Source organism: Terrapene carolina, unplaced genomic scaffold (assembly GCF_002925995.2).
Source record: "Terrapene carolina triunguis isolate 2854851 unplaced genomic scaffold, T_m_triunguis-2.0 Scaffold192, whole genome shotgun sequence".
Lineage (NCBI taxonomy): Eukaryota > Metazoa > Chordata > Testudines > Emydidae > Terrapene > Terrapene triunguis.
In genome coordinates, this window is record NW_020664543.1 from 15,607,605 (window position 1) to 15,679,178 (window position 71,574).

Here is a 71,574-nt window from a genome sequence, read left to right on the forward strand (position 1 = left end):
ATTAGAAAAAGTCTTAAAGGCCATGAAGGACAGAGGCCATAACAGGGACGCACAGCAGTGCCGCGTGAAAATTAAGGAGCTAAGGCAAGCCTACCACAAAGCCAGATAGGCAAACGGAAGGTCCGGGGCAGAGCCGCAAACATGCCGCTTCTACGCGGAGCTGCATGCCATGCTAGGGGGTGCAGCCACCACTACCCCAACCGTGTGCTTTGACTCCATCAATGGAGAATCACGCAACAGGGAAGCGGGTTTGAGGTACGAGGAAGATTATGATGATGATGAAGACAATGAAGATAGCTTACAGCAAGGAAGCGGAGAAACCGGTTTCCCCAACAGCCAGGATATGTTTATCACCCTGGACCTGGAACCAGTAACCCCCGAACTCACCCAAGGCGTACTCCCAGACCCTGAGGGCACACAAGGGACCTCTGGTGAGTGTACCTTTGTAAATATTACACATGGTTTAAAAGCAAGCGTGTTTAATGATTAATTTGCCCTGGCAATCGCGGCCAGTACAGCTACTGGAAAAGTCTGTTAACGTGTATGGGGATGGAGTGGAAATCCTCCAGGGACATCTCCAGAAAGCTCTCCATGTACTCCCAAAGCCTTTGCAAAAGGTTTCTGGGGAGGACTGCCTTAACCAATCCGCCATGGTAGGACACTTTACCATGCCAGGCCAGTAGCACGTAGTCTGGAATCATTGCATAAAGCATGGCAGCGTATGGTCCCGGTGTTTGCTGGCATGCAGACAACATCCATTCCTTATCTCTCTCTATTATCCTCAGGAGAGTGATATTCACGGTCACCTGGTTGAGATGGGGTGATTTTATTAAGGGGACATTCAGAGGTGCCCGTTCCTGCTCGGCTGAACAGAAATGTTCCCTGCTGTTAGCCACGCGGTAGGGGGAGGGGTGAAGTGATCATCCCAGAGAATTGGGGTGGGGGGGGTAGTTGAGTTTGTGCTGCATGTTAACCCGGAAACCGCAGCCCCTCATACATTGCAAACCCATTTTAAATGGCCAAGCCAACGGGTGCTTGGTATGGGAAATGAGGGCGCTACTGTTTGAAACCATTCCCACATGTTAAGAAGGTTAAAAAAGCCAAAAGACTGTGGCTTACCATGGCTGCCTGCAAGCCGAAATCTGTTGCCTGGCACTGCGTGAGTGATCTCTCACACCAAACCGGCAGGCCCTCAATATAAGAGGAAAAATGCGACCTTGTAACGAAAGCACATGTGCTGTGTAATGTGAACAGCAAAATTTAACATGAAAGAGTGTACCCATTGTTCTCTAAAATGTGTCTTTTTTAACCACCTCTCCCTTCTCCTCCACCAGCTGCAAATGTTTCTCCTTCACAGAGGCTAGTGAAGATTAGAAGGAGAAAATGGCGGACTCGGGCTGATATGTTCTCAGAGCTCCAGATGTCCTCCCACACTGACAGAGCACAGCAGAATGCGTGGAGGCAGTCAATGTCAGAGTGCAAAAAAGCACAATATGAACGAGAGGAGAGGTGGCGGGCTGAAGAGAGCAAGAGGCAGGCTGAAGAGGATAGGTGGCGTCAGCTTGCTGACAGAAGGCAAGAGTCGATGCTCCGGCTGCTGGAGCATCAAACTGAGCTGCAGGAAAGGCAGCAGGAGCAGAGACCGCTGCTACAGCCCCTGTGTAACCAACAGCCCTCCTCCCCAAGTTCCATAGCCTTCTCACCCAGATGCCCAAGAACGCGGTGGGGGGGGGCCTCCGGCCACCCAGTCACTCCACCCCAGATGATTGCCCGAGCATCAGAAGGCTGGCCTTCAATAAGTGTTAAAGTTTTAAACTGCAATGTGTCCTTTTCTTTCCCTCCTCCCCCCACCCCTCCCGGGCTACCTTGGCAGTTATTCCCCTAGTTGTGTGATGAATTAATAAAGAATGCATTAATGTGAAGTAACAATGACTTTATTGCCTCTACAAGCGGTGCTCGAAGGGGGGAGGGGAGGGTGGTTAGTTTACAGGAAAGTAGAGTGAACCGGGGGGGGGCACGGAGGGTTCATCAAGGAGAAAGAAACAGAAGTTTCACACCGTAGCCTGGCCAGTCACAAAACTCGTTTTCAAAGCTTCTCTGATGCACACCGCGCCCTGCTGTACTCTTCTAACCGCCCTGGTGTCTGGCTGTGCGTAATCTGCGGCCAGGCAATTTGCCTCAACCTCCCACCCCGCCATAAACGTCTCCCCCTTACTCTCACAGATATTGTGGAGCGCACAGCAAGCAGCAATAACAATTGGAATATTGGCTTCGCTGAGGTCTATCCGAGTCAGTAAACTGCGCCAGCGTGCTTTTAAACGTCCAAATGCACATTCCATCACCATTCGGCACTTGCTCAGCCTATAGTTGAACAGGTCCTGACTACTGTCCAGGCTGCCTGTGTACGGCTTCATGAGCCATGGCATTAAGGGGTAGGCTGGGTCCCCAAGGATAATGATAGGCATTTCAACATCCCCAACGGTTATTTTCTGGTCCGGGAAGAAAGTCCCTTCCTCCAGCTTTTGAAACAAACCAGAGTTCCTGAAGATGTGAGCATCATGTACCTTTCCCGGCCATCCCACGTTGATGTTAGTGAAATGTCCCTTGTGATCCACCAGGGCTTGCAGCAGCACTGAAAAGTACCCCTTGCGGTTTATGTACTCGGTGGCTTGGTGCTCCGGTGACAAGATAGGGATATGGGTTCCGTCTATCACCCCACCACAGTTGGGGAATCCCATTGCAGCAAAGCCATCCACTATGACCTGCACGTTTCCCCAGAGTCACTACCCTTGATATCAGCAGGTCTTTGATTGCGTTGGCTACTTGGATCACAGCAGCCCCCACAGTAGATTTGCCCACTCCAAATTGATTCCCGACTGACCGGTAGCTGTCTGGCGTTGCAAGCTTCCACAGGGCTATTGTCCCACAAACTTACACAGGATCATTTTAGGGGTCAAGACAAAGATGCCACATTTATTATTAATCTGTAACTATTAGCAAATACCTTAATGCTTATACACACACACACACACACACACACACACCCCAAAATGTTCTGCAGCTGCTGGATAGTTACCAGTCCTGATTGTAGTTTGAGTTCGCAGCTTGGGATCGGAGCTTGTGGCAGCTAACTGGCCAGGAAAGCTGAGCACGAGGAGGAGCCGGGTCTCTGTCGGGCGCGCACCGATGCTCCTTGATGTTGATAGCAGAACGTTACCCAAAGTCTCTCATCTCACCCTTCCTTTTTTATAGGAGTTTAGTTTGGATTCAAAGTTCCTAGGTCTTGCTGTGTCACGCCGCCTCTGGGTTTGGTGCTTGATCACCCATCAATTGCAGGCGTGACTGTCAGCCTGGGACCTGGCTTTGATCTTCCTTCTGTTGTTTCTTTTTAGGGTGGATGCTTCTTGCTTGAGTTAGGGCTGTTGTCTAGTTCTTCAGCCGTTGGTATTTGAACTTTATCTCATCAGGACGGGCTGGTGCTGGAGGTTGATTCTATCACCCATGCATCCCTCATTCACACATCTCAACTAGACTAATAAAATTACAGTAGGGTTTGCAAAAATGAAGGTTGCAGCAAGCCCTTACAAAATGGAGTAAGCGTTTTAAAATGGGGTTTGAATTACAATATGGCACAGAAGTTACAATGTAGGCAAAATGGCAGGTGTAATGAAATGGTGAACAGAAGTTACAATGGTACAGGATAACTAAAAACAATTTCATTCACATTGGTTCTACACTATCGCCACTCGCTTCTCAACTGTGAGGGCTGCTCTCATCCTGGTATTCTGGCGCTTCAGGGCAGGGGAAAGCAAGTCACAAAGTTCCATGAAAGTGCCCTTACGCATGCAAAAGTTTCGCAGCCACTGGGAATCGTCCCACACCTGCAACACGATGCGGTCCCACCAGTCTGTGCTTCTTTCCCGGGCCCAGAATCGGCGTTCCACGGCATGAACCTGCCCCAGTAACACCATGATTTGCACATTGCTGGGGCCTGTACTTTGTGAGAGGTCTATGTCCATGTCAATTTCCTCATCACTCTCGTCACCACGCTGCAATCGTCTCCTCGCCTGGTTTTGCTTTGGCATGTCCTGGCTCTGCATATACTCCAGGACAATGCGCGTGGTGTTCATAGTGCTCATAATTGCCACGGTGATCTGAGCGGGCTCCATGATCCCAGTGCTATGGCATCTGGGCTGAAAAAAAGGCGCAAAACTATTGTCTGACGGAGGGAGGGAGGGGCGAGTGATGACATGGCTTACAGGTACAGGGAATTAAAATCAACAAAGGTGGCTGTGCATCAGGGAGAAACACAAACAACTGTCACACAGAATGGTCCCCCCCCCCAAAGATTGAACTCAAAACCCTGGGTTTAGCAGGCTGTTGATTTCACGGAGGGAGGGGGAAGCAAATGAATACAGAACAAATCTGGTCCATCTATTTTTTACATCTTAAGCTGGCAGCAGACGGTGCAGCATGACTGATAGCCATCAGCATCTTCTGGGTGCTTGGCAGAAGAGGCTGTACTACGACTGCTAGCCATCATCGTCAAGACAGTTCAATAGGACTGCCGGCAGGACAGTCTCCAGGAGACAACATGTCTGCCCAGGTGCCTCTGATCGAACTCACTGAGGAATACGACGACGATGGATACCAGTCGTAATACACCATCTACTGCCAAAAGGCAAGGAGCTGCTGCTGTGTAGCAATGCAGTACCACGTCTGCCGGCACCCAGATGGCATATGGTGACTGTGAGCTGAGCTGAGCGGGCTCCATGCTTGCCGTGGTATGTTGTCTGCACAGGTAACCCAGGTAAAAAGGCGCGAATCGATTGTCTGCCGTTGCTCTGACAGAGGGAGAGGGGCCTGACGACATGTACCCAGAACCCCCCGCTACACTGTTTTTGCATCATCAGGCATTGGGATCTCAACCCAGAATTCCAATGGGCAGCGGAGACTGTGGGAACTGAGGGATAGCTACCCACAGTGCAACGCTCCGGAAGTTGACGCTAGCCTCAGTACTGTGGACGCGGTCCGCCGACTTCATACACTTAGAGCATTTTATGTGGGGACACACACAATAGACTGTATAAAACAGATTTCTATAAAACCGGCTTCTATAAATTCGACCTAATTTCGTAGTGTAGACATACCCCTAGTGTTCTGCGTACACACAGCAGAGCTAGCCAGGAAATCTTATTCCTGTCCCCATGAGCGTTCAAGACTGACTTTCTTCCCCATCCTAGATTTTAAACCAAAAGTTGAAATCTCAGACATTTTGGTGACCAGATAATTTGACTCGCATTGAGTAGCATCTTACTCCATGAGCAGTCTCAATGACTTCAGTAGGACTCTTCATAGAATTAAGGGCTACTCACCAGGAGTAAGGTAACCGCTTGTAGTCCATTCACCCCAAAGGGGCAGGGGGTGGTTCAGGAGTTCAGTGCATCCCAGGGACAGTAACACAGGTGCTGGGAAAAAGAGCTGACAAAGCAGAACCGGCCAACGGTTGTTGGGGAAAAATGCGGTGATTGGAGTAGTGAACCTGACCAGCCACTACAGCACCAGGACACGGTCCTCCTCCCCACATTGCAAATCAGAAGGAACGCCAGCGAGGGCAATGGAGTTACCCCGGCAGAGGCCGATGCTGCGCTAGAATCCTGCTGAATTTCTATGGCACTTGGGCTAAAACTCTCAAAAGCTCCCAAATCACCCAGGTGCTGGTGTCCCCATTTCTGCCAGCTTTGCAACGTTAAACAGATGCCAACCCTGGAGCACAGCATCTGCCTGCAGTGCCTGTCATTTCTCCTCCCTTTTTGTCCCCGCGGCGCTGTTTTCATTCAACCCAACAGGAACCCTTACAAACTAGCTCTAAAAACGGCCAATCTATTAAAATTGCTGCACCAGTAAGAAAACAGGACACCTATTCTTTTTCTCCGTCCTGCCATTATGCAATTTAAAGTCTCCAAATGCTCAAGTCATTTCTTTCCCCCCTTTAACGATTGGAAAGTCCAGAAGCAGCAGCCCTACGGGACATAAAGACTAGGAGATTGCAGGATTGATTTATTCGGTGCTCTGAGAAGCATGAAAGTGACTGAGCGCAGTGCTTTGATTTCTCTCAAGCTGATCAAATGCTGGACTGAGGACACAGCAGAGTTTTACATGGTTGCAAGACAGACCTCCAGGGATGGATTCAGCCTGGAAATTGAACTAGCCTTCTTCAAAGACAGTAGTTCCTCTGGTGAAGTTCAATGTCTCAGTACAATTAATTGAAGATAAAAGGCAGACTTGGAAGACTGAACTTCCCGCCACCTCTAGCTGCACTTTGCAGGCTCAATCTGACCCCCAAGAAAGGCTTCTATTGACTTCAATGGAGCTTGACCCTACACAGCAATGAAGTCAAGCTTTATTGCAAGCTGGATCAAACTCTTGGACCCTGAAGAGTCTTTTCCAGATTCCAAAAGAAGCAGAATCCATTCAAGCGGTGTTCTTTTAAGGCCCTGTGGCTCATCCGCTGGGCGCTTCGCTTGTCGGTATTGGCTGCAGATGGGTCTTCTGTTGGGTGTGCCCTTGCATCCCTCCCCCTTTCAAAAAATGATTTGAGTCTGACAGACTGGCCAGCACTGCAGGTTATGACAAGAGAACAGGATTCAGCCAGCCTCAGATCCTCTCTTTCTAAACTTGCACTTGAAAAGACAAGGTATAAAAACAAAACCAACAAAGCCGTCTGTGGATGCAGAGTGTGTGACACTAGATACAGACTGGCTATAGCTCTTTTACTCCAAAACCTGTTCAGTGGAACCACCAAATCTTGCTTCTTCACACAACAAAATTCTTTCCAACACCCCATCTATCAGTGGCACAATCCAGCCTTTTAGGCAGCCTACCTCTAATGCCTATAGGCATCAGAGCCCTTCCACATTCTTTTCCCAGCACATTTCATGCACCCCCCGCCGTTTACTCATTACAGCTTCCCTCACTCTCCTCCCATCCTAAGCCCTTGAGCCTGTAGCCAGGACATCCACCTGAATTCTCCATAGCTCCTTGTGCCATAGCCTGATTATTATTCCCCCATCAGATTGCAAGAAGCCACACTTTTTGCCCTCAGTTAGGAGGCTGCAGTAGTGCTGAATGAATCTAGTAATATGTTGTACATCTACAGTAGCTTGCAGCAAAGGATCTCAAAACACTTTGGAAAACTTGCCCCTATTTAAATAGTGTTAGATGGTGCCTCTTGGCTTGGCATTAGTTGACCAGCTTGCTTATGTGAACTGTCCCATGAACTTGGTAAAGAGATCTGCTCCAATCAAGGTGTGACCTAAGCCAATTAACCATACAACGGGAGAGAGAATTAAACCTTTAGGCCAGGTGTCCATGCATGCCTCAAGCCGGTTAGTGCAACATTCCTGTGCAATGGAAGGCAAATGAAGTAAAACAAAAATAAAAAGTGCACTTCAAAGGAGGAAGTTGGCATTAGGATTATTCTGAGACAGTCTATGAAATCAATATCCTTTTGTAGACCCAATGCTTTCTGATAACAGACAAGAGCTAGGTATTACTATTTATCTAGCGCTTTTCATCAGGAGATCTCAAAGCACTTTAAAAAGGTCAGTAGCATTAGCTCCATTTTAAAAATGGGGAAACGGAGGCATGGGGGGGGGGGGACGTGACTTGCCCAAGGTCACCAAGCTGGTCAGTGGCAGAGATATGAATAGAAGCCAGGTCTCAAATTCCAGTCTGTTGTGCTGTCCACTAGGACACACTGCCTTCTCCATAGAGGAGGCTGGCCTAAGCATTCTTTGAGGATGTTATGTCAAGCCTGCAGTAGGCCAAGAAAGAATAAAACCAGCCTGCAGCCAGTTCCACGCTGTGGAAAGACGGACAGTAGATTAATCAGGTACTGACATATGGCCATCAGAAAGCAAGATGTATTCTCACCCCGAGGTAGATTTTGCTGCAAAGACAACAAAAATACAGGAGCTACTGGGTAGCCCTGTTGCTTTGCCCAATCATGAGACACACACAAAGGCACGCACAATGACTAGGAAGTTCTGGAAATGTGGCTCCATGGAGTAACCCAGTGGGGATCAGCCTTTCCCAAGAGAAGAAATGTGGGCCTGACTTGAATAGTTTACAGCCTAATACAAAGGGCAGCAGTTTAAGGAAGGGAGGGCATGGTGCTATCATGGCTAAACAGGCCCCTGTTAAGGATGGTTTTGAAGTTAGAGTGTAAAATGTATATAACAAACATGACAGATCAAAGTGCAGAGACAATGGCACCGCATGTTCCTTCGTGACAATCAATGGTAACTATGGTAACAAGCCCATCATTGAATGCAGTCCAGTATCAGTTAATTCCTTGCCTCTGAGGCCCTCCACCTGCTCCCCTCCCTCCTCACTGCCTGGGAGAACTGCCAATGGACAAACGTGTGAGAGCAGGTGACTCTCACTGGCCCTCAGAGGCGGCAGAGGGAGGGTTAATTACATCCATGTGCACACTGGGCTCAGGGGCTGGAGTCCAAAAGTGGTTTAATAGGAGGGGAAGTTAGTGAGTATTTACTAAGATTTGTTAACTTTTAACAGCTGAGTTCCTGTGGGCACAGATAATACAGAGGAAAAAATACTCCCCTGGGTGTCTCCCTCAGGGTTCCTTCTCCATTTCCTGCACTGCTGGGCACAGGTCAGAGAAGGATGACTAATGTGACATTTTTAACACTTAAACTCAGGATGCCTAGAGTTAATAACATGAGTCACACAGGGATGCATGTCCTGTACATGTGCACTTCCAGTGCCTTTCATCCGAGACCCTCCAAGTGCTTTCCAAACAGTGGAACCTTAGGAGGAACTCCGTAGCCTTCCCATTTTCCAAATGGGGAAATGGAGGGACAATGAGGTTCAGGGCTTGATTTTTAATGGCTGCTGCTGAAGTGCTAATGATTACATCATATCTCAATGGCAGAGAAATAGACAGTAATTCATCCCCTGCCTCTCAGAACTGGTGTTCAGTCACCCTCACCCCAGACTTCACTTGTTTCTGGTTAATTCATGGCTTTGCCTGGGAAAATTAAGCCCCCGATCACCCTCTTCTCAGAGCAGAATGCAAACATTCAAGACATACACATCTACCCTTAGTACATCAACTCCTAGGCTTTAAATAGTCACCTCCACCAACGGGTGTCTGCTTCCCAGATTGACCATGGGGTTGGGAGCCAGGAACCCCTGAGTTCTAATTCTCACTGTTTGGCCCTGGGCAAGTGACAGTCTGTCTCAGTTTCACCATCTGTACAAGGATACCTCTACCTGCCCTGCAAGGAGAACTATGAGCAGGCTTATCTGCAAAGTGAGTCATCCTCTCAGTGACTATTCTCTAAATGTGGATTGTGACCATGAATTCTATTGTCTAGAGACCACAGGACATTCTTCTTTGAAAACAGAAATATACCTTTTATAGTATGATGCAACCTTAAATCAGTGGAATTGGAGCAAATTGGATACAACTCCCATCAGAGGAATTAGTGTTATACCCAAAGACACTTGCACATTTTGCAACAAATATTGAATTTGCAACCTGCCCTTCTGTTCTTAAAATCCATTTCTGGATTATAGTGAATTATGTCAATCCCGCGAGAGAAAGCAGGGACTTAGAAAACCTTCACCCTGGTTTACGTGACCAGCAAAGGATCAATTTACACAAGTTTGGAGAAACATTTAGGAGCACGGTAGAGAAGGACAGGCAAGACTACCAGCCCCATAACAGTCAAACTGATACTGCACTTGTGCTTTAATATCATTGGTATCTGAAACGCCACAAAGAGGGTAGGCAGATTGGAGCATTGATTCTACACTGGTGAAGAACCAAGACACCGCTATTTTGACTACAAGCACTATGGGTCTTTTTTCTGGCTGTGTAGAGCACCTAGCCCAATGCGGTCCTGGTCCATGACTATGGCTTCTAGATGGTACCGCAATATTAATAGCTAGTAATCAGCCAACAATTGGGATAGCTTTGCATCAGGACAGGAAAGCGGAACACAAAAATCTCTATTGGAGGCAGGCACACTTAAAAAACAAAACAAAAAACACACTCAATGTTTTGCTGAACCTTTTCTTAATCCAATGACACAAACATGAAAGGAGAGGTTTGTGCATGGGAGAGGCTGTATCACAAACCTGTTCCACAGTACCTCTCCCTCTGCATATTTTCTACTGTTTTGGTTCTAGGTGAGGCAGCAAAGAAAAACAATTTGCAGAGGAGACTTTGAACTAGGGCTGGCTGGAAAACAAGAATTCTCTTTCATGAAAAGCTTTGAGGCTTTGACGTTTGAACACCAGACTTTTTTTTTTGGTGAAACACCCGACAATAGCCAATAGGCTCTGCCTGATTCAAGACTTGAACCTGGGTCTTTCACGTCCCATGTGGGTGGCCTAATCCCTGGGCTATTGGCTACTCTGGGGTGTGGGTTTGTGTCTCCCACTCCAGAAATTCCATCCTGGACCTGAGAAACCTTCCTATGGAAAATTGTCAAAATAATGTTTCAATTTTTTATAAAAAAAAAAAAAATTTTAAATCAGCATTTTCCAACAAAAGCATTTAGAAAGAAAAAAAAAATCCTGAGCCAGCTCTATTTAGGGACGGTGATTCTTTGCAAGAATGTACAGACCTTTGCTGCCGGTGGTGTCCTTCCAGAGCACAGTTCTCCATTGCCTCAGAAGGAATTATATTAGGCGGAGATAAGCTGCTCCACATGGAAATCTGACTGTAAATGGGGAGGGAGGGGTACAGATGGTTAGCAGGAGCAAGTTAAGGTAGTCCATTCATGAGCAGTAGCTGTCTCATCATGTCACAATTTCTAACCAGGCTTTCATCAGGTGGGCTGGAGTTGTGCTCCTGCAGTCAGCAGTGCTCACTAGTACCAGCTCTATTTCCTCAATAAAACACGAGAGAGAGGGGAAGAGACTAATCATTTCAAACAGCCACTGACTGTTCCATGCAGCTGAAACAAAGCACAAGGGAAAGAGGAAGTGAAGTACATAGCACGCAAAGCAGCAGTCTAGGGCCTGGTCTACACTACGGGATTAATTCGGATTTAGCAGCGTTAATTCGAATTAACCCTTCACCCGTCCACACAACAGAGCCATTTAGTTCGAATTAAAGGGCGCTTTAAATCGATTTCTGTACTCCACCTCGACGAGCGGAGTAGCGCCAAAATCGATTTTGTTAATTCGAATTAGGGTTAGTGTGGCCGCACACCACCGAATTAATGTGATTAAAATAAATGGGGTAGTGTGGCCGCACACCACCGAATTAATGTGGTTAAAAACCGAATTAATGTGCTTAGTGTGGCCGCGCACAATCGAATTTATACAACCTGTTTCCCAAATTCGAATTATCTAAATTCGGATTAATCCCGTAGTGTAGACATACCCTAGAATTCCTTTGGAGGAGCAATTGTTCTCCCATTCCCTCCAGTAGATTTCAAGTATCATTGCTACGCAGGAACCCGCAGGCTTTTATTGCAGCATTTGCCTCCCCAATCAGAAGGGCCCTCACCATTCAAGCACTGTTAACTCTCCCAACAGACCTTGACGAAGGTATAAGCCAAGGGAAAAGGTTCAGTCTCAGCAGAGTAAGGAATTTGGGTTCGCCCTTGAGGTCATCTGCGTAGATTCCACTGATTTCCCTTTATTAGTAGATTGTCTTCTCACCTTTAATTTTCCTCAGGCTTCTGATGATGAGAGTGGAACAGGCAACATCCCTGAGGACTGCAACACCGTTCCACAGGCGGACACTGGGTGTAGAAAACCACCTGCTACTCTAAGGCTGCGACAATAACTTGTGCTAGGGTCGCATGCATTCCCCCAAAGCAGGTTCTTACGTGAAAGCATAGTGCCAGTTGCTACTACTCTTAAAAACAGCCAATCCAATCCCATCCCGGATTTAAGACAGGGACGACTACATGGAGTCAATATCAGATCTCAAGACTAAAACTTGGAAGTTGCCGCATCATTAGATAAAAATCAAGATTTCAGTTTGGAGCATAATTCAAAACATAGCTGGCAGTTTAGACTCCTTGCCAGTCCAGTAAGGCTGGTGAAGAGTACTGTGTCCTCTAGACATCAGCACACAAGCATGAAAGCTAATAAAGGCTTGTCCAGTAAGCTGGATAAACAATACACATGTTGGATCAACTGCTGGGGGATCAGAAACATAGGCAAGTAGCTCTGTTGCACCATCGGATCTCTTTTCAGCTGTAGGTGAAATGTGACAGGGTTCTCTGCATTCTTGGAGAGCAGAAGTACAGAAGTTGAACCAGCTGGCAACTGTTCTCCACACAAAAACCCACTTCCTTCCTTTTAAACAAACTGAGGAATTGGTTTGGCCTGGACTTCTGGGTGCAAGAATGAACTTCGGGGGTTAACAAAGCTGAACTAACTTCTACACCCATCTCTTGGGCAACAGAAGACAAAACAGTCTCAACACCTTATTCATCACAACTAGTGACCATGTCAGATCAGGCCCCAGCAAATAGGAGAACCTGAATAGGAATCAGAGCAATAAAGGTTTTCATACATGGAACATTCACCTTCCAAATGATATCCTGTTCAAGAGGCTCTGTTCTTTGCCCCTAGAATATTCAGATAGGGATTTTCCATACCATATCAGAACAATGACCCACCTAGCCTCATATCTCACCTCCAAGCCTGACCATCACAAGTCTTCAGTGAAAGGTGCAACACTCCTGCAATAAGACAATACTATAATCTGTCCAGGGGGGAACCCAAGCAGTTACAGTAGCTATTATTCATGCCTAGTTTTTTAATTGTAAGGAGCTTTATCTCAGTGAATTATTAAGAGCTCCCCAGGTTAATAATTGTGTAAAAAACTTCATTTTTTTAAACCAGTTTTTAAAATCTGCCTTAAATTCAGCAATATTCCCCTTGTTATTGTGTTGAGAAAAAGTAAAATGAAGCCTCCTAAATGAGAGTCTCTATGCTATCCATTCATATACCTGGGTCATCTCCTTCCTCTCTTCTCTAAGTCGTCCTAAAGCTTTTAAATCTTTTTATGGATGCTGTTCCAGATCTATAATGATTTCCATTGGCCTCTTCTGGAGCTTTCCATTATTAATCATCCTGTCTCAAAAGGGATCTAGTAGAGATGAAGATGCCTCCAAGAGGCAGATGTACCATTAAGATTTTTTATAAATAAAATAGCATCTATTATTCTCCATCCCTTTATTATAACCCAGCATTTTGTTCCTCTTGACTGATCAGTTTTCATTTCACCCTTTATATTATACATTTCAACGGTTGCTTTAAGCATTATAGGTTCTTCCAGCCAACAAACAGATAGACAAGGATAAATGTATGTAGAATTAGGGTTCCTATGTCCGCCTTTAAAATCTTTACATTTATTAACATTTTGCATGTGAAGTGTATTCTTCCTCACTAACAATTATACTGAAGTTTTGTCTGGGAATTAGGTTGTACGATTTCAGTCAGTCACTCAGTTATTGCAAAGGTACTAAATCCTGCAAAGTGAACTCTGCAGTCTAAATAAGAGCAATTCAACAAACAGCTGTGTTTTGTGTGTAGAACAAGTTCACCACTGGAGCCAGCAGTTTGTAAAACATTAAGCTTTGCTCTGAATCACAAGAGCCCTTTACTATCTCTGATAAGAGAGCTGAAGAAAAGGTTCACATGCTAGGTTCATAAATATCAGATGAGTTCAGCTTTTTGCCTCTGCATGTGCAAGCATTGTGAAAGTTTGGCAATTGACCCCAGCTGACCAACCTACTCCTTACAGTCATTACTGAGGATTTTGGCCCTTCCTTGCAGATTCTATCAGTAGAAGCATCAGATCCTCTATCAAAGACTGCCACACTAGTTTCCTTACGATCAATACTGTCAGACCTTAAGGCAGCAGTTCCAAATCCAGCCTTTGTGCTAAGAACTTCAATAAATTTAATACAATCTGGTTTTCATCTTGACAGCAGTTACTAGCTACTTAAGGGAAAGCAGTACATATTTTTACTATCTTTGGATATTTTCCTAGCGCTTCATCAGTTTCTTCCGCATCATTCAAAAATGCAAAGAGCAACACACTGCTTATAAATCTAGGATCTATTTTTTTTTTTAATATGAACATGTTAAGAAGGAAAAGAATAAAGTTATATCTGATAATGGTGCACATTTGAGTCTTCATTGATTCTTGATTCTCCAATCACAGGATTGAATAGTCTCAAAGATGATAGAGTTTTCAGAAGATCAATCTCATCCTTTAGGTAACGAATGCCCATGTTTCCTGCGCTTCATATAAACTACATGCCTCAGAAATCAGGAATAAAACTTTATTGTTTTAGGATTTCTTATGTGTCCAAACTAATCAGTTGTGTGTCACAGGATGTTTAACAAAGAGGCTAACTGCCTGTAACCATTTGTAACAGCAATCAATCAGAAACTGGCTTCAACCTAAGTTTCACTGGAATGAGTCCAGACCCCCTTAAGCTTGGGGTAGGAGAAAGCGAACAAACAAACAGTTCGGTTTCATTCCAAACAGGAAAATAATTCTCAAATTGATTTAATGTAAAATCTGAAAAAGGAGGAGAGAAGTTCAGAGCAAAGTACAGTCAAAGAAAAACACCACGAGGCAAATTGCCAGAAAAGGGCTGGGTCAGTGTATCACATGACTATGTCTTATTTCTAAATTAAACAAACAGGCTTTATGGAGAACTGACAGAAATCAATGTTCTAGGACCACAGCTGTGTTTGAAATTTCATCATTTGATAAATTAAAAAATATTCTTTAACATCCAGCTTTTCTTCAGCTTAAGTTTGTTTTCTTCTATAAAATCCCCCTCCCAGGTAGAGACTAAATGAAGATTCAGAATTTCAGGAAACCCACTTGATTTGCATGTTGTAAAATATACAAAGAAACAGGGTCAGATTCTTTTTCCCCTCCCACCACCCCCTTGACCTCTAGGCATAGGAGTCCTGCTGCAAGAAATTGTCTTGTACTTTAAGAATTCATGAATCAGATCAACTTGGAATATCAAGTCTGTTATTTTCAATCATTTTTAAACCTCTTACATTAATTCCATATTGCTCTCCAATCTCATGGAGAAGCATTTTTCATGGAATATTTCCAACACTGCACAATCTAGATCTGCATAAACCAGTTTTTCTTCTGTTTCCAGCCTGTGGACTACCAAGCCCTCATGCTGAAACAATGCAGCGGTGAGAGGCAGTATGAAAGCCAAGACAACTCGTAGGCTATCAAACTGCTACATCTCAACATCCAACTACAGTAAACCTCGGTGAAGACCCAAACATGGCTTATGGAAAACGTCCAAATTTAATTTAGGAACAGTTCTGCTTTTTTTTATTATTAATTATTATTATTATTATTAAAGACAGTGATATGAAATTACCTGCATTTCAAAAGCATCCATCACCATAGCATCTGGGCACTCTTACAAAAATGTTGTCTAGTACAAGAGAAGATCTTATTGCTTAAAAATCCACTGGGCTCCTGTTACTTATTCCTCATCTTAAGTTATTTCCATAACAATCAAATGCAATAGCAAAGTCAGAAGACTGAAGATGAGAAATAAGCAGAAGGAAATGAACTCCAGACAAAGATTGTCTTGTTTTCAGGCAAGCCTGTTTAAGTGAGAAGAAAGGAAATGAGCATGTAGGATAAACAGATTTTCAGTTTTCCATGAAGACTGAGCAGCTCCTTTTAAAGCCATCCATGAGCAGCTAGGTTCCCAAGAACGGCCTTTTCGGAACGGGTTCAATACTGTAGTTAGGCATTTAACCGGATGTCCCAATGGGGAAGGATTACACAGACGCTGCAATGTGTAAATTCAGACAAGACTCCACCACAGATTAGGTAATCATTAAAATTTGTTAAAGTATTTACCACCCCTGCTCTTCGCACAAGAGTTTCAGCTCTCCTTTCTGAATGCAACATTTTTTAAAAATAAGAGATTTCTCTTTACATAACTATATATATTTTTAAGTCAGGGAGTAGTAGGCGGCACTTGCAGGAATCCAGTCTCCCTAGCTAGTGTTCCACACACTTCGCTTAGGCAGCCCCTTTTGTGAATTCTGGTTCCTCAACATCTGCCTTCTCCTGCCCTTCTCCTCCCACCCCCAAAGAATGTTCTGATCAGAGCATCAAATTAGAATGTCAACCATTGATGAACATCAAGATACATCTATGCCTGGCCCATTGTGTGTATTGACCCTTAATGGGGCACTGGTCAAAAAGCAAACTCCAACTTTTCAGAGGACAATGGAATTTCTCTGCTCCAGATGTTATCAGACATTTATATAGTACACATGTTCCTGGGGTAGACTGTTTTCCTCTAATACACTGGGAAAGAACGCAAGTGCACAGGCACATACACAACACAGGGAAGAAGATGGTAAGAGTCTCCCCTTATTGGTTTCAGATGCAGATATTTATGTTCTGGACCCTGTTGGAGCTTTTCCACAACAGAAGACCTCCCTTCCTTTGAAGGCCACTAGTTAACTTCTGAATCCAAAGATGCCCTTGATATATCCTGTGAGACCACTCTTCGCTTTCTGCTCCACCTTGTCCTCCAGAGGTGGGAAAGCAACATGGTTGAGGGCCAGGTCAAAGAACAAGGGTTTGCATGGGATTGGCTGGAACCCAGGAGGGAAATGCACCAGGCTGGCTTGTTTGCTGACAAGAGAGGGATCCAGGCAGAATGTCTCAAACCGTTCAGAGAGTAGCTGAAAAGAGATCCAGACACCAATATTAAACAAGCTGATGACATATCATGGCTGGCCTGATGGCCAAGCAGCAGCATCTAGACACTCAGGATGAGCAGTGGTATTGAGCCAGCTGCACTGGCTGCATTCTGGTACTCATTCATCACCACCACAGCTAAGAAAATGTACAACAGACTAAAAGCGGTATTCCCATGCACTGGGCACTGCACTGTAAACCCAAAAACGGAGACCCAAGATGTTGCAGTGGCAGCCTCAGTTTCCCTACCCAAACCAGTTGAAGTCCTGCAGTTAGCTACCTTGAGATGACAAGGAACCCTCTCCCCTCCCCCACGTACACACCCCTTCAGTGCTTGTGGGAAGAGGGAAAGCAATCAGCTTAGGCCATTCTGTACCCAAAACAGACCATATTGCACAACCCATTTTGAACACACTGGTCTTACAGAAGCATGTGCATCTTAGGTTTGACAATTTCTATTTTAAATTGTAACTAATAGACACGTTGATTACTCAGAGGTTAAAATTAAGCTTTACTCTTCCCATTTACTAGAAAATTCTCCTCATGCAGAAAGTACTAGTGCTAATGAAATTGCCTTTTTCACCCCAGTGCACAAAGCCATGACTCACCTTGCCATCCTTGACCTGGGATGGAGACTCAGTCTCGTGGGTGTCATTTGCATCTGAAAGATTCACAGAAGTGCCATATGAATATCCAGACAGCTAGTCTATTAAGAACACCTCAGAAGATAGACTATTAGTGTCAAAACTCATAAGATGTGTTCAGAAATCACCTTGGAGCTCATGCTTTTCAGCATATGGAAGACTGAGTACTCTAGCAGAGAACTTGCTTAGTTTGTAAGTCAAACGGGGTCATGCTTACAAGCACCCCACCTTTCCTGTTTCTAAAGGGTCACAGAAATGATCTCCCAGTCCCAACAGAGGCATGGCACTGTGATAGCTATATGGAAAGTGGGTGAGGGCAAAAAGCCCCAAGTTATGTGGCCAATTCACAACATTAGGGAGTGGGGAAAAAAGTCAGATCTCCCCTGGTTCTTTTATCTGCAGGCAAGGCAGATTCAGCAGTTCTTGTCTGCCAGAGATGAGTACAGGCTGGTATAGGTCACAAATTCCCCCAATTCAATTGGCATCGAATGATGACTCAGTACAACTGTGTCAAAATAAAATAAGAGTTCTTTCCTCTTTCAATGAACCCTCCTAGTGTCTACTTGTTAAGCCAGACCAAGTGATAGATGAGTCAGGGAATTCAATGCACACCCTACTGCTACGAAGGTGCCATACATTGGATGCGGTTTATCTTTGGTGGCACCTAAGAAGTGCTCGTGAGAGTGCTCTTTGCAGAACGGTAAAAGGGGTAGGAGTCCTTCAGAAGATTTCTGAAACCTCTGATTACAGAATAAGCTGGGAAGGCTCTAGTCTGCCAGTGGCAGCCCTAGAAGTACCAGGCAGAGCTTCTAGAAGAGGCTGGAATTTGAAAGGAACAGCTTTCCGAATACACTATAGATCGAGAAAACATGTGGGAAGCAACTTCAGTCTTGTAGCATTTACAGATGAAAAAGCCCAAGTGGCTGCAGTAATAAATGTGTATGACTGAATTTGAGGGAAGCCAGTTCTCCTGCAGGATTGCATAACTCACCTAATATAGCAGCTGCCTGCAGGGAGTATTTCTCTGCATTCACTTGAGTGATCAGCTCCTGGACATCAGGCAACTCCTAGATCATTTAAGAATACCTCTGAGACTCAAATAATTGTATAAAGCAAAGTTTTAACAAGAATTGGGACAGAAATGTTTAAAATTTAGACTCTTCAACTCTGACAAACTAGGAATTTTAGAGCAGTGCCAATCAATTCGCAGAGCAGAGATGAACATAAATAATGGCCCTTATGGTACCACATAAGCCTTGTTTCAAGTGAAATCCAGACACATGAACATAAGAATATATCTAAAAATCTTTTTTGGACAGCTATACAGGTAGGCACCTTGTTACTCTGGTGATGAGCTGTATAAGCAGCAGCTATATTCTTATCTTTACGCATCTAATAGTCATTGATATTTACTGGATACTTTTGTTGCAGAAATCTAGGTTTCCCTAGCTCCCCCTCCAATCATACAGGGCAGGATGGAGGGAGCCATGCCTGCACTAGCATACTTCATCATAAAGCCTGTAACAAGCACAAGGTGTTACAAGAGCTCAAGGCAATATTCTTCCCACCATTTAAAGATCATATTTGAAATATAGTGGCCTATTTAGTTACTGGTAGTTAACTGAATTCTCAAGTGTGGAAGAGTTTGGTTCATACCTTCAAGCTGTTCTTATAAGCACCAGCCTGGGCTTGGACTTCACTGGCATACTTCAGGACTCTGTCATACAAAACAAGGGCTTCACTCCACTTTTTCACCAGTACATAGGACTGAGCAATGAAGAAACACCTGGCAGGGTGAGGAGCAAAGTTAACCCTCATAATGACTAATTGCTTTGCCTTGAGCATATTTCTTGAATATTCAAAAGTATGTAGTTTTAAACAGGTTGCCCCAACATTGAGCTATACATCTAGGTCAGGCTGATCTTCCTCAGCTTGCACTTGTAGTCCCACTCATTTCACTCTGAGATAGAGTCCCCCACCACCCTTCCCCCATCCAGTCCTGTGCAGTTGCACTGGAATATTAATTATGTGACTTCCCAGAATTCATGCCTGGTTAGCCCTAGAGAATTCTGTTGCTTACTGCCAGCTAAAGAAACAGCCTTGCTGTTCCGTCCAGAGGGTTACCTATAAGCCTTGTACACCAGTGTCTTCAATCCTATCTCCTTCTGGAAGTTCTTGTCCTCTTCTAGGCCAGGAAGTTGTGGCAGTTCCACCAGATTCTGTACAAAGTACAGAAAAATTGGAATGCGTCAAACCCTAATGAACGCTCTCGTCTCTTTCATAGTAAGAACCACATTGTTAGTTTTTTTCATGCAACATCTCCCTTCCCATTAAACTAACCAGACCAATGGAACATCCATGTGGTAACTATGGTAACTGCTTACAAGAAATAATATTAAGGAAGTTTCTAAAGTTACTTTTAGCTGTCAATTTAATCTAGCAGTTGGAAATGAGACAGCATCATGGTGACACATGGAAGCTTGAGAACTTCTGCATTAGGGAATGAGATTCAAAAGACTTTAATCAAATCAGCATTTTGAGATTATGTTTAATCCACTTTTTTAAATATTCCCAAGTGGTTACTGGGTACCATGGACTTTTAACTGAACCCTTTCAGCCAATCACATTAATCCTGACTGTAGTTTCCTCTTCCAGGTTCTTCCTGGTTAGTCCTTTTGGCACACTACATTTTTAAATAGTCCCAGTGAGACACCTGAAAGTCAGATTTTTCTGTCCTGGCATTACCTGCAAGATGATGTCGTAAAGGCGAATCAGGTCCTGAGGCCGTGCTGTACGCTTGCCATCATCCTCTGACTGCTGCTCCTGCAGCAGTGTCTTCTGCAAAGCTTTTGCCATGCTCTCATTGCGTTTGATGGCTGTTGACAGCTTGATGTACGTCAGGTAGCTAGAAAGTACCATTTACACAAGCTTTGAAATTCTGTTGGAAGTCATTCACAGCAGTTCTTGGATAGTTTTTCCACTACTAGTTACCAATTTCCAGGTAGAGCAAGTTCGGGGGGGGGAAGGCATGAAAGTGGACATTGGGTCCAATGCTCCCAGAAATGAATGCAAGGGAAAACCAGATTCTACTTGATCTAGATGATTTAAGACTGAGGTGGCCCAAGACAAAGGATTAAGAGGAGATTCTCAAAATCTACAAGGGAATGCAACACTGCCCTAAGAATGCAGACACTTACCTGTGAAGGTACTGGATATTGGACACTTTCCCAGATTCCACTTCCAGAGAATGTTCCCGTTGCTTCTGCAGAAATTGGAACAAAGTTGTGTGTGATTTACTTAAATTGGTAACTGGACTAAAAGAATAAGAAAACTCAAATTTTGAAGGACAAGTGGAAACTGAATCGTCTCACACAAAAAAATGCATTGGATGAATGGCGGAGATTATGTTCAGGCAGAGTTCAATTATAATGAGGAACTTTGGCCACTGTTGAATTACTCTGCAGCACACCTTGTTATTGATGGAGTCAAAAGTAACTATGGCCACAGTGGATGTGGGTTTAACGTCACAAGAGACCCTAGAAGATGAAATGCTATACACCTCTATCTTTGGCAGTAGTAATACGTTTAGTGCTTACCTGGTCTGGTTTCAGCTCTTCCCGAACAGCCTGTATGGCATCTCGACACTCGCTGAGTAAAGACTCAAACAGACGTTCTTTTGTTTCCTCTCCTTCTGCCTAAATACAACACAGAAGAGACAAAAATAAGTATTTCTCAAAAACACATTTTCCTATTAGTGGGGCTGGTACTGTGGAAGAGTTGGTTATTCTTCCTTCATTAAGTCTTTTCAAACTTCTGCCAAGTTATTGCTTTTAAAATGTTGACCACAATGCATAGATGGATCATGTAACTGCATGTGCTCAAACCATTGCTAAACAGCAAAACTGTACTACAGAGCAACCACTCATGTCTGCATGTTTGATGAACTTAAGGCGCTGTTTCCCCAGTGCTGGCATAGATAGATTCCAGGAAAAGGAGAGATGCATTTACACTGCCTGAAAGTTTCACTGTTGTCCAGCATGGAAGGGGTTTTAGTAAGAATTCCTTCCAGGCAATACAGTGGGAACCAGTTTTCACGTTTACAAACTATATTAGTTCTACACACTTTGAAAGGAGGAATGAAATGCTAGCAGATTTCTGATCAGTAGCACAATGGGTTGCAGAGCTAGAATGCATGTCCAATCTGAAGACTGGAGTCCTCTCCCTCTTGATACATAGTGCTGTTACTTGAGGACACCAGAAGAAAATGCAAAGAGGATGAGATATGATCATGTATGACGGAGTAAAAATTCAGCAGAGTAAATGATGTCTACAGCCGGATTTCCTTACACACTGAAATTTTTGGTGAGTTACATCACAACCACCACCCTTCAGAATCAGTCACAGTTGCTCCTTAAATAAACTTGAAGGGACTCCAGGCATTCACTCCTTCATAGGAGGAAACAAGCCAACCTCCCTGTTCCCCTACAGTCAACATTATCTGTCTTACTCCATTTCCCTTGTCTGACCCAGGAGTGCAAGAATTGCATTAGACATCACTCCAACATTTGCAATGCATATTTAATATCTCAATATTTACTGCATTACCTGTTTAAGAAAAAGCAGCAAAGTAATCTGGAATTATTGTTTGAAAGGCTATTTATGTGAAAATACTGATAATCTTCCCCAAGGCGTGAAAGATTAGTGCTGCTCCAGTATGACAGCCTAGCAGACTCAAGTCCTTTTTAAAAGAGGCAACTCAAGTTCAGTGTCCTGTCGGTCTCATCTTTGACCTAATGAAATCGCTTCTAGGTATGAGAGTTTAAGTTAATTTTTTGTGTCCCAGTCAATCTATAGTCCCTCTGTGTCTTGCTCTGGCCATAGTAGCAAACTAATGACTAGAGGTGAAAGTCTCTATATCCCCATTAATAATCCGCAACTCACCAATACCTTCAAAATGCTTAAGTAATTTCTTTTAGTTAGCATAATGAACCAGAAAATGTTACAGTAATACAGTTCCAGGCCTATTTTTCTTTTCTCCCATAGAAATAGCCCCCAATGTCACAAGATGTGCTAGGTTGGTATTAATCCTCTAACTGAAATCAACTGTTTCTGCATTACAGTCTTTTAGAACTGTATTTTATCAGCAGCCTGCCTTCCAGCAGGTCAGAGCAGGAAATGGTGGACAAATGCTTAATGTACATTTTCAAAACTCAACCCTTCTAGTTCATTTGGTTCATTACAAACATCCACAAACGGTAATGTTTTTTCTCATAACAGCTCAACTATTGAAAGAATGTTTAATCTGATGTTTCTGTACTTTCTGGACAGACAAGAATGCTAAGTACAAAAGTGACCGTTTGAATAGTGCCAGAGCATTTCCCCAGTGCGTACAGTTGGAATAGATATGGTCAATAAATAATACACAAGCTATCTTGCAGTACAGAAAATTTTGAGCAAGGGTAATTAAAAAAAACAAGGAGGGGGGGAGAAGATGAGAAATGAGCCGGGCCCGTTATCAGAAAATACACGCAATTTAGAGACAGCATTCCAGAGAGCTCCCTACTTATGTCTGCCTGCCCTTCTCTGACCAAAGCTTTGTTAGTGTTAATCCATGACACTTTGAGAGCTCAATTTCTTTGCATTTGTAAGAGTGATAGGAATTTGACTTTCAGTTGGCCTTGTTAAATGATCCTCTTTTGCAGACTTTGTGATCCAATCCAGATACATTTTTAGCCTCTTCGGTGCTAACCTGAGCTTCCTGACATCAAAGGCTAAACTAAACTAGCTAAAAAAATAAAAAAAAAAAAAAATCAACAGAATGCTTAAAACAGAGGAGAGGAGGCTGACCTGGTAAGAATGGTATGCTCTTATGTAACTTAAAGACCGAAAATTAAACACACTAATCTAAAAACCAAACAAGGAAACCCCAGGTCCACCGAAGACAGGGCATCCACCTATGGGTTACATGATTTGGTCACAAGTGATGAACAGAGGGTGCACCTTGGTACCAACCAGAAAAGCAGCAAGGTATTTTACACTTCCTTACCTACCCTATGCCACCGCTCCTGGATCAAGTTAATAAAGCAACAACTTGGAAGTCAGAGTGCTAAAATACTGCATTCATTTTCATGGAAACATGGATGGGATCTGGCCTTATTCACTTACTGTACTTAGTGCAATTCAGGACACTAATAGAAATCATTCTTGCCCATAGCAAACAACTTGAGATAATGCATCATGTCTTACGCCTGGTCCACACTAACCCCCCACTTCGGACTAAGGTACGCAAATTCAGCTACATTAATAACGTAGCTGAATTCGAAGTACCTTAGTCCGAACTTACCGCGGGTCCAGACGAGCAGGCAGGCTCCCCCGTCAATGCCGCGTACTCCTCTCGCTGAGCTGGAGTACCGGCATCGACGGCGAGCACTTCTGGGATCGATCCCAGAAGATCGATTGCCTGCCGCCGAACCAGGAAGTAAGTGTAGACGTACCCTTAGGAAACCTAGATGAGAGTGCAAGTTTCAATTTGTTTTGTTATTCTGATCTCACTTCTCCCACAGCAGTAAGAATTTCTAAAAATCAGGTATCCAGTTCATTTTCCTTCCATAATGCTAATCCTTTAATAGCACTTCAATTAAAGCACCTTTAAAACTACAAAGCCTGCATTTCACTAATATGTATAACCAAGGCAGAAAAGTTCATTTCCTCAACACCATACAAGAAGTCTGTCAGAATCATGGTCAGACCTCAGGAGTTCTAGGCACAGCACTGGGAGCCAAGAACACTCAGAAAAGAAGGAAAGTGAGAACACACCCCCTTTTGACACATCCAAGCAGGAGGATCCTGATCTTCACCTAATGGACTGACACATTGTGCAACCAATTGAACAATCCACTGAGAAACACTTCATTTTCAACTAGATGGACTATTAAAATAGTAGTGAAAGAGCATTTAAAATAAATGCAAGACCACGCTGATAAAGTAAGGAAAATTGCCTGCAAATGAATTCACAAAAGGCCCACTTGGGTTTAGAAGGTTAGAACTCCTTTCGGATAAATGAGAGAAACTGTTGCCCTGTATTCCATGTAATACACCACTGTGTAAGCAGATTATTCTAGTCTGCTGCAGCAACCTAGTATTTCCCCTAAATTCAAACTGCAATGAAGTGTAGAGTTTTGAAGGGGTCTAAAAATAATAGCATTATCCCAATACAGCTTGTTACTTTTTTTGCTCTGGGACAGAAGTCCTGTTGCACATGCCCCGTAAATATAAAACTCAATTGCTTTTCAGACTGTTTATCCTCCCCACAAAGACTGTCCAAGTTATTAGGTTTAACAAACCCATTCAAGAATGTTTTATTTTACCCCTTTATAAAACCGTAGGCCTGCAGACTGCAAACATTTTTAACCCTTTTATTTAAAGTTCTTCTTTAAAAAAAAAAATTAAGGCAGGACTAACTGCTGTGAATAACCAGAAACATAAGATACATCTGACTGCATTCTTAACTCCACCCACAGGAGCATTTCAACTTCAATGGACACAAAGAAAGGAAACCAGACAGGTATCAATATCAAGCACAGACAAAGAAAAGATAGAGGGTACAGTAAGGCAAATGCTTTCCTTTCCAATTGAAAATAAATACTATAAAGTTAAACTTTGGTTTATGCTACATATATTTAGTGATCTCAGAAGTAGTGCATATAGTAAATATCAGATCACAAAGCCACGCTACAACTGACAGTCTGCTCCAGGTGCTGCATTAGCAGGGTGCTGAAGATCAGGACTGAAGTCCATTGAGAGAAGTCAGAGGTGAAGGGGGTGTGGTGGGGGGGTAAGAGAGAGAAAGAGAAACATTGGCATTGGGCAGGCTCAAGTTTTTGATGAGGGACAGACTTAAATTGCTTGAAACTGACTTGACAAAGCTCTAGTTCTGAAAGTTTAGAAATGCCCAATCTTAGTTTGTCCTTTTTACTCTATCCATAGTAGACTTATTTTCCTTCCACCCATTTATGCCGTGCTCTCCTTCTACTACAGAGATGATCTCAGAATCCTTACACAGGAGAACAGTGACAGAACTGATTGATACAGCACTTACGAACTCTATACTCTCTTTAATTCAACTTGGGCTATAGGTTAGCTATGTGCCTTCAAGTCATGGCATCTAGTCTCTATACAGGGGAATGCTCACAAGTGAGAAACACCTGGGTCAAATTTGAATGAAATTGGCTCTCGGAGTTTATATTTTAACATTTTTTTCTCTGCTTCCCCAATTAACACAAAGCAGCTAAAAAGTACATGCTCCAAGATTCTGCATTTATTTTACCCACAAGAGGGCATAATAGGTTTATGTTCACTTCTGGTCAAATGCAGCTGAAAGAAAATCTATCCTTACCTTCAGCAACTGAGTTAAATGCAAGCACTGTCCAGCTTAGCAGTCTCTAGATACAGTGGGGCATGGGCTTTTTGGTACTGCCACAATACAGTAGAAACTCAGAATTAAACACTTCAGGAATGGGGGTTGTTCATAACTTTGAAATGTTTGCAACTCTAAACAAAACGTTATGGCTGTTCTTTCAAAAATTAAAACTTAACATTGACTTAATACAGCTTTGAAACTTTACTATGCATAAGAAAAATACTGCTTTTAACCATCTTAATTTAAATGAAACAAGCAGTTTCTTTCCCTTGTCAATTTTTTTTTTAAACTTTCCCTTTAATTTTTTAGTCAGTTACATTTAATAGTACTGTATTTGCTTTTTTGGGTCTCTGCTGCTGTCTGATTATGTACTTCTGGTTCCAAATGAGGTGTATGGTTGACTAATCCATTTGTAGCTCTGGTGTTCGTAACTGAGGTTCTACTGTACAAACAGGACAACTGAAGAATCTCAGATAGTAGCCCCTCTTGCCAGAGTTCAATATAGAGCTTTGAAAGTCTGGAAACCGCTGTTATCTGTATCTATAGCAACTAGGATAGTCAAATCTGGTGTCATACTATTGTCCTCTGGAAGCCCATTAGAAGGTTTCCGTAACTATTTAAAGAAGATGGAATCAAATTCAGCATTCCATTCTGTCACCATCATAAGGAACAGGTCACCCGAAGAGTGGGGGTAGCTAACTAGGGTGACCAGACAGCAAATGTGAAAAATCAGAGGGGGGGGGGGTAGTAATAGGAGCCTATATAAGAAAAAGACCCAAAAATCAGGACTGTCCCTATAAAAATCAGGACATCTGGTCACCCTAACAACCATTAACCTGCATTTATTGAAAGAATGGAAGTGACAGAAAGTTGATGAACACAAAAGCAAAGCTGCACCACCACCTACTGGTCATACTACTATATTACTTGCAGGGAATTCTCTTTGAGATCATCATTTTAACCCATAACTTGAATTTAAGCATTACTTATTCAGAAATCAATATGACTGCATAAAAATAAAAAAGTTTCAGGCGAGATCAATACAAATGCACAACCAAATTCAATTTGCCTTATGTTTCCTTTAAAGCACAGCTATCATTTTCTACCTCCACCCACTGACTCCATTCTGTAAAAAAAATATAAAGGTTTGATTTAATTCTCTGATCTTCGACTTCTTAAAAACTATTTTAAAATTTGAGCTGTGTGCCCACTCCACTAAACTTTTCTTCCTGCTTGTAGAGAAAGCCTTCCCAACTGCTGATGTAGTCAGGAGCAGGCCAAGAAACAAGAAACAGTGACTGCTAAAGATAGGCTGCAGCTTCAAACAGCAGCAACTCAAGAACTGTAGCCAATGCAAGGCAGGAGCATTATTTCTGAACTCTTTCCCTGAGAACTTTAATAATCGTGCGGAGGGGCGAGGGGAGGGGAGGGAGGAGAAGGGGATCTTGTCTTTTGTGCACAACCAAACATAATTACTCTGACTGCAAGTGTTTTCTGATCTGCTGTTTATCAGGAATCTTTTCCTCCGTTCCTTTACAGTGTTCATGTAAGTCAAAAGCATGCCACAACTCCCAGATTCGCTCCCTGACACAGAACAGTACTTGTTTTCTCCAAGGAAAGGGCTAGTTACATGGCCCTTTTGCTTCTGTCTAATGGCCAGCACAGGTGATATTTAAAGAACCAGGGTTTTTTGGGAAATGGTAGCCGACCTATTTTCATGTATACAGCATCTTTCATCTGAAGACCCCAAAGAGATTTACAAAATATGTTCAGAGATTACTACACTCACCATTTAAATACACAAAGAACGAGGAGTACTTGTGGCACTTTAACAAATTTATTTGAGCATAGGCTTTCGTGGGCTAAAATCGGGTTTTAGCCCACGAAAGCTTATGCTCAAATAAATTTTAGTCTGTCTCTAACGTGCCACAAGTACTCCTCGTTCTTTTTGCTGTTACAGACTAAACACGGCTACCACACTGAAACCATTTAAATCCAGCTATTTCTGGGGTAGAACACATCAGCATACAGCAACAATACCCAAATAAGATAGTATGTCCCAATCAAACAGCATATAGGTTAGAGAAGCAGAAGATATTAGAACACTGGCATAGAATACCTGGAAGTGATTTCTTAGTTACCTGAGCAATGGCCGCTTCATTATCTGCCAGCCCCAATAAAAAGATCCTCACTTTGTCTATCTTCACTGGGACAGTTCTGCCCCTCCATTCCACCTCACTCATGGTAGCTGCCTGCTTTGCTCGAGTCTGGGTGATCAGTGACTGAAAAGTGCAGACAGAGGTGAGTGACTGAATTTAAATGAATGCAACTTTTGAATACCTGATTAATCCTCACATTTACTTTAAATTAAAGGTTGGCATATATTTCATGGTTCCATTACTTTCTAGAGGATATGACCTTGCTCCCTATAAAGTAACATTGCTCCTCTGTCTCTTGGTTGTACAATGCATGGATATTTAACTTAAAAAGCAAAGCCAAAAGGGTGAGCTGGTCACCACACACTCCAAATTTTGGAACATGCAGTGAATTACCTCTAATTTTTCAGCAAGAAGACCCTCTGTGCCACCAGATCTCAGTCTCATCTGCATTAACTCACTGATAGCAGACTGGTCACCTGAGAGAAAGAATTGACAGATTGAGTTGGAGACCGAACTCATTTTCATTTGTCACTAAGACAGGATTTGAACCCAGGTCTCTAGAACACAGACTAGTGCTTAGGTAACTTTGGGAAGAAGGAACCCAGAGTATGTATTTATCCACATTACATAAAACCATAGTGTTGGTTCCACTTTGCAGAACTGAAGGGCCTTGTCAGTCATATGAAGGAGTCTGCAGGGTTTGCTCAGAGCATTAGGAATGGACTCATTCCCATGTGTCAACAAGTTTAAGATAAACACTCCAATAACCCTTGCCTTGAAAGCAATCCTTGCTTTAAGTATTTGTTCCCCTACTTTACTTACCAATATTATAGGCACAATAGCGAATGTTGGGTGAAATCTCCTCCACACGCTGATTATATAGCACAGCCTGTTCCTCTGTGAAAGCACTGGCCAGTTTTTCATATATAGTCCTGCAGCAGGAAAGTGAAAACTTACACTGCAGCATTTCTTTTTAATAGGATATTAAGACTCTGCTAAGGGAAAAGATTGCTGCTGAAAACTAAACCATTACTCTGCAGGAAGCCGTTTCAACACCACAGCTCAGCTTTCTACCATCATGCTACTGGTTAGCACAACTGCAATCACAGCTTTCAGAACTCTGGCAGAAACCAAACAATTAGGGTTAACAAGCAGCTCACCTAGACTTATCTAGTCTTGTATCAAATTGTATTAAGTAAGTTCAAGTTGACAAAGATGGTAAGGAAGAGAAACTCACTTGCATTTGTTGAAAGCCTCCATAGCCGCTTTCCACTCCTGGTGTTCAAAGCGCAGCATTCCTGTGAGGTAAGCCATGTACGCCTGCAGATAGAGCACAAATGGACAAGTTAATTGTTGTGAGAGCATAGTTCCATCGTGTGTGTCCATTAACACTGATGCCACTACAAAAAAAAAAAAACATTATTGCTTGAATTAGGATATCTATGAAAAAGTTTTGATTTTACACTTACATGGCACTAGTTAACAGCATCACTTTTTCACTGACAGTTACAAATTCCTGATGTGAGATGAAAACAAGCCAGTTGGTCTATCTTGCAATCATTACTCACACACTGCTGTTGTCAGAAGATACTTCTGTAGCCCAGCAAAGGCCCACAAAAGCTGCAAAATGGCAGTTTTAATCATATCTGAGCAGCTATTAGAGCTCCCTTCATAGGAAACTAGTATCACAAAGCAATGATTGTTTCCTGTCTCCACTGGCCAGCAGGCAATCATGTTACTTGTGATCCAGATATACAGTAGAATCTCAGAGTTACGAACACCTTGGGAACGGAGGTTATTCGTAACTCTGAAGTGTTCATAACCTTGAACAAAATGTTCTGGTTCTTCTTTCAAAAGTTTACAACTGAACATTGACTTAATACAGCTTTGAAACTTTACTATGCAGAAGAAAAATGCTGCTTTCCTTTTTTTTAATTGTTTATGTTTACCACAGTGCTGTACTGCACTTGCTTTAATTTGTCTCTGCTGCTGCTTGACTGGGTACTTTCAGTTCCAAATGAGGTGTGGGCTTGACTGGTCAGTTTGTAACTCTGGTGTTTGTAACTCAGGTTCTACTGTATATTTTAGGACTCTGAAAAATTGGTAGCTTACATCGGGTAAGAAATGTTGCTCAGTTTTCAGAATGCTGCACTCAGCAAAATGACAGCACAGCTTTCTTTTCTGAAGTGAGTTAGGAGTGCTGTACCCTCATCCTCTCCCCTCATTCCTGCCATTTAAAAACAACAAAACACCTTTGTTTAATCTTAAATTTAAATTAAACTCCAAGGCAAGGACCATTGCTTAATGTGTTTATACAGCACATGTACAGTTGGACCCCAATTCTGATTGAGACCTCAAGGCATTACTGTAAAGCTTCTAGTGCTACTGCTCAAACAACAGACTTGCTAACTACTCAAATCAAACTACACACACATTAGAGCTCAATAACCAGTAAACTAAAATCATCCTGGACATTCTTAATTTGAAGTCAGAGCAGGCAATTTAGTGTCAGTTTACAAAGAAGGACACTTTGTTCAACTAGAAACAAAAGGTTAGTTTATCCTTTCTTTGCCTCTGCTATAAAACAAAACTGAATGTTAGAAGTAACCTGAGCTTCCAGCTTAGTCTTGGCATCCACCCGATTGCTTTCACACAGGCGCTCGAGCTCTTCAGCGTGTTTCACGGCTTTGCGCAGACGAGAAAGCAAATGAAATCGCTTGCGGGGTTCTGTGTTGGCTTCCTGCTTAAGCTGCATTGCATAGCTCCAGGCTCTCTCTGCATCCATCAGTATCAACAGCAAGTACCTATAGGACAGACACAGGAAGGCTGCCTGTTACTGAGATGCAACTACTGAAAGATGTCTTCAGGAATTCTAAAGCCGTGAAAGAAAATTTAGTATCAAGTCTCCGCTTTGCAGTGTCACAAAATCCTGGGGAAGAAGACTAAAAGTAAAATAGTTTTATTGCTTTTCCAGGTACATAATTAAAAATAAAACCACCATTTTCAACAATCAGATGCATTTTACAATATTAACACAAACCAGCTGGAAAGAAATCCCATGGGCTAAAAATCCATATTTTCATCCCCACGAAAGGGGGGAAGGGGGAAGAAGAGAAGAGAAGAAAAGAAAGAAAAAAAAAAAGATGAGAAAGCAGACAATCAACTGTTTCTAGCAGCTGGGAAATGAGCCCAAAGCTCTGGCTGCCCTCCAGTTGTTCTACCAGAAAAGACACTCTGGTGAATTTCGAAGGCACAAGTACAAATGGCAAACAAGTGTTTCTGTTCAGAGATAATGGATCATGTCCCCAATCTCATTCTTGCTGGTAACAGCACTTTAGTGGTCTATATTCAGATGGCTATTCTAAAGAAGTGCTGACCAAGCACTTCCCCTGAAAATATTTGAACTTTACTGCTCAAGAAACCAGCATTGACAGCAGTAGCTAGGTAGTGAGGACAGGAATTATGTTTTCCCCGCACACCACACTATCAATGTCCCAGCTCCCTATATTCTAGTCTGAACTTGGGTCTTTATTTTAGGTTTTAAAATTCTTAAAAAAAATAAAAACTCTCCACAAAAGTAAGTGGTTTAGAGAGATGTAGAGCTGTGAACTAGGATAACACCCAAACTGTTTTCATTTGTGACCTGTGAGAGGATAAATTACCTTCAGGAGCAATTCACTAATGCACTGCTACCCAACACCAGATTCTCCCCATGCCGAATACCTGTTGTCAGAGAGAATCTCCTCCGTTACTTTCTTCCCTGTGAACTTGTGTCTATTTCCCATCTTGAAGCTAAGAGTTTTTCGGAGTCGTCTTAGCCTGCGGGAGCAATAACCCCTGCAAATAACCAAAAAATAAAATCGGTTCTTCCAAAGAATGAGACCTGGTATGACAATATACAAGTTTCTGGGAGTGAAGGTTTCTAAACAATACAGAGCCAAATTTAAGAAACATAACAGGAGCATTAAACCTGAGATATGGCAGATAGTTAAAAGAGACAAGAAAAATGTAGCAATAAAGCAATATGTAAACAAACATGTCATGGCCACTGATTTGAACTAACTAAAAGGTGATACTCTGTGTTACACACACACACACACACACACACACACATATACACACAGCTTAAGACAAGTTCAGTGGCTATTAACAAGGTATTAGTGAGCTCATTAACGAAAATATGAGGGAACAAAAACCAAGCAACAAATTAACCCCAGTATTCTAATAATCTGATTAGTAAAAGAGCATTAAATTTAATTTACAGACAATGGGGACATCCATTTACAGCAAGGCCCCTGACAATGGCTCTTTATTTGGCAACTGGTTTTCAAAGTAATCATCTTTTCCTGCCTATGGCAGCAAACTGGCACGTAAATGTGCTCGGAGCTAAAATTGACTTGGCATGGTGATTTACACTAATCAAGGTAAGTACATATAAAATGCCTTGGTGTTATCTGCTAACATACTAACCTGTATCTCTGGAAATCTCCGTGCCGTAAACCATGCTGCTGTTGGGATTCCTTAATAATCTGAAGAACTGGAATTCACATTAAGGAACATTTATGATTGTACAGAGTTTGGTCTTGATATGCCCTTCTATCCTCAACTAATGGGAGAAGACAGAACTCTACAGGATTTTTTCTGACACAAACTTTAAAACAGATATTGGTCCGGTGTACAAGAGAGAAATTAGTGAAACCTTTCAGCAAGAAATCCAAGAGCTGATTGGTCTGCAGAAATTCTCACCACCATCTTTTATTTTTCAGAATCCTATGGATACAAATTAAAGCCAGGTCTACACTTAGGTCTGCCAGTATAGTTATACCAGCAAAACCCTTTTGATTTGGGCATGCCTACCACCACTGATGTGACACTGGGTCTGCCACTTCATCTACAAATGCTAAATTATATCACTATTGCCAGAAGTTAAGTTATGACTTGTGTCCTAGTTTCCATTTGCATTTCTTCGTACTGCAAGATACAACTCAGTTTCGCAACAGCTGTGCAGTTGAGCTAGTTTCACACTAAAACATCTCACAAGAAAAAGCCTACAGCTTTAATTAAAGTACCAACAGGTAAATCAACTTTATAAAAAACTACCTCACTAATCCCTTCACAGTGATTGGAAAGAATCCCAAGCTTCTGGTTAGTCTTCAGGTTGACACATGGCAATATGTATGAGGCTTCACTTAGCCAAAATAATTCTTAGCTTTTCTATATTGTAGAAGCATCTTGTGCTCTCTGCATAGTATGATAAAAAATACAAATGTGGATAAAAGGGACTTCAACAGTTTTTTAAAAATACATAGTAATCCACATAAAGTGCTATTTTGTTTACAAATTCAGAAAAACAGAATACTTTCCCCCGAGAACACTAACTCCCGTATAACATTATTTATTTTAAACTACCAATTGTGATTCCTAACTCCATTACAGTTTATTATAACTGCAGGAAGGATCCTCTGCGCTCAATAGCCTTTTATGGAAGTTACATGCTACACAAAACATACCTATCACACCAGGATGATACAAACTGTAGTTGCTAAAGTGCCTGTCACTCACCTGTTTTATCCACTATAACAAGTTCTCTTGGAGAAACCAAACATTAGTATTGAGTAAAATTCATACACCACATGCCCATATTCCAAGCAAATAAAATCTGGACCGGAATTTTCCATTTTTGAGGGTTAGTGATATTTGTTACACTGGCTGCAAGGGTGGTGTCAAAAGGATAGAACCGTAGTTCATATCAAAGATGCAAAGCTTACATCCCATTTTCTGCAGAATCAGGGTGACGTTACCAGAAGCCTAACCCAGCGTCATCCAGATTTTTTCATGCTACTGTACCAATTTACATTATTAAAACACCTCAGCAGTACCAACCAGTGCCTGACACCTCCCATTTGTTTCTCCACGTTTTAACCCATAACAAATCTCAACACTACTCCTTACCTCATCTCACAAATACTTCTATTTTGGACGAAAGAATATACAACTGACAGCTCAGCAATGCCCAGCACAAGGGCCCATCAAAACAGGAATGAGAACCTTAGAGTACCAACAAGTACCAGTAAAAGCAATATGCAAACGAATTACTTCGAACCTGAGGTCTAGTATTTGACTTTGGGTGGCGGGCAGCTTCATACACTGGACAGGATGATTAGATGTGCATAAAGCTATAAACATCCTTCCATTATAGTGCAAAATCAACTCTTCCCTTCCCACCTGTCAAATCCAGTCTCCACTCTGCCCCTCCACCCCCAAACATACACACGGATTTAACTATGTCATGTAACTTTATTATAAAGGGCAGCTTTCTATGTTGTAATGATCAGTGCGGAGGGAGCGTGAAAAAGAGGGAGAAAAGCTGCTTTCCCAGTCCCTTTCCCTAGCATTGCTTCCAAAGCCACACGACTACACGCCGCCACGCCTTTGTTTCTCCCCTCCCGAATACCCCACCCTCATCCGTTAACAGTGCAAAGCGAACACCCAAGGCAGAGACAGCCGGGCTGTATGTGCACACATTGGAGGGGAGCTCTGAGCCACGCTGGGAATTCACCCGGCTGTCAAAAAACCCTCCGTTTTACAGAGAGAGAGCGCGCGCGCGTGGGGGGGGGGGGGGGGGGGTTCTGGGCTTCCCCGCCGCCTGGCCTGACTGACACGTCCTCACTCGCGGCCCCTCCGCCCGGCCGGCCCCGCAGGATACTCTCCAGGCCCAGGCTGTCCCCGAGGCTCCCCGCCTTCGCCCCCGCGGGCTTCTCATTCTCCTTGTTCTCCTCCGGGCCGGCACCGCCGCCGCTGCTCCCGCCGCCGCCGCCGCCTCCCCCCCGGCGGCCGCCGCCACCGCCGGTCACCTGCCGCTCCGCCGCCATCTTGCGCCTCTGCCGCCGCCGCGCAGCATCATGGGCCGGGAGAGTAGAGCTGCGCGCGGAGGCCATGGCGCGGGGAGAGCTGGGATAGGGGAGGACCCGGCAGGCTGGGGAGCTACGGGAGGGCTCCGAGTTGCTGTTTGAGCCCTTTCCAGCCTCGTTGTGAGAGCTGGGCCCGACCCGCGGGCGGGGGACGGGCTCCTGTCATCACTAGGGATGGGGCCGGCAGCCCCTCCTCCCACTCCCCTGCAGGATCCGGCCCCAGCCCCCACTCTGCCCCGGGTGGGTCTCACACACACTGATCCCTACCCTCAGCCCTAGAAGGGGCCTCATCCCCAGGCTGATCGAAGCCCTGGGGCCCATCACCCAGGTGTCTGGGCACCAAGCCCTGGAGGGCGCAGCGGATTTGCCCTGGCCCCAAGCCCCGCGGGGCCCAAATACCTGGCACTGTGGGGAGATGGGAATCTAAACTAGACCCTGGCTGCTAGTCTGGCTGTGCCTGTAACCTGCCAGGCAAAAATCCAGGGTGTGAATACCCTGCGCTTTGCTGGGAGGGGAGAGTGAGAACCAGAGCCCAAATCCTGGCACCAGGGTTGCCAGCCCTCCAGGATTGGCCTGGAGTCTCCCAGAATCCGCATTGATCTCCCGGTGACTAGTGAAAGCAATCTGGGAGATTTTAATAAGATATTTTAAGAAAATGACATTACATCATGTTGGGAAAAAAATCTCCTCCTCTTCAATCAGAGTTGGCAACCCTACCTGGTACGAACGTTGCAGCTAACAGGCTGAGCCCCAACCCCAGGTGCCAACACCCCATAACTGCAGGGAGGAAGAGAGTCAGACTCCACACACAATCCTTGATTTGCATCTTGGGCCCATCTCTAGCTGATGTAGGGCCATACTGTAACCTCCTTCTCTTTGCGGAGCCCCCACAGGATGGGGAGAGAGGGCTCAGGAAACTGCTGGGATTTAATCCTTATCCCTCATCCTTATCCCAAATCCTGAGGGATTTGATCCCTCACTCTTACAGATCTTGGGAGACAGACCTGTCCTCGCTTACAGACAACCCCCTAACCTGAAGCAAATACTCACCAGCAACCACACATCACTGAACAAAAACACTGACCCAGGAACCTATCCTTGCAAGAAAGCCCGATGCCAACTCTGTCCACATATCTATTCAAGTGACATCATCATAGGACCTAATCACATCAGCCATACCATCAGGGGCTCGTTCACCTGCACATCTACCAATGTGATATATGCCATCATGTGCCAGCAATGTCCCTCTGCCATGTACATTGGCCAAACCAGAATAGTCTCTACACAAAAGAATTAATGGACACAAATCTGACATCAGGAAACATAACACTCAAAAACCAGTAGGAGAACACTTTAACCTGTCTGGTCATTCAATGACAGACCTGCGGGTGGCAATTTTGCAACAGAAAAGCTTCAAAAACAGACTCCAAAGAGAAACTGCTGAGCTGGAATTGATATGCAAACTAGATACAATCAACTTAGGCTTGAATAAGGACTGGGAATGGCTGAGCCATTACAAACATTGAATCTATCTTCCCTTGTAAGTATTCTTACACTTCTTATCAAACTGTCTGTACTGGGCTATCTTGATTATCACTTCAAAAGTTTTTTTTCTCTTACTTAATTGGCCTCTCAGAGTTGGTAAGAAAACTCCCACCTTTTCATGCTCTCTGTATGTCTATATATATCTCCTCTCTTCCATTCTATGTATATATACAGCTTATACTCAAATAAATTTGTTAGTCTCTAAGGTGCCACATGTACTCCTGTTCTTAACCCTTATTGTAAACATTGCCACTTTTCTACTTGCCAGTCATCCAGCCTCTTCCCGGTCCTCCCACATACTTGTTTTGTGAGCTGAAACAGTTGGGGACAATCTCCCTGCTGTGTCCCTGCCTCATTGCTTCTCCATTTCCTTTCAAACCACAGCTGAAAACAGATCTCTGCTCTCCCTCTGGTGCTGGCTTTATAGCTGGATGCTTTCATTTAAGCCATGTCTTCCCTGCAAAAAAAGTGTGATTTTACACAAAGATGTCTACATCAATGCAACATTCCAGTGGAGACAAGACACTAGATTTTACTTTGATGTAGGAGTTGAAGTAAACCACAGGTAGGAGATACAGGGTTGTACCTGAAAGTACAAACTACCTATGCCTTGTCTCCATTAGAATTTTACAGTGATAAAGAAATAGATGTAAAGACACCTTTTCTGCAGCGAAGACAAAACCTTATTCACCATACACAGTATTTGCCCCACTGCTTCCTGAAATTTATGTCAGACGTGGCCTTGTAATATTTAACTGTTCAAATCATTGTAAAGTTATATATTGGACTAGGTGACCTACTGAGGTCCCTGCCAGTACTACACTTCTATGATTGTTCAAAGTTGTACTTATTGTGTAAATTGCAGTATTGCTTAATCCAAGTATTCAAAAATCATGTAACAGGCCCTCAGAAATCATGACATTGGCTTACATTTTTTCAGATATTTTACAAATAATACCGTGGGGTTTGTTTTTATTTGCCTGTTGGTTTTATGGCCTCGGGATACATGGGTGTCACGTTTTCAAGCTTTTTTCTAACTATGAGGGCTGGAAACTTAAAATGAAAGTTGAGAGGGAAGGATAGTTCAGTGGTTAGGGTACTAGTCTAGGATATGGGACTCAGGTTCAAATCCCTGCTCTGCAATGGCTTTCTGAGTAGCCTTGGGCAAGTCAGTTAGTCTCTCTGTGCCTCAGTTCCCCACCTGTCAAATGGGGATAATAGCATGCACTACTTCACAGGTGTGTTGAGAGGATACATGCATTAAAGTCTGAGGTACTCAGATATTATGGTGATGAGGGCCAGCTAAATAGAGAGCGATTCTCATGTAAGTCCAGGAGATGGGGTTTTAAGAAAAACATATATCATGAGTCTTGCAATGAAAGCGGGGGAGCTGGTGACAATTAAGTTGGGTAAAACTCTTTAACTCCGTGTAACTATTCAAAAAATGTGCAATGAATGAAGCAATGTTCTCTCTTTATAAAGTGTGTATTGGACCTAGCCTATTTTTGTGCACTGGACTGATATGCACACCATATAAAGCATTATATACATGGCCTAATGCACTGTTAGGTCCTGATCCTGTAATTGCATGCATGTGGTTGGATCCCTGAGCCCATGCAGAGCCTCACTGATTTCACTGGGTCTGCACATCTGGGCAAGAATCCACATGTGTGCATGTACTTTCAAAAACACGGCTTTACAGCACATGCAACATGCAACAGGACCCATTCCAGGAGACCTATGCCTCTTCCCCTAGGCATGCAAAATACAACTTGCCTTCATTGCAAATAAGTTCTAAAAACATCATACCAATTACAGTTTCAAATGCTCATAACTGAAGAATCAAACCCAATTTTCACTATACTGTATTCGAAAGCCACTTCTCAGCGGGGGCTGTTTTCTGCCAAATTTCATTTTTCTATATCCAGCTACAGCTGTTTAAAAAAAATATTCAAGATTCCCCCCTCCAAATGTTCTCATATGCAGAAACAACTGCATCAGTTTTGTTCCTCAAGGTTTGAAAAATATAAATAAAAATTCACCAGGCCAACCCTGGAAAATTTCAGCCTCACAGCTGAAAGTTTTAGAAAATCATAAGCAACTGAAAACAAGAGGCTTAGAATGGAAATGCTTGGGCAACTTTTACCATGACATTGTATGTGTTCGTACCACCCCTAGCACATTAGGACCCCCAGGAGGTCTAGAGTCTCCAGACACTACTGCAATATAGTTATTAATCAATATCAACTCTTGTTAATTAATTTAATAATAATAATTAAAAATAATAGTACAGATCAAATAGATGTCATTAGTGCGCCAACTCTAATAAAACCAGCAGGTATTGTAATCCAAAGCTTGGAGGCTTCTGCCTCTGTTTATGTCCTAGCAGGATATTTGCACTGGATGCTGATGTGATAAACCAATGTAATCAGCAGTTTATATTGCAATTCTTTTACTCCTCCAGAGGGCTAAATTAGGCTCATTTATATCTGATTTTCGTTGAGCTCTTGTGCCCTCTTGGGGACATGAGGGCCTAAGTGAAAAATCACAATTTGCATCTTTTCTTTCCATTTTAAGTGTTTGACTTTAATCTTCTTTTTAATATTCAGTGTGTTTCCACCTGCTCTTAAGTTTGAGATGAGGCTCGCAGTATCGAGGTAGATTTCTTTACCAAACGTGTTTTTAAAGTGATGTTCATTTCAAGCAGCGAGGTGGGATTTGACTCAGATAACACACCTTTTTACAAATGATTGCTGTTTTCATTCATATATGTCTCATTAAGGCAGCCGAAGTCTATTACATTGCAAATGAGATACGCACAGCACAAGCATCCTCTCTAGTCTTCTGTCAAGGGAGTTCACTCTAATGATAAAGAATTAGTGGTATTTAGCTCAAGCACATTTCTAGCATGCCATCTCCCTCTTGATACTTAAAGTGCTTACATTTGCCAGGGGCTTTGAATCTGCTCTGGATTCTGTAAGTCCTAAGGATAAAACTGTCACTAGTTGGCTCATTGCACAGATTCCATCTGGAAACCTGCACCTTTTTCATCCTCTGGGGCAGCCGGGGGCTGAAAGAGGGGATGTGATGTGACTTGACAACACTGCATTGTTGGGGGAGCTACTGGGTTGTGCATGGGATACAGGGACCGAAGGTGCAAGGAAATGGGGAACTGAGTCTACAAACCCGGCTTGGAAGTGCCCCAAAGTTGTTCTACCATATGAGGGCTGGTAGCTGTCCTAGGCAAAATGACTTTGGTGATTTCAATTCAGTTTCCCATGGGTAAGAATTTGCATCACCAATGGTGGTTTTTTTTTACAGCTCCAGTAAGGGACCAAGGACTGAATAGGCTAAGGAGAATGAATTATCTTCTTGCTCCAAGAGGTGAGTCTTCCAAGGGTCAGGATCTATACAAAGAAAGACTTCGGTCTGCACTACCATCAACCCAGCACTCAATTTGCACAAACATTTGTAAAGAAACTTTGAAAAAGTTCTCAGTGTGTGTACACATAACTGCAAATGGTAAAGAAAAGAAACCCATGCAAGTCAATTTACAATTGCAATAGCCTGAGAAGGAACAGAGGGGGCAGCAAAATCAATAAAACAAACTATCAGTGTCTAGGAACAGGCTTTACAATGGAAAAGGGGGTTATTATTTATATTACAGTAGCACATGGTGGTAGTAGTAGTATTTACTACTAGTAGATCAGGGCAGCATTGTGCCAGATACTGTACAGACACATAGTGAGGAAATAGTCTAAACAGAGGAGACAAAGTATTGTTCCCATTTTACAGATGGACAAGGAGGCACAGAGAGACTGAGTGATTTGCCCAAGGTCACACAGAAAGCCTGTGGTTGAGCTGGGAACTGAACACAGATCTCCTGAGTCCCAGTCCAGGGCCTTAACCACCCTCCTTTTCTCTTGTTTTCAATAGGATGTCTGTCTTGCATTGTCTAGTGGCAGTTGTCCATTTCTGAATCGGGGGCTCAGGCAGTTCCATGCTGCAAGGCTCTTTTTGCAAATTGATAGCTTTTCTCCCAGAGTGGTTTTCGTCTTCCCTGCTTTTTAGTGGAAAAGTGTTATCATCTTTGACAGCTGTTAGGGTACAATTTTGATTCTTAATAAGACTCCAGCTGACTCCAGGCTCAATGGGAATTTATTAATCAAAGATTATTAGTCAAAGATTAACACTGCACAATACAGAAAGGAAGGTTATACGTTACCAAACTGATGCTGGAGAAGCATCTCTGCAGCTGGGTTCACTCCGAACTCTCAAAACCTCAGTTCCTTATATACCACAGGTGTATACAAAGAGAGAGAGAGAGAGAGAGAGAGAAATTCCTCTCCCCACCACCCAATTACAAGTGGAAATTCCTTGATGGTACCTTAGTTTACATGGCTGATAAACTAAAGATATTTCCAAACAAGTCATTTCCAACCAAGAAAATATCTGTGACAACAAGAAATTCCTGATGAGTTAAAAACATTTCTTAATAGTTTATCATCTCATCAAGTACAGAACACATTTGCAATAGCAAGTATCCCTCGTCGATAACAAATGGCTCCTTTCTGGACAGCTGGACATATTCTCTGGGGACCACTGGGATAAGAGTAAAAGATTACACACATTCCACCATTTGGTCACACATTGAGGTTTCACCTAAGTTTAAAGCACCTAGAATTATAGACACAGAGTATCAGTACACGGGTTTATATTAAGAGGATTGTGGGAGTTTGGTTCAGGTACAAAGAATCGTGGGCGTTTGGTATCTGCTAACATAGCTCGTTGCAGCCAGCATCCTTTTCCTAATCAGTAGAGCTGAGCATATAATTCACACCAAATACTGTATTCAACCTATTTACCCTCTTTGTTCTGGATAACCAGGAACAAAGTAGGATTCCCTACAATGCGTTTGTTCTCTGAATGCAGATGCAGGGTCTAGTGGTTAAAGCATAGGACTGGAGCCAGCAGATCCACTCTACGACTGATTTGCCTCCCACTTTGTGCAAGTCACTTCATTGCTCTGTGCCTCACTTTACCCATGTGCAGAGTACCTCACAGGGTTGCTACGAGGCTTACTTCGTTCATGCTCATAAAGCCCTTTGATATCATTAGGTGCGAAGTGGAAAGTATCAGTGATTTCTTTGTATTACTACTGGTCACCAAGCCCAAGCCAAGCGAACATCAGTTAAGTGAAACATACTCAAAGAATTGATGGTGTTCTACGACGATAAGAAAATAATTTGGAAAGGCACGAGGGGGAAAAATGCAATTTTGTAGCTGGTTGAGAGGAGAGGTGTTAAGGATTTGTTCCCATTGCGGCTGGGTTTGCTGGATTTCTTCTTTATTGCTCAAAAGATGATCAAGCCCACAACTCTTCTGCAACCTGAAAGCCAAAATAGATCGTTTTGATGCAGGGACCGTCTTTTGTGTGTGCAGTCACCAGCACAATGCAGCCCCCATGAGATCTGGAGATGCCACCACAATAAAAGAAATAACCATAGAAAAACTGGTCAGCTATTATTCCCCTAATATTTCTCTGATATTCCATCCAGCTCCTGCAGTCTTTCCTTCACTCCTGCAAAACTCCCACTGACTTCAAGGTGGAAGGACAGAGGACTCTAGGATTTGCCTCTGCTGGCTCAGAAGAAAGGAGCTAGCGGGATCAGAGAAAAAAATCAATAGTCCAGCACCTAACTGCTCTGTTGGATCCAGCCCCCGGAGCCTGTTCCACGACACGAGCTCCGCGCAGAGATCTGACACGTGTCAGAGCAGCTCTTTGCAGACGCAGAACGTCAGCCTGCCTGGGACAGCTACCTTCCGCCTGCGGGAGTTACAGGTGGCGTTGTTGGACTGGGAACGTTATTTCCCTTTACCCACCAGTTTTCCTTGGAGGAGAACTAAAGCAGCCCTTTGCCCCTCACAGAGGCACATGGGCAACTTCTGGGACCCCCCCCCCGATGTTTAGGCACGAAGGAACAGACCAGGGTTCTGGGGGCGGCCAGGAGGCGAGCCTTAGGTTTCCATAGACACCGTTAATTGTATTTCAGGTATTTGTCTCCAGGGAAACCAGAGCCTGGCTCGGATCTATATATTTTTTCCCCCGTATGCCGAGCACACAGAGCGCTGGGCTCCAAGGAGGGAGGGGACAGATAAATAAATAAATAAAAACTGCCAAGAAGTTTACTCTCTCCTCCCCCGGTCCCTTTCAAGACACCGCCGCGATGCTCTCCAGCGAGAGAGGCAGCAGGCGGTGAGCGGGGCTCGGAAAACGCTCCCGCGCCCGGCGAGAAGCCGAGCAGCAGAAGAGCGAGGGCGCGAAGCGGAGCGGACAACTCCGGAGCAACTTGGGCTGCGGCTAACCCCGCGAAGTAAGCGAGACTCCGCGGCGCGGCGCGTCGCACATCAGGGCAGCGGTTGGAGCTGAGAGCGCCCGGAGGATGCCAGCGAGCAAGGCGCCCCACGCTACCCGCGGCCGGAGTGTCCCTCGCTGAACAGCTGTGTCTGGGGAGGAGCCGGGGTCGCCGCGGCGATGAACAGCTCGCTGGCCCCGCTCAACGCGTCCGGCGGCGAGGCCGGCTGGCAGCCCGAGTCCGTGCTCATCCCGCTGGTGTACGCGCTCATCTTCCTGCTGGGCACGGTGGGCAACTCGCTGGTGCTGGCCGTGCTGCTGCGGAACGGGCAGGTGAATAACACCACGAACCTCTTCATCCTCAACTTGGGCGTGGCCGACCTGTGCTTCATCGTCTGCTGCGTGCCCTTCCAAGCCACCATCTACTCCCTGGAGGGCTGGGTCTTCGGGCCCTTCCTGTGCAAAGCCGTGCACTTCTTCATCTACCTGACCATGTACGCCAGCAGCTTCACCCTCGCCACCGTCTCCCTGGACAGGTAGGAAAGCGGAGAGGCCAGGGCAGCAGGGGGGCTGCCCTCCTTTCAGCCCCTCCTTGGCAAATAACTCTCAGCAACTTTCCTTGGTTACTTTCCAACCTGGCCAGCCAGCCAGAACCTCTCCCTCTCTGCCCATAAGTTACCAGGGAGAGCTGGAGGGCCAGGAACTCTGGAGCAGGAGGGAACTAGCAGCTGCAGCAGCTGCACTGGAAGGGCTAGCAGAGGGGTGCAGTGTGGGGGCAGGAGGCGAGCTCCCCCCTGGGACAGAAGGCTCGCACTGCTTCTTGCAGGGTGGTGCGTTCCTGAAAGTTGCGGAGCCCCAGCTGTCGAAGGCAATGTGCAAGCTGGGGTCTTCGCATGGGTGGTGGAAAGAGGCAGTTTAGAGGAAATGGGACTGTGCTCTGCAGAGAGAGGAGGGGAGGTGGGATTAGGCACCCTTAGACAGCAGAGCTGGGCATGCTAAATCACCTGGGACCAGTTCCTGGCCCAAGCCCAGCTCAGAGTAGATGAATTCACTAGGGGCACGGGGCGGAGGACCCCAAGGCATTCCCATGGCTGCAGGAGAGGGACAGATGAAACCAGCAGCACTTTGCTTTGGAGTGCTCAGCCTGGCTGGCAGAGTTCAGCATCACCACCCAAATTGTGGTCCACGTGCAGGGCCAGAGTCTCGTCTCACGCACCCCGGAGGAAATCCGGAGTGGGTCCATTGACAGGAGTGGCGCTACATCAGTGTGAGTGAGGAGAGAAGCACGACTGCTTTCCCTTGACTCAGCTCCCCGGAGGGGCCGGGAGGTTTTTCAGTGAAAGAGAAGGAGGGACATCAATGGAAAATGGTGTGATTTAAGCAGAGTTCAGTTAGGCCCAGTCTACACTTAAAGATTATATGGACCTAGCTAGGTCCCTCAGGGCTGTGAAAAAATTTATGCCCTAGATTGGCCTAGCCCCCCCTGTGGAGGCAGATAGAATTCTTCCATTGACCTAGCTATCGCCTCTCGCAGAGACAGATTAACTACATCGCTGGAAAAACACCTGCTGTTGATGTAGGAAGCATCTACACTACAGCACTGCGGTGGCCCAACTTCAGTGCTGCTGTAGTGTAGACATGGCCTAAAATCCCTTTTCAAGAGCGGAGAGATTAGTTACTGGACTAAACAGCACCAGTGTAAACTCAGTTTTACATCAGCCCATTGTGTCTATGGAGATGTCTCCGTTCCAGACACTACAGTGACACAGCCACGCCGCTGTAGTGTAGACACTTCCTACAGTGAGAGAAGGAGTTTTTCTCTGGCTGTAGTTAATCCACTCCCTGAGAGGTAGTAGCTAGTCGATGGAAGAATTCTAGTGCTGTCTACACTGGGGCTTAGGTCAGTTTACTAATGTCTCTCAGAGGTGTGAGTTTTTCACACCCCTTAGAGACGTAGCAAGGTTGACCTACATTTTAGGTGCCAACCAGGCCTGTGTTGTGGGTTTGCACCAATGTGAATATATAGGCTTTGTCTCCACTGCCAGAGTTGGGTTTTTACCTCAGGATAATGAAGGTGCATTAGCCAGCCTGCTGTAAAATCCTAGTGAAGACAAGGCACCTGTAGATTTTCCTGTGAGGGAAAGTAGGTGAGGTCAGCTATGGTCAGGGGGTGAGCTACAGGTGCCATATTTCCATTAAGATTTTACAGCAGGATAGTGAACACTGCCCCCCACCACCTTTTTTTGCACAGACATAGCCTTTAACTTGACCGGCTCACCCACGTGAAAACTATAACTACCTTGTCTTCTCTTGGATTTTAACTCAACGTACAAACACCTTTTGTTTTTGCAGTGAAAACATACCTGTGACATCAAGTCACACCAGTGTGATTTTCTTTGAGGGCCACAGAGAGATACAGCGATGGGTAAATGGGTGAAGCATGCAGGTCAAAATACATGAAAACCAAAGGGCAATATTAGCATGAAACGGTTCTCTCTCCCCTACAGAAGCTACAGTGGAGACATCCCCATCCCCAAGGAAAGCAGGTCATGAAAAGAGCAAGCTTGCTCATGTACAGTGAGTGGTAGCTTGATAAATAAGGGAGCGTGTTAATTAAACTGAAGAATTTAAATGAAGGTTTCGGAAGTGTACACTTCCTGAGTTTCCTGGTGGCATTGCCAGGGCTGCTTTTTAAGAGCAGACAACAAGAGAATGCTGGTGTAAAGCTAACAGCAGAGAAACTCCTGAGGGTCAGAGCGTGAATCCCTTATGCCTACCGATGAGCATTTACTTACCTGACAACAAGGTTACTTGTGCATGTAACTGCTCACTAGTGTAAGGAATGGGTTCACAATCTGGCCCTAAATGATCAGAAAGTTTTCAGTGTCTAGAATTGCTAAAGGACAACAAAGTTGCTGGGAGACGTATGGGAACAACAGGAGGCTGGAAAAAGGATTTCAAAAGAAATTGGCAGCTAGAGTCTGATCTCATGTACACCGACATACATGTGGAGAAAAGCTATTTAGTTCACTGGAGCCAGTCTAGATTTATACTGATGTAAATGAGATCAAAATCTGCCCCGATTGTTTTAACTCAAGGCTTTGGGAGATAAAGTGGCCAGGTTATCAAAACCAGAGAGAGAAACAAGCTACGACTGTCTGTGATCTTGGCATGGAGGCTTAGAAATAGATGTCATAATGTAAGCAGCAGCCCCAGCTCATTAAAGGAATTACAGAAATCACACCTGCTTTGTAAATAGCATTTGATAAATAGCAAAGTAGGTAAATCTTTTAAAAAAGAGTTATTATAGTTAAGCATTTCCACTCACCAACACCTTTTATTTGCATTACTTGAAAGAACATTTCTCTCTAACATACATTATTGAATATTATTATTATTAATTATTATTAAAACACAGGGTGACGATTCTAGGCTGGCCTGGGGGCACCTGACAATAAAATGAATGCTAGTTTTCAATTAAAACTGTCATGTCCAACAGCGAGGTTTGGAACTGGAATTGTCCCTAATGAAGGCAGCCTGCAGCGTTTGACATTTGTAATTGTGATTTCCTCCTGCTGATCTCTACCACCAATTCAGCATTCAAGAGGCTGAGAAGTAATTAATTTGCAGCGAGAAAGGTAACCGTGGCTCTTGAAGCTTTTCTATTAGAATATTTTCTATTTAAAGTCAAAAGTACTCGGCGTTCAGGGTACTTCAAACCTGCAAGATCTTTGGATTTTAAGAGCCAGCTAGAAAAATGCCAAAAGCCCTTTTTGCAAACTCTTGGCAGGCCCCTGTAACAGAAGCTAGACAGAAAGTGGTCTTTTCTTTGCCTTTCACAAAAGTGTATTTTATTTTTTATGTCTTATTTGTTTTGCAATAAATAATTGCTTTTAAGGATATGCAGCAGCCACTTGTCACCAAAGGAGCCATAGAAGGGTATGTATATTTCGGCTTGGCAGAATTCAGTTTTTATTTTTGTATAATTTTGACAGATAAGATCACTGTTTATTTTTAAGCATTTTTTCTATTTTTAATCGATTTAAATTTTCACAGTTGTGGGAAATCAGACAGACGGCAGACAATTATTTAGTGACAGACTTTGAGATGCAAAATATAAAAGCTTTGTAACCCAAATTGTCAACATTACATGTGGATATGGAGAAAGTAAATAGCCTTACGTCAAACCCTAATACGTTCTCAAGCAGCATTTTTCTTACTTTGCCGATCTGTATATTTTGATTATCATCAATGGAAGTATTTTTTCATCAGTTTGTGTATGTACAGTGGCGAAATCAATGTTTGCTGACATTTACGGATAGAAAGCTAATCCTTCCAAGCCTATGTATAATTAAAGCAGGTGAAGGGCCTGATTCTCCTCCCTCACCAATGTAAAATCAGGAGTAACTCGATTGATGCTGGTGGAGTTACACCTGTGTAAAACTACTGAGAACTATGTGAAACGAGAACTGAGGCTACAGGAGTTTGATGTATAATCGGGAGATTACTACACTATCATTTAAATCTTCCTACTGTGTGATCATCATGTTCCCGTTGTTTCTGATTATAGTTTTCAGAGGGAAAAACAGTGGGAGCTATGAATGAGATTGAAGGAAACTAACATTCTCTTGTTTGCTATCTCTCAGTAATCTCATCTTTCAAGACATTTTCAATGTGCCTTTCTTCACAGTATTTCGGTGCCAGTCTTCTGATACAATAATCAAATCAGTCCAAGACTAAGGATTCCAAAAATGAGGTTGGCATAAAATACCCTCAGAGTAGTACAAAATGGATCAAAGCCTTTCTTTCTCTTTTCTGAGGCACCTCTCACATGTCAAATCCTGCCACTTGATATATTTCAGTTCCAGTCTTGCATTTGACGCAAGCTAGTTAGATTCAATACTCACTGTTAGTAATGTACTAAATGATTCAATCGATGACTTCTCATTTGGGAGTGGAAGGTGCCCAGAACCTCACAGGAGGCACTCAGCTCTTTGCAGGATCAGACCCAAAATGTAAGGGGTGAAATGGCATGAATGGCAACAATTCTCTAGCAAAATTTTGCAAGCCAAAAAAATCTATGAATTTCTTGCCATCCGTAGTGCTCTCTTCTCACCACAAGAGCATCAATATTATGTTGCAGTGACTCAGCCTGGGGAATTCACCTTTTGGATGACACACGCAGGTCTGAGCTACACCTAAAATGTAGGTTGGCCTAGCTTTGTCGCTCAAGGATGTGAAAAATTCACACCCCCGAGAGATGTAGGTTTGCCGACCTAAGCCCTGGTATAGACACCGCTAGGTCAATGGAAGAATTCATCTGTTGACCCAGCTGCCACCTCTCAAGCAGGTGGATTTACTACTGTGATGGAAAACCCCTCCTGTCGCTGTAGCAAGTGTCTGCATTCCAGTGGCACCTCTGTTGCTGTAGTGCTTGTAGTATAGACATACACTTCAAGCACTTAGCATTTCAATGGTCATCATTGCAATAGCTGGATGGGATGAATTCTACAACCGCAAAGCAGAGGCTAGAGGGTAGTTTACACTTTTCTGGGTGTGCAGGCTTCCATCAGTTGGTTTCAGTGGACATCAGTTTAAATAGGGGAGGCTTGAAAAACAGAGCTCTGAAAACTTAAATGTCATGACTCTCCTCACCTCCCCCTCCTCCATAAAGGAAAGGTTAAGGGGTAGGCAACCTATGGCACGCGTGCCGAAAGCGGCATGCGAGCTGATTTTCAGCGGCACTCACACTGCCCGGGTCCTGGCCACCGGTCCGGGGGGCTCTGCATTTTAATTTAATTTTAAATGAAGCTTCTTAAACATTTTACAAACCTTATTTACTTTACATACAACAATAGCTTAATTATATATTAAAGCCTTATAGAAAGAGACCTTCTAAAAATGGTAAAATGTATTACTGGCACACGAAACCTTAAATTAGAGTGAATAAATGAAGACTCGGCACACCACTTCTGAAAGGTTGCTGACCCCTGGGTTAGATCCTGACGTATGCAACTCCGGTTGCCAGAGAGAATCCAAAGGCTGCAGAATTGGGGGATTTTCCATGCCAGTAGGGTTTGGGCTTGACCCTGCAATCAGAAAAGAACCCTTACTCCAGCAAACAGTCCCACTGGCTTCAGGGAAAAGGGCTGTGGAGTTGGGACTTTGATGGATCAGTTCCTGTTTAACTAGAAGCCCTCTAGCATCTTTCTCATGTTTTAGCTGGAGACTGTTTACTAGGCAATAACCATCAAGAGGAATTCACTAGTGGGCGTAGGAGGATGCTAAAAGCATGTTTAAAAAGCTTGCTGTGAATTACATGTGCATTTTAAAATTCATGCTGCTCAGGATTAGGGTAAAGCTATATGCAAACAACTCTAACCAGTAAGATCTCAGTCCTGCAATGTGCTTAGTACCCTGACCTCCCATTGACCAGCTACTGCTGGCTGCATATCAATAGCTATTTGCACATCCTCCACAGAACATTGTACATAATAATCCTAACTGATGTCTTTGTGCTCCTGGTAAGACTGAATCTACTTTGGGAGGTTTTTGATGGGCTTTGCAATGCAAGTCTATTAATTTATACTAATTTATGGTTACCGTTAATAACAATGAAAAAAAACCTTTAAAATGGTACATCAACCACATGTAATGATCGCCCAATAACCCCCCCAGGGAACAGAGCTGAAAGTCTGAGCCATTACTGTTTGAGCTGAAGGACTCTGCATGAGAGCTAGGAGCTGCAGCAAACTAACATCCTCTGTGGATTGGGCCCAGGTGGAGATGTGTAACCTACAGGACAGCTGATTACACGTCATCATCTTGGCACTTCACAAGCTTGTTTTGAAATGAGAGCTTCAGTGTGGGAGGTGGCCCAGGGTCGGCAGCATGCCCTGTTTCATGAGAAAAGAATAGGAACTCTGCATCTTTATTAGATGAAGGTCCTGCTCCTATTAAAGTCACTGGCAAAAACTCTCAGTGGCTTCAGTGGAAATGAAGTTTATAGTGCTGAAGGAAAAACCTTAGCCCTGTGTCACTCCAGTTTTAAGCCAGTGTAACTCCTCTGAAGTCAGTTACACCAGCATAGATTGCAGTAATGAAATGTGGATTCAGGCCCTTGTTCCCTCTCTGCCCGATGGAGAAAGAAAAATTCTTCTCCTTGAAAAAGTGATGGGTCATGCTCTTTCCCCGAGGACAGATCTGTTGGTAACCAGGACCTTAGTGCCAGGTGCTGAAATCAGAGAGCTGACTGTTTGTGGCAAATAAAATGATTCTCCAGCCCATACACCGGTGCACCACCAACCATTGTTTCAGAGCCGAGTCCCTAGGGAGACTCTCTGACGGATGTGGAGCTGACGAGATATAAATATTTTACATCTCTTAAAGAACCACATGGTCAAAAGACCAGAGCAACACGTGCCTGCAAACAGCAGCAGGTGCAGGTGCATAAAACGGGTCACTGCATTCACAAATACAAATGGGCATGTTTGCAGCTGCATTTTCAAGGGAGCACCAGTCACTGAAAGCATGGCCCTTTGAGTTTGCTGCTTTTACTATGTAATTGTCATATACAGAGATGGGCAAAACCATAAATTCAAATTTAAGTCCCTTTGGGTTTTGTGGATGATGGCATTTCAGACACTGAAATCCCTTCAACCCTATGGCTTTGGTTCCAGTTGGATCCCAAACTGAGGAAGCCTATTTTCTAGTTCTGTTCTGGATGTAACCAAGATATCCATGAGAATAAGCTTATTTATCCATCCAAGGTGACCGAGCTGTTGAGTGAGTGAGCTCGCAAGATTTTGACATTTTGGAAACGGCAGCTTCCAAGATGTAGGTGCCATTTAATCCAAACCAGATTCCTAGCCCCAATTCAACCTTAAACTCAGATCACACCCTAAAAATGATTTGGATCGGAGCTAAGCTGCCATGGCCCATATATTGTTATTATATAAAATGCAAAAGACATGGTGAAAATCAGTGACAAAGAAAAGTTTGAGTTACCATCTCCTCTACCTGGTCAGGCAAGTTGTCTATATGGAGATTTGACACCAGGCCAGGTGTGACTCTACAGCCTCCTAGCTAGCTATGCACTAATTGTCTGTTTGGACCCAGCTACCTCGCACTAAAAGTTTGAGACAGCAAGATGTCACAGCACACCATGGAACTTTTAGTGCGTGATAACAGGGTCCGTGTGGACAGTTAGCGCGTGGCAGGCTAGTGCGCTGTAGATTCACACCCTGGAGTGTCGTGCACAAAGGTTCTGTGGAGACAAGCCCTTGGAAATGGGATAATTAGTTGAACAAGAAATTACATTAGAAGTGCAAAGTTTTTCATTTTAACTCTTTTTCTCCTTGTGTTCTCCCCACATAGCCGGCCTGATGACGTTTTCTCTGTTTTAAATAGAACTGTCGTTTTGTTTGGTTCTCTCCCTTGCAGGTATTTGGCCATTAGATACCCTTTGCATTCTAGAGAACTCAGAACCCCCAGGAACGCGCTCACAGCAATTTGCCTCATCTGGGGTCTTTCCTTTATTTTCTCTGGCCCGTACCTCAGTTACTACCAGGAGTTCCAGATGGCCAACCTGACCGTCTGCCATCCCATCTGGAAGATCCCCCAACGCAAGATCATGGACATCTGCACCTTCATCTTCAGCTATGTCATCCCAGTGCTGATCCTTAGCCTCACCTACATGAGGACTATCCGTTACCTCTGGACTTCCGTCGACCCCATTGAAGACATGTCCGAATCCAAGAAGGCCAAGCGCAAGGTCACCAGGATGATCATCATTGTAGCGGTCCTCTTCTGTCTCTGCTGGTTGCCCCATCACCTGATCATCTTGTGCGTCTGGTTCGGCTATTTTCCTCTCAACCACGCCACCTACGTGCTCAGGATCCTCTCGCACCTGATCTCGTACTCCAACTCCTGCGTCAACCCCATCGTTTATGCCCTGGTCTCCAAGCATTTCCGCAAGGGCTTCAAGAAGATCTTCAACTGCCTCTTGCACAAGAAGGTGGCCAATAAGGTACATGTGGCACAGGTGACCAACACTGTCAGCACCCTGGAGGCGGATCTGACTGAAGTGACGCACATCAGCGAGCCCCCTCCTGCCAGGTCCTTCACCAGCTGCCAGATCCCAGGCCAGTCATGGGGGGAGACGGAGCAGCTAGGGCGCCAGCAGAAAGTAGCCAACTCCTTCATCACCTTCAATGTCACCTAGTGGAACTTCTTTCCTATTGGCTTTGGAAAAAAAAAATCTTCTGACTCTAGGGCAGTGTCACGTGGACCTGGGTAGGACTGAACTTTGGCTTTAATGTACGGCTCACAGGAATCTCAGCTTTTAAAATGCTGCTGCTTTCTAGCCTCTCAGCCACCGCGTGAATGATTAAGACTGCTATGTGGAATGTGGTTTCATTGCCATCCTCTTGGCATCATCGCATAGCTGCAGCGATCAAAACCTACGTTCCCCAAACCAATTCCTACACGTGCTAGCATGCGGCCCCCCACTTCGTTATAATGGTCAGTCAGTGTGTATGTGGGGAGGTGCTAGAGGGGGTTAGATTGGAAACAAATTATTTTATTTCCTTTGAGGAAGAGTTTTGCATCTTTGAAAGTCTTACGGAGCCACTTGGCTGCAAGAGAATGGCTTGTGGGAGCCATTTATAGCTCCCCTCACTAGCCTCGGCCCTAGAACATTCTCTCCAGATTGCTCTGCACTTCTAAAGCGGAGATCCTGCTTCGGTGCACATGGCCGACTGGGGAAGCTTGTTGCTGCGCTGGTAAAAGTCATTCCATTATAACAGCCAAAAAAGGGGAGTGGCTTGCTGAATGACCCTTCTGCTGTCACACGGGAGTCTCCAAAAGGGGTGTGTGGGGGACAGGTTTCAGAGGGTTTGTATATAAAGGCGCAGGAAGGAAGCTCAGTTCTCACAGGTTCTTCTTCTGTGACCTCACCTTTTTGCATTTATGACAGGAGTCTGTTGCCATGGAAATGCCAGTGATGTCACAAATGCAGCATTATGAGCCTGGTTCTTCTGTGCCATGCCCCTGGTGTGATCACTTGCACCAGTGCAAAGTGCATGTAAACGGCAGCCAGCCTGATTGGTGTAAATAGCAACGCAAGGTGTGGGTGGAGAAGTTGTCACCGTGGGATTGACAAGGAGGAGAACATGTGCAGAAGGACAAGCGGGTTGAAACACAAAGTGCTCTAGTCTCCTCCTGCAAGCAGAAAGGGGCCAGTCCAGTTGGAACCTGGGCAGGGGCACAGAAGGGGAGATATGCACTAGCATAACAAACAAGAATTTGACCAACTCCCTTTGGCATCATGTTGAGTCTCCAGGTTCTTCAGACCCAACTGAACGGCTATACTCACCTTTGGAACTCTAAAGGCCAGATTCTTTGGAGTGACTCCACTGAAACCAGTGAAGTTCCTTGGCTGAAAAGAAGAGTAGAATCCGGCTCATTATGCCCCCACTCCCTGAATGTTTAAATGCCTGTCACTTGCTTTGCACATCTGCCCTGACTACCACACACACTCATATTATACCACATCGGTTGTTACACCACCATTTTCTGAGCAACTTTCACCATTAATCTCACTGCAGATTCCACGGAAGTCATGCTCCCTGACTCCAGGCTCCATTTAGCTGAATTAGGCTCGGTGTCTGGGAAGACCCTTTGAACCTCATGTGACCCCTGTGTAAGTGTCTAGTTGCTACTGCTGAGTATTTGAGCAGGGTCACTGGACCCATTTTTATAGCGGGGGCCCTGAAAGTCACTGAACCAAACTGCAAACCCCAGGGAAGCCAGGCATTGGGTTGCTATTAGTGTTTCAAGCCAGGGGATGCTGCTTCACCCTACTTCCCTTCCAGCACCCTTGGCCAAGAGTCAGGCTCCAAATTGAGAAGTTTCTTTCCCTCACCTTCAAGATCTTTCACGGTTCTGCCCCTCCCCCTTAGTTCACTCATCGCCCTTCCTGATGACAGCCTCAGTCAGCCACTTGTCAGCTTCTCACACAAACATTTTCTCACTGCCCCTCCCTTGGAATTCCTGCCCTAAACTGATCTGAAAGCCCTCCCCCGCCTCGCCCTAACCCTCCTCCTCCAAATCCCTCCTCTGCCAGAATCAACCAGCCAGTCTAGGCTGAGGCATAGTTAAGAAAAGTTGGCATTTTATCTACCATAATACAAACGTACAGTTACCAATGTATATTACAATTCTCTGTATTTGATTGTATTGCATACATCACTGTGTTATTAGCTTGTAAGATCACTGGGGTCAGAGAACAGGTCTTCATATGTATATGTATGGAGTGAAGCACAGTGGGGCCCTGATCCTGACCAGAGCTTTCAGGTGCCATTACAATACAAATGTTAAATAGTATTAAGAAGGTGGATGTTTCCAGCATATCTCTGTGGCTTGGGCCACTTTGGACATGTGGCTAGCCCAATCAACATGGTTCCCATGCTTATCACTGACTGCTTAAGTTCTAGCCGTGGGTCCCCTTTTTCCACAGAATGACAAAGCCAGCCAGGGTTTTGAAGATCATTGCCATATACATCAGAGGTTGGATCTGAAACAATACTCTATGTCCAAATACCCCTGATAACGTTGGCATGTCTGGACTAGGATTGAAATCTTGGGGTGTGAGTTTAGTCTTCCTGACAGGTGACAGCATGAACACCTGCAAAGGAAGGTGGATCAGGGAAACTGATTTTTAGCAGCATGGGTTAGCCAGGTGCTGTTACTGAGGGGACAATCTGCCACTGATGAGATTAGCTGTGCTAACCATATGTGGGAGCATGGGGACTTTTATGTCATATAAGTGGAGCTGTGATTCTCACCTCATGTATATCTGTACTTACCACCCTGGTCTGTTTCATATGCTGTGTATACATTAGCACCTTTAATTGCAATGTGTTTCAAAGTGCTTTGCAGAATGTCCAGAGAGATCACTTTATATGTACCATTGAAATGGAGCCACCTCTTGGGTGGAACACAGCAGCAGCCCTACACAAGACATCTTAGGAGGCAAAGGAAGAATTACATAGCCAGTTGAACTTAATGGGCATATAAATCACCTATCTTGACCAAGACACCTGGGCTGATGCCAAAAAGAGCCATGGGATTTTAATTGCCACAGACAATCAGGACATCAGCTTGACATCTGATCCAAGAGAAGGCACCTTCAGTAGCTCCTCAGTTTGGGGCATCGGCTCAGTACCGGCTCAGCTAGAAGAGCGCCACCTACTGCATCACCATTCTTCTGCAGCATCTAAGTGCCCCTTGGAGAGCTTCTATGTAAATACTGACTCCGCCATGTAGTATAGCCAACACTGTATTCCATGAATGCTTAGTCCTGACACTGTGTTATGACATTAGGCCAGTGATACTCAGACCTCAGCGGTTCAGGAGCCAAATTATCAACATTACCCAAAAGAGCCACAGTTGTGTGAATTCATTGTTTCATTTACTATAGTACTATCTAGTCATATTTAAACAGTATGACAGGGAAATATATATTATTCTCACAGCAAAACGACTGACCAAGTATTATTATTTTATCAACTATAATTGGTTAATATCATAGTAAAAGCATCCTGATTGGTTAACAATGAAATCACAGAGCGTTTTAATACCATGTGCTGCAAAGAGCCTCAGGAGACCCGTTAAAGAGCTACTTTCGGCTCGTGAGCCTCAGTCTGGGTGTCATTGCATTAGGCAGCATGGGCTGCAGCAACCAGCATGGGAGCTGGAGAGCCAGAGCAAACCCCAGGGTCTGCCTGGATCCAGCTGCCTCAATAAAGAACCACCTTTATATTCATTACAGCCGAGTCCTGTCTCCTTTCACCCGGAGAGATGCTACAGGTGAGACGCTGCTTAGCTTGGGAAATCTGACAGAGGTGACACAGCAGCTGTTGGGGGATGGGGAGTGGTTTTTCTTTTGTTCATTGAGGGACCCTGAGTAAGAATCGAGTTCTGTCGATGATAAAGCTATGCCCTCTGGAGGATTGGGGTTTTTCTCTTCATCTGCCCCCCGAATCGGCATGTGCTAGGACTCCAGGCCACGCTTTATGTCTAAGAGATGCCATGAAGAGTGCAGTAGGACATACTGCAGGAGAAACTAGCCAGACGTACACTGCAATATTTGGTGTCCTCCGACCTTTGAGCCCAGTTGACCAATTTTAGCCTGTGGTAAGTGGGAGTTGCATGTACTCACATCGGACTGAGTCCGACTCTGACTCATGCACGGGGCTCTTGGAATGAAGGGCTCTGTGAATGGCTTTATAATTACAGCTGCGCTCAGTCTGTGGAGAGCGGTTGAGCGCTCGGTTAGTAGGTCCACTCTGGGATTTGACATTAGCAGTGCTTAAAAAAACAAACCCACATGCTTCGCCGCGCAGAGGTACGATCCCACGAAAGCCACACAGAATCCTCCCGAAGAACCCATTCTGCATTACAACTGGGAAGGAAATGGTTTACCTTTCCCACAAGAATTTGAGATTTTGACTTTTTTCCAGTCCCGAAACAGGACAAAAATCTTGAAAATTTTCATGAACTGATAATCTGAAAAAAAAAAAAAAAAAAAAGTGGTTCGGGACCACAGAAATGTTCCTTTAGATAATTTCAAACTATTTTGATTTTGCCCTTAAATTTGGGAACAAAAGGTCATTTAGGATAAAAAACTCCAAACTTTTTGTTTTGAAAATGTTGAAACAGGATGTTTTGGCAATTTCTGAACTTTTTATCCACATTTTTTCCTTCGAAACAGGAGATTTGGGGAAGCCGACCCTTTCTTGCAAACAGTTTCGGTTTTGATTAATTTACATTTTCCCATGAAAAAAAAAGTTTTGTCGGAAAGTTTCCAGCCTGCTCTACTCTTCATCCATTCCCCTCCCTAAGAGCCAAAACACTTTGTTTCTTTGTTACTGCGTCCAATGACCGTCACATTTCAGCCCAGATCTCAAGCCCTTTGAGTCTGCCGCACCCTTATCTGATACATGGGTTATACAAAAGCTTCTGGGACTGGATTTCTTTTTAAATGCATATGGCACAGTTGTGGATGCTAGATGCATAAGTCATTAATAATTATAACCAAGTTAAGCCCCGGGTCTGCTCACTTGGCCCTGGTCTGTTATATAAATCAGTTCACATTCAAAGTAACCAGACGAACAGTAATGGGCTTAGCAGATTTTTCAGGGGCTCCATCCTCGGGGCCACATCCCGAAGCCTTCACTAAGGCAACACTCTAATCAGCCATCAGCGGGAGACTGAAGGCCCTATCTGACGTTAATGGAAGCCCTCCCATTGACTTCAATGGGCTTTGGATCAGGCCTTGAATAAGGAATTCAGGCTCTGGCTCTAGAGACGGTCCCAAGGTGCAAAGTTCAAACCCTGACTTGGAGCTGAAATTTCCCAGAGTCCAGGGTGGTTAGCTGTAGGTTTTGGGCTGAAGCCCATCTCTGATCTAAACACCTTGGGAATAGAGGCTCTATTTACAACAAGCTCCTTCTCCAGTCCCTGTTGCTTTGATCCCTCCCCTGAGAAGCACTCAACTGTCAAACATTTTATCTTTCCCAACAAACCTTATTATAACCAGATCCAGCTAGCCCCACGCCGAGGACCATAAATTGCCCAATGCTTCTTTATTAATAATTATATTTAGTCTAGCCATGCACCCAGCATAAGTCACAGACGTTGATTGCATAAACAGCTCCATTATTTATCTCTGTATTTATCTTCTTGACTGAAACCTTTCATGGCAAAGAAAAACATGTAATAAGCCATCGAAACATGGCTAATAACAGCCTTCTCCTACTCCTCTGCTCTTGGGCTTGAGAGAGTCTCTTTTGGCTGATGGATGATCTCTCGCCGGACTGCATAGATTCACCTTTCAGAAGCAGGGTTTGTTCTTCGTCTCAAGAGACCAGCCGCTGGCTTATTTTAGTCACCCAGGGAAAAGTTCAAAGGCAGAACAGATTAAGAGAATGAGGGGGGCTGGAGACTCAAGTGATTTATTTGTGGGGGGAAATCTGGCTTCACCCCCAAACTGTTTGTTCCCTAGCTCTGAAAGTGTGATCAGCAGAAGTGCATTTCCATGGACTTGATAGGTCCTTCTGTGCTTTGCCTGATTAGGGACCTGTAACGGAGCACAGACTCACCACCGCTGCGCCTCCTGCTGGCTTGCTCTGGGAATTAGCTCATTCAGCTATAGAGCACCCTCTGCAGGTGGTGTATTGCATGTTGTCTGCTTGGCTGTGTTGTCTCCACCACCGGGACACGCGTCGCTCTCTGGACCGCGGTGTCCTCTTCAGGAGACTGCCCTCCAGCAGTGCCCACTACTCCATTCTCCCCCCTTCCAGGGGTGTATCAGCAGTCCTAGTCCACACCTGCCTTCATGGCCACCTGCCACCCCAAAGTCTAGTCCCTTACCTCAGGGACAAGGTGCAGTCCATGGGCCACGCTCCCTTGTGGCAAGGTGCGGTGGAAGGAGGGAGGAACAGGGGACCCAGGCCCGCCCACTACTCTGGACCCCAGCCCAGGGGCCCTTGAGTCGCAGCTGCTTGCTGCCTTCCTCAACTCCCCGTCACTGCCTGCCTTCCCTGGGCCACTTCCCCATAGCACTAGCACCCACTCAGCCCTTGTTTCAAGGCCTGCAATCTGGCAGGGTCAGCCAGAGCTTCCACTGCCCTGCTACCCTGCCCAGCACTGCTCTGTCCAGGGTGCCACTCCTTCTACCAGGAGCCAGTCCTCCTCCCTTGCTAGTCAGGAGGAGAGTGATATCTCCTCTGTGCTGCAGCCTTTATATAGGGCTCAGCCTGGCCCTGATTAGCTACCCACAGGCCCTTTCTGATTGGCTACCCATCTGTGCCGCCTCTCTGGCCCATTTTCTCCTGGAGTGGGGCAGCTTCCCCACTACAGGACCATATAGGTAACTAGACTGACGGACAAATCTATCACAGTACAAGGCAATATTTAATTTCATTGCAGCCTCCAGATCTCTGTGAGGTTCATTAGTATCCCCTCAGTTCTCTCCTCTACTAGCAAAATTCACATCATGTTACTTTTACATTGTCCTTTGGTTAGAAATCTATTGCAGAGCTGGTTTGCTGTATTGTGTTACAGCAAGAGTTGATTTCTCTCTTCCTGAACAACTTGAGGTCACTATGGCTAGTCCCGGCCACTGTCTATACCTCAGCAATATTTGTACATCTGCTCCCAGACTATGCCACACATTAGCAGCTCAGCAACTTTTGACACGTCAACTGACTTGAAGAAAGTCTTCATGATGAACTGTGTCCTAATGAGAACTCCTCCAGATCTTGGCACTGGGGAGGAGGGATGCAGATGAGGGCCTGGGATAGCCAGCAGCCGACAGAGCTTCTTTAATGACACTTACATTGGACACATATGGGATAGCTGCCATCTTGGCCAATGGACCAGGGATTGCATTGGGGACTGCCAGAGCTAAAAGCATGAGGTGCTATGGCTTGAGTCAAGGCTGTCTAGCTTCTGTGGATTGGGCTCATGGGGGACTTGTAACAGACTTACTTGTGGGTTACCTGTACAAACCACATAGTCCAATAGGTAAAGGAATGGACTAGAAGTCAAGAGACCTGGACTCTCTGCCTACAAGGCCATTAACTCATTGTTGGGCCAATCACTGCCCCTGTCTGTGCCTCAGTTTCCCTGTCTATAAAATGGGAGTGATTTATACTGATCATTCTCTACAAAGTGCTCTGAGATCTCTGGGAAGAAAAGTGCTTCGCAAGAGCTAAGGATTAATATTAGTAACTGTGACTTCACTCTTAGGAGAGTTGGCAGTAAAATGAAAAGGGAGAATAAAATGAAGCCCATGATTTCTAAACTGTGCACCAACATCTTTGCAGGTGATCAGAAAGAATGGCCTGGGCTAAACACCAGAAGGGCTTTACCGAGTCTAGCTCAAATTAAAAAAACACAACATTATTAAGGCTGTAAATTCAAGATCTCAAAAGCAAGGAAATGCCAGAATGTAGGTTGACTGTGAATCTTAATTGGGCCTCCTTATGTGTGTGCATTGTGATAGGCTTTAGTTACATGATCACATACTATTCTATTCCTTCCACACAAGCGCTGCCTCATTCAGTGCCCAGAAGAGATGGTGCTCTTTTAACGAGCAGCTATTCAGTATTCCTTTTTAACCTCTGTGGAAAAAATAGTATGTGATCATGTAACTAAAGACTGTAGTATACTGCAAACCGCTTCACCACCTCTGCCTTCAAGACAGGCTATTACTCCTTCCCCTCCATACATCTGGGTGCCAGCCAGCAGGGAAGAGACGGTCTCCCTGCTCTCATCTCCTGCCTCCAGCACACACAGACCCCGGCAGCCAGCAGGAGCAAGTGGAGAGTGAGCCCACCTCACAGGTGCAGCTCTTGTGTCCCCCAAGGTGAGTGCGTCATCATGACAGAGGCCTGGGCGGGCCCAATCAGAGACCCTTTGTGCCAGGTTGGAAAGCCCAGAGCAGGGCGCTGGGCCCAGTGTTGTGTGAGAGGAGCTGCCGAGCTGCTGCTGTGGGGTGAGTGCAGAATGCCAGCTCCAACCCCGTGGGACAAGGGAGCAACCAGAGCCACCGCTGTGGGGTGACTCACAGACACAGTAAAAAGTCACGGATAAATGGGTGTGGTAAGTGAATTGCCTGGCAGAGCTTTGAATCCTGCCACTATCATCTTCCCCCATTTCCAACACCAATGTTGGGTAGTGCCAACCTCTGTCAGTTCCTCAGCTGTAGTACCAGCTCACAGCCCATTTTACAGATGGGAAACTAAGGCACAGAGAGGCCAAGTGACTTGCCCAAGGTCACACAGGAAGTCTGTGGTGGAGCAGGGACTTGAACCTGGTCTCCTCTCTCATAGGCCAGTGCCCTAACTACCAGTCCATTCTTTTTCTCTGCCACCATCATCCACTCCAAATGACTTGAGCAGGGAGTAATTTTCCTCAAGCACCAAGGAGCAAAGCTCTGGGGTCTCTCCTTTTCCTTCCATTTGGCCTTTTCCGTCTTACCCCTCCACTCCCTTCCCAAGCTACCATCAGCCTTTTCCTTCTCTCAGTTATTATTTGTATTACCGCAGCACCTCGGAGCTCAAGTCACGGCCCAGGACTGATCATGCCAAGTGCTCTCCAAACCCAGAAGAAGAAGATGGTCCCTGCCCCAAAGACCTTCCAATGTAAGTATCAGACAAGAGACAACAGATGGAGACAGACAGACAGATGGGGGAGTCCAAGGAAACAATGAGACAATATTAATAAAGGCAGGCTGTGCTCCTAGCCCACGTCTGGGCTTGAGGAACGTCAGAGTTTGAAAACACTGGTTTTACAGCAAGGACAAATTTCCATCAAGTGTTCGCAACTCAAATGTTATAGCACTGAGAACTTGGAAGCACCTTAATGGATTTTTATTGTCCAAGATAAGAGATGCGGAGACTGTGAGAGAGTCTTAAATAGGTAAAGAAATACTTGTTTACGATATATGGCTTTCAGGCTGGCCATGTCCCCAATAATAGAGTTTCGCATTTACCTCCCTGTGCACATTAATGACGATTTACCCTTTTAGATTCCTTTCATCTTGGTTACTAGGCTGAAATATTTGTATAATAGTTAAAACAACAAATCCAGTGAAATCAGTGTACATCCCCAGTAGTAATGCTCTGCACAGCCATGTCAATAATCCAGTTCTGCCTGCTTTCCAGCCTGGGAGAGGAAAGGAATGTCTTACCCCTCATCCCCAGCCCCACCCCAGAGCCCGCACTCCAGCCAGAGCCCTCACCCCCCCGCACCCCAACCCTCTGCCCCAGTCCTGAGCCCCCTCCTGCACTGTGAACCCCTCATCCCTGGCTCCACCCTGCAGCCCTCACCCCCGCACCCCAACCCTCTGCCCGAGCCCTGAGCCCCTCCCACACCCCAAAGCCCTCATCGCCAGTCAGAGCCCTCATCTCCCCACATCCCAACCCTCTGCCCCAGCCCTGAGCCCCCTCCTGCACTGTGAACCCCTCATCCCTGGCTCCACCCTGCAGCCCTCACCCCTGCACCCCAACCCTCTGCCCGAGCCCTGAGCCCCTCCCACACCCCAAAGCCCTCATCGCCAATCAGAACCCTCATCTCCCCACACCCCAACCCTCTGCCCCAGCCCTGAGCCCCCTCCTGCATCATGAATCCCTCATCCCTGGCCCCACTCCACAGTCCTCACCCCCGCACCCCAACCCTCTGCCCTACCCTGAGCCTACTCCCACACTCCAAAGCCCTTGGCCCCACCCCATTACTTTTGTGTAATAATAATCAACAATGGATAAATTCTTAATAAAATTACCCAGAGAAAAAGAACACAAGGGTAATTCATCAAGTTACAGCCTGAGTTCGACACCCAGCTTGCAAACTGAAGTTATACAAAAGAAAGATGCGGCAAATCTAAAGGATAAGAAAAGGAGTTTTCATCAGTCTTGGCTATCAAGGTTTACATGGTTGGAGTACAATAGCGAATTAGACAGAGCCTTTTGCTTTTGGGGGTTATTGATCCAAGAGTGCTTGGTTGTTTCCATATTCAAAATTGTATTAATAAAGTTGATATTCTTAGTTATATAATTTTTTCTTACGATAGTGATATTGTGCAATATGGGGAGACTGTTAAACGCTTGCTGTTCCCAGTCCATTTTTACATTATTTTAAAAAATATATATCACCTTACAAGGCAGGTGGGGGTGGGACTTGGACCCGTTCTGGGCACCACCAAAAAATATACAAACCTGCCGCCACTGGGAACTGCATATGTTTAGTTTGAAAAAGAGGAGATTGGGGGGGGGGGCATGAGAGCGGTCTTCAAATACTTGAAAGGCTGCCATAAAAAAGATGGAGAAAAGTTGTTCTCTCTTGCCACAGAGGGCAGGACAAGAGGCGATGGATTCAAACTACAGCAGAGCAGATTGAGATGAAATCTCAGGAAAAACTTCCTAACTGTAAGAACAGGAGGCCAGTGGAACAGATGCCTAGGGAAGTTGTGGAAGCTCCTTCCCTGGAAGTTTTCAAACGGAGGCTGGATAGCCATGTGTCTTGGATGGTTTAGACACAACAAATCCTGCATCTTGGCAGGGGATTAGACTAGATGACCCTTGCGGGCCCTTCTAACCCTATGGTTCTATTCCCATCTCACCTCACTCTCCACCGTCTCTGGGCTCCTTGGCCCAGATCCGCAAAGGTATGGAGCCACCTAACTCCCATTGATTTCAATGGGAGTTAGGCAGGAGCGCCGCCAGCTTTTCTGCCACCCTAGGCGGCAGAAGGTCCCGCCCCGAAATGGGGAGTGAGGCTGTGAACTCTCTGACCTGCTGAAAAAAAAAATATAGCAGTTTATTAAGAACAAAACAAAGCTTTGATACAGTCTCCGCACCACAGGGCTTTGGAAGGGGAAGGGTTAACACCGTCTCTCTGGAGCCAGCAGCTGCTGAAAACAAAAATGTGTTTTGCTTCTGCTTCAAGATTAAGATCTAGTGAGAGGGATCTTAGGTTAAAAGTTTAACCAGCATATCGCATAGATCATAGCAACCTGCCACCTCCTAAGATTTCAGAGCTAGTGCTGTGGCGCACATTCATAAATTTATGGTGAAAGGGTGGATAGAATTCAGGTTCTCCAAACAAAGAAAACCCAAATAGGCCTCTACAGCTTGAGCTAAAGAAGAATCTCTATTAGGTGTTAGTAGTATAGGGTCTATGACACACAGTGGATTAGCAGCCAGAGGTGCATGATGAACTATACTACATGGCTCTGTGGTTTCACATGGCTGTGTCACCATTGTGTATGCGATACAGACACACGCAAATCAGGGGCAACACCGGCCGTTCTCTACCGCAATCACTGGTGCTGGCCTGGGATCCTCAAGGTGGCTGAGGGGGTGGGGAAGGGCATAATTTACCTGTAAGATTTTGATCCAGTGAAAGGACAGATGTGGGGCCTTGGAAGCAGTAGTGAATTCCTTGCTTTGTTTGGGGCAGGTTACAGCTGACTCAGCATAAGCCCTCGGATACCAAGTGACCCTCTGCCAACACAGGCCCCAGCAAGCATCACCGCAATCGTTCAACGTAAGGGCCAGCCAACAGGTTTCCCAGACGGAGCGCTTGTGCACAGGCTGTTTATCCGTGTCCCTGGGCAACGGCAGCCCCAGCTCCCCCCCACTTTGCAAGCAGCATGCTCAGCGGGCTGGGGGTGCTCCTGGCTTTTGAATACCTGTTCTGGGGAGCTGGTGTCCAGGCAGGTATCCACGACAGCTGGCAGGCCCGGGAGCTTCCCCTCTCCCCGGGAAATGAACTAGTGGCTGAGACGGGGGAGGCACCAGCTGTTCTTGGAGGGATGCGGGAGCCAGGGAACATAGGGGCTTGAGCTGCATGGGATTTTCCTGGAAGAGACAGTTCAGCTGCTACAGAGCCACTCAGCCAGCTTCCACCAGCCAACCCCACACTCCTGCCAGCTCCCCAACCCAGCAACCCCTCCTCCTTCCCTCCCAAGCCCCCAACTCAGAGAACCTCCTTTCCCTGCCCAACCCTCCAAATCCAGTGACCCCCCCTTGCCCTGCCCCTAAGCCTAGCAATCTCCACTCTGTCTCTCCTCCAAGCAGAAACAAGACCCCCCCCTTCATGCGAAGGCCCATAAGAGGGAGGGCTAACTGGCTACCCCCTTGTGAGCAATGCAACTGCACCAAGTTGGTACTTGTGCCAAGCCCCTCCTTCCTGGCTGCTCCCCGTACAAACACACAGGGCTCTGCCCACAGATCTCAGAGCCCCAGCAACAGCTCCAGGCCGGCTGAGTCAGGCCACACAGGAAGACAGATCGAAAGCAGAACTGGGGTGTGAATAGAGGGAAACCAATGTGTTCGGAGCTCACAGACGGATCCCAGCCAGGCACATCTGACGGAACCAAAGGTCCAGGGACCGGGTCACATTAAGCCGCTGTGGCACAGAAACCGAGGCAGCTGATTGAAGTTGCTCCCAGTAAATTGCGAGTAATAAAGGGAGCAAATGAAACAGGATGCGGCAAATTGCCGCCGGCTGGTTCCTGCATTCTTGGTATCCAGGGGAACAGCTGCCGGACAAAAGACTTGCAGCTTCGAGATGAAATGGTCAAAGACATTTTTATTGGATTTCCTCCCCGCCTTTGGTCACTGAATCCACTGCTACCCTGAGGCGCTCCCTCCTCCACCCAGCAGGTCAGGCTTTGCCCAGATCTTCTGGGAGGGCCCCTGTTTGCTTGGCATTTCCCCCTCACCAGTTACATTTCCTATTGTGTTCCACTAATGCCACCACATGTGCCCCTATCTGTCCCCTGTCCATTGTTCTCCCTCCGAGGTTCAGCTGATCCCGTCTCTTCTTGTCAGTCAGCTTGCTGTTCAGTTTGAGCTGCGAGTGTTGGCGGGGGTGTGTGGGGGGAGGGAATGGAACGGATTGCTCACAGAAATGATTTTAACATGTTGAAGGCTGCAGCATTAGCTGCAGAAGGACAAAGGAAGGGCTCCCCTGCAGTGGCTACTAAATAGATACATATCCCTGAAATGATTGTAATAGCCACAAATGGGCCCCCATTAAGCCCATTATCTCATTAAGGCAATCACAGCAGGAACTGACTGGATGCCTCTACAGTAATCACAACGCACTGTCTGTTGTGGAAGCATCTTTCAGAATTAGGTGTTCACCGTAGAAATATTTTGTTAGAGTAGTTCTCAGAATTTCCTCTCCTGGCAGCTCACACAATCATTTAGTCACATCGTCTTTAGAACGAGGTCCCGGATCTGGCCTACGCCTGGTCCGTTTACTCTTGCACAGAGCCCTTCCATAACAGGTGCTTGCACATTCAATGGGATGCTGTCATTTTGCTCCCCAAGCAAAGAGCCTGACAGCACCATTCATCATCTACCGTCGCAGGCAGGCAGGCAAGCTGAGAACTTCAGGGACAGGGCAACCAGGTTACTTCAGGGCTCGCCACAAACCACCATCGGCTCTGCAGTCACGTGTAAGGAACCCAAAGTCTTTTATTTGGCTGTCGCCCCCTATAGGCAGGGCACCACCTGCAGCAGGCTTATTCAGCACCAATAGGCAGGCCACTGGTGGCAAATCAAGTAGCCCCCTGCCAGGCCCACCTTCTCTCAGTCTCTCAGGCTGTTCCTGGCCCCCATCTGCTGTCCTTCACAGCCAGCCCCCTGCTGAGCTGGGCTCTCCCATTTAGCTCCTTCCTCCAAGCATGGCACCTGCTGTGGGCATAGCAGGGAGGGGCCGACCTAGCCCACAGCAGCTTGTTAACCCTTTCTCAACCAGGGCAGGGTTGGTATGCCCCCCATCACAGACGTGGCAGAGTAATCAGTAGCTAAATAACCCATCCTGAGCATGCAGTTAAAGTGATGAACATTACACGTCTCTTTATAATCATACTCCCCCACAATTAAACAGCACCTTTTGTCTAGCAACCTCGGAGTGCTTTGCAGACACTAACTGAGCCTTAACACTCTTGTGAGGGATCGCCTCCATTTTACAGATGAGGAAACGGAGGCACATAACGGTTAAGTGACTTGTCCGAGGTCACCCAGCAAATCGGTGGTAGAGCTGGGATTAGAACTAGGCATTCGCTGCCTGTGTACAACATGCAGCACTTTAGCCTGTTAAGTCTGTCCAGCTTTCAGCTGGCATCACTATTGGAGGTGGGAAGCCTGGAGGCAGCGGTGAGACGGATAAATAACAAAACAGGAGGAACGTGGAAGACAAAAAGCAAGAGAAATGGAGGGTCAACAGCTCTCCAAAGGAAGCCTTGCTGGGCTGCCTGGCGATGGAGTAGCAAAGGGACCCGAGTAACCTCTCTCTTGTTTTCCCTCCCAAGTGGCACTCCATGGGCAGCAGCAGTGGTGTGTTTCATTACCGTAAGGGGGCTTGAGAACAGGAGACGCTTTGTGTGGCTTAGAGGATCCATTTAATTTCATTCCCACCCTGATTTGCTTGCTGCAGTGAAGCTGTTTCAATGGCTCTGTTTTGTTTTGTCGGGTCTCTTTCCTGGGTGGGCTTTTCTAGGTAATTGCTGTCTCCTCCATCACCCCTCTCTGCAGCATCCCCTTTATGCAACGGGCCAGGGGCTGGCCAGGCGAAATCAGGCCCGTTCCTGCTGTTCTATTCGCCCAGGCTCTCATTCCGCCCCCGTCGCCGCGGTACCGGAGCATGGAGCACGGTCTAGTACTGCAGCAAGCGACACGACTAACCTGCCCCCTGTGGTTCAGTCTCTCCTTGGGGTAGAATTGTGTGTGCCGAGAAGCGGTTTTCTGGTTGTTAATGTTCAGTGTTTATATGGAGAAGGCAGGTTGGAGAAGTGCGCCCAGCACTTCGAGTGCAAAGTGGGGAGATTTGGGGTGGTCCTCAGTTCCTGTGGGAATTCATTCCACAGTCTCAGAGCAGCCTCCGGGAGAGAGCCGTCTCCTGCACAGACTAGCTTTCCCCTTATGGTAGGAAGGGGCTATTGCGATCTTCCTGTGGTGGGACTGGGTCCCCTTCCTGTTGGAGAGGGATTCCTGGACTGTTTGGAGGGTTCTCTCCCCTCTGATTTTATTTCAGTGGAATACAGGGGGCTCTCTTCCATTCCTAGAGCCTGGTTTTGCATTGCCAAGTCAAGGGTAGCACTGTATACCCAATTTGCACTGATGTAATGACACAGGGTGTAGAGCAACAGTGAATCAGGCCTTTGGTGTGCAAACCGTGTCTACATGGCAAGTCAGTCCTGCACAAGGGGGCATAATCTGAGTGCTCTTAGTCAGTGTGAGCCAACTAAGTGTAGTGTGGTGTAGCTAGATGTATCCATGGCAGGCAGGGGCCCGATGTGCAGGCACTCACCTACCAAAAGTAACTTCATTGGTGGCAACCAGCAGTTGTCATACAGCCAGACCAAGACAGTGACCCTGTCCTGGGGGACAAAGGTGTTTTAAAGCTAGAGGATATAGGAATTTTTTTGCTAGTGGTCCCCATGGTGGACAGTTGCCACCGTTAGGGGGGTCACAGCTGCATCGATTGTGGGGTCATTGGACATGCCGCCCACCTTGCAGTGAGACCATTTTGTTAAGCTGTATCATGCTTCTGTCATGGCCATTGGAGAGACCAGTGTCCCTATGCAGCCTGCTGCAAGTCTGCGTGTCTCAAATGGCCCAGACATTACATTCTACCGGGAAGCAGTATGCGCTACTGGATATGCAGGAGGGGCTCCTTTACAGATCAAATTCCTACCTATCTTATACCCATTTACACCCCGGCTGCATCAGTGTAAACATCAGAAACATGCCAGTGTCCTATCAAAACCTGACTAAGGAGTTTAAGGACAATTATTTATTCAATGAATTGCAGGGGGGTACAAATGACACAGCAATCTCACAGCCCATAGGGCAGTGGCTCTCAACCTTGCCAGACTACTGTACCCCCTTTCAGGAGTCTGATTTGTCTTATGTACCCCAAGTTTCACCTCATTTAAAAACTCGGGCTTTGGCTTCAGCCCTGCGCAGGGAGGCTCGGGCTTCGGCTTTCTGCCCTGGGCCCCAGCAAGTTTAACACCGGCCCTGGCAACCCCATTAAAAGGAACTTGCCCACAGTTTGAGAACCATGGATATAGTTATACTGCTCTATATACAAGTCATTGTATGAAATATTAATTTGTACTGACTTCTCTAGTGCTTTTTCTGTAGCCTGTTATAAAACCAAGAAAATATCTAGAGGAGTTGATGTACCCCCCGGAAGACCTCTGAGTACCCCCAGGGATACACATACCTCTGGTTGAGAGCCACTGCTGTAGCGGACTCTTAAAAAAAAATGGAGATAGATATGCCTATCTCATAGAACTGGAAGGGACCCTGAAAGGTCATTAGGTCCAACCCCCTGCCTTCACTAGCAGGACCAAGTACTGATTTTGCCCCAGATCCCTAAATGGCCCCCTGAAGGATTGAACTCCCAACCCTGGGTTTAGCAGGCCAATGTTCAAACCACTGAGCTATCCCTCCCCCCTCTCTTGCTTCTCTTTTGCTCCACCCTTTACTCTGTCAGTGAATCAAGCCCTCTAGTGTAATCCTCAAAGACAAGCTCTATCTCCAGGAGCAAAAGATGCCCAGACACTTGAAGGATGGCATGTGGGGGATCTGGAGTTGGAGAGGGTAAGATATGATAAACACAGACAGGCAGGACTCAACATAATGGATACAGAGATGGATGTTCTGTGCTATGCAGACTGAGAGCTGGTTCAATACACATTAAATGGAGATTAAACAACCCACTCCATGGCATAAGAGAGAGAGAAGTAACAACTGGAAAGTTACAGACTTCAGTAATTCCCCAGGGGTTGCATTCAAAGGATGCTGCAATTTACCTTCCTTCTGAACACACTGGGGCTTGGGATTCACTTCAGATCTCTTGTGCTTTGTTCAAGTGCCCTCCACCCTCCCCCTCCGCAGACCAGATATAGAATTCATTTTAAAAAGCCCTGGCCTAGTTCAGCCTTTTTAAAAGCTCTCCCGGGTGTTTATTCCAGTCAGTCCGAGCACTGAGGTCACCTTCGTTTTCTTTCACTTTTAGTGTGAATTTGCGGCTCACGCAAGAGAGGGACTAATGGCTCAGGCTGCAGCCAGGCTCCTTGTAGCTGGGTGCTGCGAGAGTACTCTAGACACAAGGCACTGCCCTCACCTCCCATGTACAGCTCTGCTAATGCATTAAGTGATAGGTCAGTGAGGCACTTTGGCATAGGACTCTCCCCCCACAGATCATCCTTGGTCACAGAGGAAGCAATTACAATGCCAGCAGCACAGACCTGAGGCAACCTCTTGAAGACATGCACCTTCCTCTGCTCGGAGGGTGAAGAACAGAGCGTTAACCCTCTCCTTGCCTCCTGAAGGTGGAGGACATGCAGTCAGAACAAGAGATGGATCTCATCCCAGCAGAACTAGGAACGCTCCTACAAACAAGTGCAGAAAGGGGTGAGAGCCATCGGGGATGCTATAGGAGAGCCAGGCCCCTGGGCATCATTGATGTGGAAATCCATCCAAGACCAACTCCTGACAGGTTCATTAACACCTTGTCCATGGAAGGCTATCTACTCCTTTATCTGAAACAGACAAGGCTCCATCTGCACTAGACTCTTCTTAAAGTTCCCCACCATTGCACATGTTAGTGTAGACTAGCTGCTGGTGTTTCTGATGCTGTCTCAATTCACAGATTCCAAGGCCAGAAGGAACCATTGTGATCATCTGGTCTGACCTCCTCCACAACACCGGTCAGAGAACGTCCCCACAATTATTCCTAGAGCAGATCTTTGTCTTGGAGACTCCACTACCACCCTTGATAACCTGTTCCAATGGTTAGTTACCCTCACTGTGAAAGATGTACACCGTATGGCCCATCTGAATGTGTATTTAACTGAGGTAGAACAGCCCTAGATGACCTAGTAGTTTTTAATGTTGGCTGTGACCAGTGCTGTGGCTACCCTAGAGTTCTCTTCATCACCACCAGCGGGACGTTAGACAAGCTCCCCGCAAATCCAGCTAGTTCTTCAGAAGCCAGTGCTGGATGCCAACAAACCCACTGCCCTGTACCTCAAATTCCAAGGCAAAAGCATGGGGCGCAGCAATACAACCCAGCTGCTGCCAAAATCCTGGAGTCCTTAGACCAGGTCACGGCCTAGAAGACGTTTTGGTAGCACACAGGGATGACTCCATGGGTACGGATAGAGGCCAAACATCTCTGCTCATCCTGCCTGAGGTATCTGCAGGCCTGCAACACAGTGAACTACAAACATCCTACTGACTCACCTGGTTGGGATGGGGCTTAGCGTTATCCTGGAGCCAAGCCTTTACCACTGCGGATTAGTGAGGGGCAACTGCTCCTGTTCTTCCAGAACCGCCCACTGAGGAGTACAACTGGGGTCTATCCTGCCCCCACGGCTTCATAACACACACTACAGGGTTGGAGGAGCAATAGCTCGATGTCACAGATTCCATGACTACCAGCCTGCAAGTAACACCCAGCTTTCTATCTCCTGATAATTGACCATTAGAAGCTCAGCTGAGTGTCCAACCCTGGTGAAAACAACCAACCAAACAAGCAAGAACTGCCCCTCCCACTGGTCATTTAAATTAAAAGCTCAAAGAGGTTTCTTTCAGCCTGGGGTCTAAAGCAGCTTAACCAAAGGAGAGTGTCTTTATGCAGCCAAGATTTAAGCAAAACATGGGCTTTTTATAGAGACCATGGTCCTCCTTACACCCACAAAAGGACTGACTCCTAATAAAAGCCTACCCCACCTAGGCAGAGCAGAGACTTTATACCTGGATTGAACTCACCACAGCTGGCCTAGCTCTGCTCCCTTGAGAGAACCTAAACATAGGACATGCACCTGTGCTCTTTTCTCTGCTCAGGGAGATGGACAGCGAGCCGGGAGGAGGGGAAGGTGAACTTTCTCCTTGCCAGCCCTCAGGCAGGCCTGAGACACTCCCATCAGAAGCCACGTTCCTGGCCTGCACACTCAGCCACTGTGGGGTAATCAGCTGCAAGCCCTCCAGGTGATTAAGGAGAGGGGAAGGTGATTCCTGTCCACCCTCTGTTGTGTTGACCATGGAGTTGTCTTTACAGATGGAAAAGGAAGTTGGCTTCTAAAATCTGACCACTGCCAATTCCCAGGCGAGGTACTGCCCCATGGCTGGGGCAGGTATATTGCTGAGTCCATCCCCACACCACCAG

The 71,574-nt window shown here is 45.4% G+C and overlaps 3 protein-coding genes across 4 annotated transcripts in view; 1 reads left to right on the top strand and 2 right to left on the bottom strand.

Annotated features, from left to right (window-relative positions):
* The window catches only part of EVPL (envoplakin), a 56,704-nt gene extending 45,969 nt beyond the window's left edge, over positions 1 to 10,735 (bottom strand). The window contains exon 1 of the mRNA XM_024206724.1: positions 10,659 to 10,735. Coding sequence (XP_024062492.1) covers positions 10,659 to 10,699 — 41 coding nt within the window. The 5' untranslated portion in view covers positions 10,700 to 10,735. The remainder of the gene's footprint in view (positions 1 to 10,658) is intronic.
* A 3,599-nt stretch (positions 10,736 to 14,334) lies between these two features.
* Positions 14,335 to 34,871, bottom strand: SRP68 (signal recognition particle 68). Of its 2 annotated transcripts, XM_024206722.2 has the most exons (17): positions 33,952 to 34,229; positions 33,100 to 33,240; positions 32,470 to 32,536; positions 31,723 to 31,836; positions 30,608 to 30,803; positions 29,237 to 29,319; positions 28,822 to 28,931; positions 28,393 to 28,475; positions 27,982 to 28,122; positions 21,018 to 21,116; positions 20,619 to 20,683; positions 20,167 to 20,326; positions 19,546 to 19,640; positions 19,078 to 19,207; positions 18,413 to 18,488; positions 17,386 to 17,438; positions 14,335 to 16,761 (listed from the first exon to the last, which is right to left on the bottom strand). In XM_024206722.2, exons 4-17 carry the CDS (start codon positions 31,782 to 31,784, stop codon positions 16,534 to 16,536), a joined length of 1,581 nt encoding a protein of 526 aa, XP_024062490.1. In that variant the 5' UTR covers positions 31,785 to 31,836; positions 32,470 to 32,536; positions 33,100 to 33,240; positions 33,952 to 34,229; the 3' UTR covers positions 14,335 to 16,533. The 2 variants fall into 2 exon arrangements, with proteins under 2 accessions (XP_024062490.1, XP_024062489.1); XM_024206721.1 differs by lacking the exons at positions 33,100 to 33,240; positions 33,952 to 34,229 and adding an exon at positions 34,706 to 34,871.
* An 8,119-nt stretch (positions 34,872 to 42,990) lies between these two features.
* On the top strand, positions 42,991 to 52,033 carry GALR2 (galanin receptor 2). The gene is made up of 2 exons (XM_024206745.1): positions 42,991 to 43,346; positions 51,253 to 52,033. Exons 1-2 carry the CDS (start codon positions 42,991 to 42,993, stop codon positions 52,031 to 52,033), a joined length of 1,137 nt encoding a protein of 378 aa, XP_024062513.1.
* The last annotated feature ends 19,541 nt before the right edge of the window (positions 52,034 to 71,574 follow it).

Excerpts from the sequence above, each read along its gene's own strand:
- SRP68 (XM_024206721.1), bottom strand. The coding sequence starts at position 34,871 with ATGGCGGCGGAGCGGCAGGTGACCGGCGGTGGCGGCGGCCGCCGGGGG. Across the intron at positions 29,320-30,607 it reads AGACTAAGCTGGAAGCTCAG|GCGTACATGGCTTACCTCAC; the intron begins GTTACTTCTAAC and ends CTCTATCTGCAG. Across the intron at positions 28,123-28,392 it reads TTCTTGCTGAAAAATTAGAG|TCACTGATCACCCAGACTCG; the intron begins GTAATTCACTGC and ends TGCACTTTTCAG.
- GALR2 (XM_024206745.1), top strand. The coding sequence starts at position 42,991 with ATGAACAGCTCGCTGGCCCCGCTCAACGCGTCCGGCGGCGAGGCCGGC. Across the intron at positions 43,347-51,252 it reads GCCACCGTCTCCCTGGACAG|GTATTTGGCCATTAGATACC; the intron begins GTAGGAAAGCGG and ends TCTCCCTTGCAG.